Source organism: Adiantum capillus-veneris, chromosome 4 (genome assembly GCF_014529385.1).
Source record: "Adiantum capillus-veneris isolate H3 chromosome 4, ASM1452938v2, whole genome shotgun sequence".
In the NCBI taxonomy this organism is placed as follows: domain Eukaryota; kingdom Viridiplantae; phylum Streptophyta; class Polypodiopsida; order Polypodiales; family Pteridaceae; genus Adiantum; species Adiantum capillus-veneris.
Genome location: NC_140934.1, coordinates 170977621 through 171049709, shown reverse-complemented (window position 1 = coordinate 171049709; position 72089 = coordinate 170977621). Strand labels below are relative to the sequence as shown.

The window sequence follows — 72089 nt, the reverse complement described above, 5'->3', positions numbered from 1 at the left end:
GAGTACAGGGCACCAGTCTTCACAGCTACGGTTGAGTGTGTATGGCTCAGACGCCTTATGGCTGATTTGGGTGTTGGATAGGACACTACCAACATTATCTACACTGATAGTCAGAGCGCATTGGCAGTTGTGAGGAACCCAGTTTTTCATGCTCACACAAAGCACATTGAGATGCATTACCACTATGTCAGGGAGAGGCTCTCAGCAGGAGAGATCAGCTTGGCTTATGTGCCAACACAAGACAACCTTGCAGATCTTTTCACAAAGGCATTGTCTTGTGAGAAGCTTGAAGCCTTCCGCAAAGCTTTGGGCTTACTCCCCTTTGTGGAATGATCATGTCCTCAAGGCATGGCACTTCCCTTTACTCATGTGCCAGCTCTCGTTCACCGCATCACTACAGGAGGGATTTGTTACCATATACATGTGGTAGTGATGTGTGTGAACACACTAGGACCGCCGGGGCATTTTTTCCCTCTTAAGGAGGATTTTTCCCCCGTGCATTGTATATACGCCCATCACTCTAGGGCTATCCATCTTTCCATTGCACACTAAGTAACACACTCTCTATTGTGTGCCTTGAGCTCCCTTCATCTTCTCCAAGTTGTGTGCGTTTCTCTGCAACTCTAATTCCAACAAAACATCGGCAAGTAACTTTCATGGAAGGGGAAGAGGTATTTTTATGTGTGCTTGAACATTCAAAAACTTTGAAAACTGAAATTATCTATGACGTATTGTGGGCCTTTTAAGATACTCAAGCGAGTTGGAGATATGGCTTACAAACTCTCTTTACTTGTGCACTCTCATCTTCATCCGATTTTTCATGTAATCCATTTAGATAAATGCTTGCATAGGGATGAAAATATTATTGGCCAATAGATTTTGGTTGATTTCATTGAACCTCCAACCTAGCTACATGAACTTAAGTGCATTCTTGACTATCATAAATTATGTACTTGTTACCATGTGCATCGACAAGAATTAATCAAACGAAAAGATAGACTTGAGGAAGATGCCACTCTGGAAAACATTAATGGCCTTAAGAAGAAAATTTTCACTTTTATTTTTGAGGAAGAAAAAACTTCTCAAAAGGGGGAATAATGTCAAGCCAAGGTCTAGAGGGAGGGGCTAGTCTGAATTGAGCTCGAGGGTTGCCTATAAAAGGGCAAGAGGATAGGAGGAGAGACAAGTTGCAGACACCTAGGCCTCACATATCATGTGAGTGCAGTAGAAAAGGTTATTAAATTGTAGTTTTCTCACATTTTCACGTATAGAAGGGTACTGCAAAATGGAATTCGAAAAAGAAATTACGGATTGAATAGAAAAAGGGTATATTTTATTTATAAAAATTCATAGAAAAGAAGTTTACAAACTAGTCCTTGAACACACATGATAGACACAATTATACATAGTCATTGAACACACACAATATACACAATTTATACATAGTGACCCCCCCATACTAGGATTAATTTTGGTCATGATGTAAACTTTTTTGCTTATGCATGTGAGTTCAAAGATCCATGTGACTTTAAGGATGTATCACACGCATTAGAAAGTGAGCATTGGAGAAAATCCATTCAACTTGAGTTTTTTATTCCTTTGAGAAGAATCATACATGCAATCTTGTTGAATTACCACGTAGAAAAATTGATATTTGCACTAAGTGGGTTTTCAAAGTGAAGAGAAAGCTTGATGGGTCAATTAAGTATAAGGCTCTTCTTGTTGCAAAAGATTATGCACAAAAAAAGATGTTGATTATGAGGAGACTTTTGCACCCACTAATAGACAAGCCATCATTCAATGCATTGTTGCTACGGTGGCTTATTTTGGTTGGAAGATGTGTCACTTGGATAGAAAGATTGCTTTTCTCCAATGATGATTTGGATGAGGAGATTAATATTATGTAGTATGTTGGTTTTGAGGCTCTTGGCAAAGAGCATTTGGTTGGCTATTCAAGGAAGAAATTGTACAATTTCAAACAAGCTTCTCATGTATGAAATGCAAAGTTTCATGCTTGGCTGATTTTGAAAGGTTTTGTGTAGTCTTTTTGTGAGAGTACGCTCTATGTATGTCATGAGGGTGATATGATTCTTGTGCTTTTGATAGAAAATGATGAGAATGATTTATATATGTTTGTTGAGACGCTTGGAGCTGATTTTGAGATGTCAAGCATGGAGTTCTTGTAGACTTATTTGGCACACAGTTTAAGCAATCCGATGAGGGTACTTGATATACACCACTGACTCTACTATGTACACACATTCTGTATAGTTTATCTGCATGAGAATATAGACATAGTGCTCATTATTTGTTGCTACTAGCTCATCCATTTTTTACTCTATCTCCATCTTGCTTCCAACACTTCCAGCACACAATTAAAAATCATGTTCAAGAAGTTGTTACACCTGAGAATGAAGTTTTATATGAGGACACATAAAGTACTTAAGCGAGGAAGAAAGTGTAGAGCTAACACATGCTAGGCAAGTTTTATATGAGGACAGAGAAAGTTCTTAAGGGAGGAAGAAAGTATAGAGACAACAATAAGTTTTCTTTAGGAAAACTTGAGTGAAAAAACACATGGTAGAAGACTAGTAGCCAATTAAGTGCTTGGGTAGATGGACAAAAATTCCAAGTCAATAATAGTGAATGTCTTGAGAAAGACTTTTGAATCTTGGAGTTCTCACCTAGAAAGTGGTTTAAAGACTCTAAACATAAGATGGACGACAATTACCTAAAATGGAGCATTGGAGTTCTCAACCAATTACAATGGGATGTTTTGTCTATGTATTTTAGACACTGAAGTGTCATAGGTAGTTGTCACTAAAGAATCCAAAATGCCAAAGATTGCCATTTAGCATAAGAAAAAAGCTAATTGTTCAACAAAGAGCCAAGGAGTTCACATAAACTCATTAGGCAAGGAGAGCTTTTCATTTTATGGTTTTCTATCTTTAGGGGTCAAAGGGTGTTCACAAAGACATACACTTTTCTTTAGAGGTAGCATTCGGGTCATGGAGCAGAAGTGACATGTGTGGATAGGTGCATAGAGCACACCATGTATCTCAACCTTGGGGGTGGAGTAGTCCATACAGGATTTGAGGAGGCGTAAATAGTCACAGAGGTGTGTAGCCCGACACATCGTAGGATTGACTCATGTTTGGCCAAGTGTGAACGAACAAGGACAAGTCTTACACATACACATCTCTCCCATTAATAAAGGTCTCAAGCACTTGAGGGTAGGAACAAATCTACTCATCGAACATCAAATCCACTATCTTGATGAGACACGTGTGTGCAATTTCAACTATGACCTCATGTATTCATCCCATTATTGTGCTACATTGTGTGCACACGTAGAAAGACGGGAAAAAGATTCTATGTTTATTGCTTAGGATGTGTTATGGAATTGCCAATTGACAAATTTTTAATCAAAATGGACGGTGAAAGATCATGCTTGGATGGGAATCTGATTGGGTTCACAGTGAAAGAAGTCCATTTATGTGATTCAATTGTGAAAATTACAAAATTGAAATTTATTTCAAAAAAATTGATGCATTATGCACGTGGAAAATGGCATTACATGAGCCGATTTGGAAGTTGCAATTGGATTTTGTAAGGCCAACAACAAGATGATGGGCTTTCAACACCAGTCTATAGAGTTTGGGGGGGAGAATATATTAGAGAACCATTCATGGCATCGGCATGATATGGAAAAATTTGATGCATTATGCATGTGGAAAATGGCATTAAACAAGCCAATTTGTAAGTTACAATTGGATTTTGTAAAGCCAACGACAAGATGATGGGTTTTTGACACCAGTCTGTAGTGTTTGTGGGGGATGATATATTAGAGAACCATTCATGGCATTGGCATGATAAAAAACACTTAATCACACACCAGAAAATGGAGTATAGTGTAGACACAAACTTGATTACTAGTTTGAATAAAAGTGAGCACAAAGAGGCTCATTATATAAAGCTAGTGTAGGCATCTCATCTTGCATCATACATGAAATAATAAGGAAGGTTCAAATCAGCCTAATCCACTTAAGAACTTGTGGGTGACCCTGGACCTCTTAACTAAGTCTAATTGAGTCCACACCCTCTAGTAATGGCCCCCATGGATACCCACACTCCTTAGGTGTCTTTCCCACGTGCTACCACATGTTCCATGCCACCTATGCATCCTAATAGACAAGAAGTGTTACACACAAAAATAGGCTAAACCCCATATCCCTAAAAATCCTCCCCCTCAAGTTTAAACTATGAAAACTGACATCTTTGACACACTCCAATCTAGGATCAAAAGCACGTCTCCAATCCACAAGACAAGCAAATAGATATCACTTTAATCTAGGAGCAACGAAGAAAACCAATCCAATTTAGGAGCTATCACAATCTAAGAAATTGCAAATATGCCTCCCCTCAAACAATGTTGACGAGTGTGGTACCAAGCTAATCCAAGCTCATCCCAATGTAACTCCATTTCAAGAGATCCAAGAAAACTTCAATTATGTCACTACCATTGGTTGTCCACCCTTCTAATTTTTGAGAATGTCCAAAAGCAATTCTTACAAACTTTCTCCAAGTTAAATCACAAACACTATACATGCTCCTACTTCTTGAGTCACGATCTCTTCGAATTTCGATTAAGGGCGTGGAAAGGGTTGCGGAGTACATGATAAAGATGCCTTAAAACTCCTCTCATCAACTTTCTACAATTGCATGGGAAGCAAGATAAAAAGTTCAAAAGACATAGGCTATGTGTTCTTCTCCATGGAAATAGGCTATGTGTTACCCACTCCCTTCGTGATAAAGTCATGTATGAATCCCATGCTCCTCCCTAGCTGGGGCATAGAGGCATTCAACCTACTCTTTGAGGAGTAGAGACGTAATTATATTGGCCTACCATGAAAGTAGACATACAATAGTATGTTTCAAAATGTGTGGTATGCCAAAAGACCAAGTATGATAGAGGGAAGCAACCTGGATTATTCCAGCCTTTGCCAATCCCTAATTCACCATGGGAGAATATATCCATAGGTTTTATCTTTGGATTACCCAAGTCTATCCATGAACCATTTTTGGTCCTTACAAAAAGCTTCTAGCTCTTTAGGAGAAAGTTTATTTTTACCTTTGTAAACTTTCTTCTCCTTGGAACGATTGTTGTTGTTGTTGTTGGAATTGCCTTGGGAAGAGTTTTGGGCATTGTTCTTCCCCTTTGCATCATTTCGATCTTTGTTTTCCATGGGCTTAGCATTCCTTTTTGCCCCTTGTTGGAAATTGATACACGAAGCAACCATAGTTTGATGGATTACTTCGGTGATAGAACCGGGTCGTTGAGAGTTCACATACTCGGCCATTTCTTCAGGTAATCCCGCATAGAATTGTTTCTTTTGCTCCGCGAAGTCTCTCTTTTGAAATACGATAACTTGTCCACGTATTTGTGGCTAGAGTCATTGGAGAGCAACTTCAAACTTCACCATTCGATAAGCACTTTGTCCTTTGCATCTCTTGCAGGAAATTGCTTCATGATGGAAATTCGTAGAGTTTTCTATGTCTTTGGGGCTTCACCATTGCCACAAAGGCTAGTCCACCATTGACGAGCAGATTTTTGGAAGTGATGTAGCTTGGAGGAATCTGTGAAGTCCACGTTTCCAAAGGCCGCGTCGAATTACTAGATGAAGGCCAATACTTTGTCGGCAGCACCAAAGGTGCCATCATAGGTAAGAAAAGAGATACTCTTTTCTCCCTCTTTGAATTTCTTGAGCTTTTGGGACCTTCTCCACACGGGGTAGGATTTGCAACGTCCTCTCCTCTTGTATTTTCTAGGAGAATATCCACTGCTTTAGTCGAAAGAGGAGGAAGGTGAAGAAGAAGGAGAAGAGGGTGACCTCTTTCTTGCCTTTTTCTTCCTTTGTTTCCTCTTGGGAGGAGTTGGAGACCATCTAGATCGTCGTCTTCATGGAGCCACATCTTCAAAAGGAACCTAGGGATTCACTTCTTTCTTGTTCTTTGGATTCCTCATCTCTTATGGGAGAGAGTCTTATTTTAGGAGTCTCATCAAGAGGCCTCCTAAGCTCTCTCTCCTCTTGGAGAGGAAGGGAAATCCCATAAGCACGAAGTTGTTGAGTAACTTCGGCTTGCAAAGCAAGGTTGTCCATAGCTTGCTGCAAACTAGTAACAAGATAATTAAGAAACATGGGGACATCATCATTAGCACCTTCATGTGCAAGATCAAAGTTATCAATGTTCATTCTACTCTCTTTGTTATTGTCAACCATGCAAACTTATGTATATATTTGTTTGTGCTTTGGTACACTCACAAACCTTAGTCTCAACTCTTCTTTACCTTTGAAAATTAGTTCTCAAGCAACCACACCCGTGGTTTAGAGTCTGCTGATTGCAAAGACTAGTGGAGAGGGTCTAACATTGCTCGATTGATTATGGTTCCTGATGGGATTTCTCGTAGCTCAATAATGGTTAAGCCAAAGGCAAGCCCCGAGAGACTCCATTATTAAGACTATAGTTCCCAACGGTGTACCTCGAACTAAGTCCTTCTCGACCAAGATAATAGATCCTTGTCCCACTTACCCTATTGCAATGAACATGTCCAACCTTTCATGGACAACTTAAGGACCTCTGTTCTTAAGCAAGAAAAGAGAAACCAATAGCTCTGATACCAATGTAATGGAAATGTCCTATGAACTTTGAGAAGAGTGGAATTAAGAGAATTAGAGTGATCATTTTCATAAGACTACTTTGAGAACATAGAGGGTGAACTTAATTAGCGGTAGCAACATAACCATATATTTAATTAACTTGTCATAAACAATACTTTTGCAAGAGAGAGAGTTAGAGATCTTGACAACAATTGAGGACCAGATTTATGTGGAACCAGTCCCCCCTCCAATAGGCTTTTGTATTATAGATTCTCCCATCAAGAGAGACTTGGTACATTACAATCTTTGTGTTCCTTGTGACCTAGGTGATGCAATGAAGATGGAAAGCTTTATGCATCACGAGCATAACATAATCTTGTAAAAAACATTAACCATCCACGGCCTCAGTCCTATAGCCTCAAACACCTTCGAAGGTGGAGAGAGTTAGCGGGAAATGAGGGTAGGGAAGAGGAAGAAGAAGTAACATACGAGAAAGAGATACTTACTCACTTATCATCACTCTTCTTGCATAGCATAGCATAACAGCATAATAATGATGAAGAAGATGGCAAGCTTAAGCATTGGAGCATGGCTCTTGGTTGGATTTGCATGACATGGCCAAGAGTGTTGGTGTAGGCTCTCAACTTCACAACAAGCTTGGAGAAGGAGATGGATCTCTTGCACTTTGTCTAGCAAGAATGAGCTCGTGATTATGTGTGTGTGTGTGTGTGTGTGTGTGTGTGTGTGTGTGTGTGTGTGTGAGAGAGAGAGAGAGAGAGAGAGAGAGAGAGAGTATACCCCCCAAGCACACCCCTAGCTTCACTTGGTCTACCCCTCCTTCTAGCTCATGAGAGAATTTGATTGGACCCCTACAAGCTTAGCCAATCACATGCTTTAGTTAGATCAAGCAACCATGCTAGCCTTGGGACAAGTGTTCTCCTTTCCCTTTTGAGAGAGAGGACTTGATAAATGCATAAACAATTAATCAAATTAGCTAAATTATCATTGGACACCTTGAGAGGCCAACCAATAGGCTTTAGGCACACCATGAGGGAAACATGGTGTGCCTATGGAGAGGAACTTGACAAGTGTCCTTGTTGCTTCTTTAGACCAAGCTTGCCTTGTGTGAGGGTGTGTGTGTTCTCTCTCATGCTCCTACAATGAGGGCTCACCCCCCCTTGAGTAGGGATCTTGTTTGACTTTTGGATCTCCTCAAGCCCCTCAAGCACCCTAGTCATGGAGCACCTTAGCTCCTTAGTCATTAAGCACCTGAAGCACCTTAATCAGCAAGCACGACAAGAACCTCAAGCACCTTAGTCAGCAAGCACGACAAGCACCTCAAGAATCTTAGTCAACAACAAGCATGACAAGAACCTCAAGAACCTTAGTCAGCAAGCACGATAAGAACCTTAAGCTTGGGCCGGCGGGCTCCCACCTCAAGCACAGCCCTAGCTTGCCTAAGGTCAAAGGACTTTCATCACTAACCTTTGGAGGTATTTAATGAAGCTAACCCTAAGGTCTTTAAGCTCCATTAGCTAACCTTGCTCTTTGACATAGCATCTCTCATTTGGACCCCTTTAACCTTGGCCCCGTGTTGAGATAGATCCATAAGCACATGTCTATATTCTTACCCTTGTTCCCGTTTATTCTCCCACATCAAATGATCAGTTTAATTTGAGACAATCATTTGGGTTGGTTAGATATTAGATTTTATGATACCACTTACTTCCAACAAGTGAGAAAAAGAGAGTGCAGCAGGCAACCCAGAGAGAGAGAGAGAGAGAGAGAGAGAGAGAGAGAGAGAGAGAGGTTTGAACAATGATCTTCACCCTGCACATGACTTGGTTATATAGTCTGATGCAAGTTGAGAGGGGTTGCACATTTGTGCATATGCAGCCAAAGATATGAGAGAAAGAGACAAAGATGGATAAAAAATTCTATTTTTGTCCAAATAGAAACTTTCTATTTGAACAAAATCATACAACTATTTTGAATTGAATCTATTGAAATCTTTGAAGATTCATATTTAAACAACCCCAACCCACAATGTGGGTGCCCTATTGATTTTCAAAGTCTGATGGAGCCGAATTTTTGGCTTCCCTAAAGGGCAAAGGCCCTGTAAGGATCATCACAGCACGAGTCTACATATCAAATAGATTGATCTTTGGAAGCTATCCAATTGATAAGCTCTCAGGTTGGGGCTACATTGATCACATGGCATGTTGACTGTGTGTTTCTTAATACGATTGTTCACTTTTGTAAGTTCTCTCTCTTCTCTCTCTCTTTAGAACAAAATTATGGACATTCACATTAATATTCATGTTTTTTGTTATCACTTCTGGAAAATTTTTGTGACAGTTGTAGCTAAGCATTGATGATTCCATGCTACATATTTTTCAATCTTGATGCTACTAATCATGGCACCAAGGCCACTTTAGTTCTAATGTTGACAGATCACAAATACAATCACTTGTAAGTGCAAAATTCTCTCAAGAATTGTGAGCTTCAAACTCCAGATTTACAATGGTTTACACTCTTTTTAAAAAATTGAATGCCAAGTCATTAAGTTGCTAAAATGACATCATTACTTTATTTACTACTAGTATGCTAACTCTGTTTTGACAATAGAAACATGTCTCTATAACAAAATACACCAATTTCTTCATAATAGCATTTACTTATTTGATGGAAAAGTGAAGTTTAACAAGTTGATAGGATATTCCATATCTTGTAGCTTTGGGCTTACTAGCCCTAGCAGGTACTAAATTCTTGGTAAAGTTTTCTTTTCAGATAATCACACCTGTGGCCACCTTATGTGCCACCTTCTATGGTTGTAATGCAAGATATGTTGGGCATGAGGACTCTTAAGATCTTGTGCATTCTCTGTGTCCTTAGTTCATGCATGGATACTCACTATATTTTGGATCATGGTGTTTATTTAAACAAGAAGCCTAACCTTGTAATGTATTTTAATGGTTAATTACCTTCACATTGGCACATTCACAATGCTTTTCACATTAGTCTTTTAAGACCTTTCAGAGGACCCCTACCTACACACCATATTTACGAAGACCCACCTTCACTTGTGGACCAAGAAGAACAACTCATCCCTGCACAAATAGTTGATCACGAGACCACCACTACACGCATTGGTATGGTTTATAATCGTTACCTTTTGACTTTCAAGGGCCACCCTAGAGAGAATTCCAAATGGATGCCTGAAAAGTTCTTTTGCAACTTCCCAGAACTTCTCCACAATTTCCATCACTCATGGTCCAGTTGATTTCTCTATTGAGCAACTGAGGACAGTTGCTATCCGTGGTGGGAGGGATGTTACAAAACTGGGCACCCTCCTGTTGTAGTGGTTAGCTGCAATTGGGATAGCTGGCATAATGGTTAATTATGTGCTGTCTATTTATTTTTCTAATTGAGTTGATGATGATGATTTTGTAGAGTGGAATGCGGGGAGTTGACGAAGAGACGCAGGAAATAACTCTCGGCCGTTTTATACTCGCACAGTATTTTAGATTTTCATTTCAATAAGCCACTATGGCTATGTAAATAATTGTAGTGGGAACTTCCCCTTATGGGTCATGCAAGAACTAATGAGCTTCGCGCGTTTACAAAAGTGAAGTGGTTGTAAAAGAGGGGCCACAAATTTTGGCACCTTAAATTCACAAATAATATATTAAATACCAACTCCACAAGAGAGGTGCCGTGGAGTTTGGGGCTAGATTTAGGCCTTTCTCTTGCAGATTCTCTTCTCTATACTCTTATGCTATGCTCTATTTGCTGTGTACTCTTTAATCAAGTCTCTATCTCTTACAATTCTCTTACACACTCTTACAATCTTGTCTATGTCAATTCCATGTTCTCTGTGTGTGTGTGTGTGTCATAGTCTAGGTGTGTGTGTGTGTGTGTATGTGCTTGGAAATTGGGAAAAGAGGTGGACAGGTTGATGGTGATGTTTGTGAACATGTGTTGAATTGTTTTAAGCAACCGGTCTCCCCCCTTTCTCCCAACATTTTACATGGATGCTAGCATGCATGCAGATGTGGTGAAAGCTATCTTTGATAGATTCAATAAGCATTTTTGTCACTATTCTTTGTCAACCTCACAATATCCCTAGTTTTCATGAATACAAGTTTTTCCTTCTCTTGTTGTTGAACCAAAACTGGCCATGGGTTTCTATATGATCAAGAAGTGTCAAAGAAGTGTAAGAGGCTCAATAGAGACGACACTATAAATTTGGAATTCTGTGATATGAGGCATGCAACACAAGCATTGGATTGCATGGAGCTAGACAAAAAGAAACGAAATATTGAGTTAAGTAGGCCATGCACGAATACAAAAAAGGGCAGTGCAGCGATGAGCAATTTGCCATGAATGGCATCATCATCACCGATCAGTGGTCAAAAAATTTCGACAATCGATATAGTGGTGCAAAGCTTAAGATGGAGAGTAGGGGAGCTCAACAATCTCTACCCTCATGTTGTTAGTTTCTTTGAGGCCATGATTTGTGCCATAGAGGATATCAACAAGAGCCCTATTCAACTCTGCAACATTCTCGAGGCGACATTGATGCCTTCTTCTTCTGTTGCAGTGCTGCTATGGCATTTTGTTCTTCCTTTTGCCTTCTAGCTATTTGTAATCAAAGAAAAATGAGCATCCATCCATGAAAGGGAGAGAACTTTTTGTGTCTTTTTGTGCATCATTGCAACAACCACAGAGCTTTTTGTGCTACAAACATTTTTTCAATGCTATTTTGGACACTTGACTTGCTATTTGGCTGCAATCATAACTAAATCTTCACCTATAGGCTGTGTGTAACTAGATGCTATTGTAATGTCGCTAGGGAGTAGTTTGTAGGTGACCTAGCTTGTTCTCCTTCTATTCTGTTGTCTATTCTTGCTTGCAACAAAAAAAGGAGAAAAATGGTCTGCTTGTTGCCATCTCATAACAAACACTGCTCTATGGCTTCACTACACTGCCAACATGTTTGTTTTCATCAAACTATTCTAGACTACATTGTGCAGCCTTCATGTTCCGTGGTTTCATTGCATTTGCAGAACATTGCTTGAGCAACATAGGATTTTGAAGCCCTTTGATGGTTGCGTTGCGAGGCCATCTACAACAACGGTTGAGAGCGCATGATCATTGGCATCATCAATTCAACAAGCATATTAGGGTGATTGATTTTATCTCACGTCACGCATGTTGTAGCAAGATTCTTTAGTGGTGCCTGTCCTCTTAGGGCAACACGAGGATCAAGGAGGCAAGGGATTTTGTGTCATTGCATTGTATAATGTTTATAGAACATGCAATGGCATTTGACTCAATGGGATGGGGCATTATGAACTTCCTCTTCAATGACACTTTAAAGAAGCTTTTCAAAATAGGCAGCTTGCCTACTCCATTCTGACAAGAAGTTTACCACCACTGTCTTGGGATTAGGGTTGAATGATACTAGAGAGAAGGATTGATGGGGTGCGCTACTTATGCAACCCTAGACGATAGGAAACAAGTGAAGATGGTAGTGAATGATGAAATGCTATTTGGTTGGAGTGGATTGGCATCAAAAGAGGGTAGAATGATGGTTGCAGGCTACACTGCTCAAGGCAATAGCAGAGGATGGTTGTGGATGACAATAAGTGAAGGTGGCGGTTGCACATTTTAGGGTCTCTCTTTATACTCAAGGTATGGGCAAGTCACTCATGCTGCAGCTTCCAAAGTGTTCTACACAAGAGTGCGTACTCATTTTTGTAGGGTTTGTTTTCAGTTTGCCTCACACTACAATCATACTTCATTGTGGTGATACTAAAAGCGGTTGGCGATGAAAAGTGCCCATGAGAATTGCATTTCCGAGAAAGGGCAAGGGGGGGGGGGATCGGGATGGCCCAACAAATGGAGGGTCCGGAAATACGAGCATTGCTTTTAGCCCAATCAATTTTTGCTAACGTGGACAGTGCACGGTCCTCGTCACTATATGGCACGGCTCTGGCCAGGGGGATCTAGGGCCCAAATTTGGGGGCGCGAGGTGGCTTTTATCTCGGCCGTCGGATCACGTAGTGAACTCGGGGTGAAGTCAGGGCAACATTTTTGCCCCGAGTTCACCCCTAGTTCACCCGCCTCGCGAGGTGTGGGTCGAACCTGGGATGTCTCGGTTGCCACACGAATGCCCTACCACCACGCTAGCGCGCGTCACTGTCCATGTTGGCATGGCACATGATCATAATTTAGTTTAGGCACCCTTAGTTCACCCCCAGTTCACCCACCCCTAGTTCACCCTTAGTTCACTGTGTGATCTGACGACGAAGATTAAAGCCGCCTCACGCCCCCAAATTTGGGCCTTAGATCCCCTCTGACCCTGTTGACGAGGACGCACGGCTGCCATCGCTTCGTCTGGACTCTGAAGGCCTCAATTGCTATTTTACGTGACAGCCTGGACAGGAACTGACCCATCATTGAAGAGAATATGTCACGTCGTGTGCTCAAATCATTATCGGTTTGCCTTCACAATAAAGAGACACGGCGTTCGAAAGGGAGCGCAGACTCTGCAGCGCTCGTTAATCGACCACATCGAATGCGCAAGTGGTGCACAGGGATCTTATTGCTGGTTTTTGTCTTGCTTGTCTGTGTCTGCCCCTCGGATGGCTGGCCAGGGCGTTGGAAGAGCACCAAGCAGTCGGCAGCAGTGGGTGGAGATCACCCAGCAGTAGATGGAGATCGCCCAGCAACAGCAGAGATCATTCATGGCGCCATGTTTGAGCTGGAGAGCAAAGGTGGCACAACAGTGGAAGAGGGTCTTTCTAAAACGTCGCTGATGAAGCAAGCTCACTCCAAAGCCTTGAGCTCTCCAGACGCAACGTGTTGGCAAAAAGCATACCGCAAACTGCTAAGTGGGTGCTCTGCAATCCTGCAAGATGAGGAAAAAAAATGTCGCCTGGCCTTTGAATTTACTGATTGCTTCCTGCGTATGACGGGATGGCGCCCCCCTCCACCCTGCCCAGATTTGAGCCTAGTTCGATTCTGCACTGAGAAGTTTGATGAACATACCCATGAAGTTTACCTCGCATTCTTTGTGGAAACTGCCGCCATGTGCCATCACCTCCAGTTAAGATCACTCGTTCAGTCTATTATTGGTCAATTAGCCATAATTCGTAAGCTGTGTAGAAGTTAAGAGAATATAATCTCAAACCAGCACTTAGATTATTAGTAAAGAACAGCAGCGTATGGAAACAATGAGCACAAGAAAGCTCGTTAATATCAATGTTAGTCCCAGGCCGGATCCATCCTGCACACATGACATGACACAAGCCAAACTCACACCTAGACACACATAGTGAGCAGACATCAGGCTCACCTCCCAGCCATAGAGCCAATACGGGCTCACCGCCGAGCCTGGGAGCCTGCAGCCAAGCGCACTAGCCTCTGCCACAAGGGCCGGTGTCCCATACCACCAAGCCCACACTAGTACGGGTGTGCGGGCAGAGCTGCCAAGGGCCTAGAGTCCAAGAGTGGTGATCACACTAGATGTCTCATAAATGAGACTCAAGTCCTATTTATAGGACTTCATAACCAAAGGGCCAGATTCACACTGGCCGGACATAACTGCAAGCGCCCATCGTGATGTTTGGGGACGTAACAATTTGGCAGTTACCTTGTCATTGTGAATACATGCATGCTTTGAGCTGTCCACCCTAATGGATCTGGAGCACTAGGAGGGGTCGGAGACTGTGTTTTCTCAGCCAGCAAGAGGATGAGGTGCGGTTGCGTTTTCATTGCGGAAACATCCTGCAGATCTTCGTTTTCTCAGCCAGCAAGAGAACAAGGTGCGGTTGCGTTTTCATTGCGGAACATCCTGCAGATCTGCGTTTTTGCAGCAAGAGGGAGCTAATTAGTGTTTGCTGCGATTTTGATCCCTTGTGTACCTGCGTTTTTCAGCTGGTAGACAGCGGAGGAGTGTTGCCGATTTCCAGCATGCAGTTGTCGGGTTGCATTTTGAAGACCTGAAGGTGATTCGAATGCAACGGTTCATGCTCGGTACCTTGCAAATTTTCAGCCAGCCAGTTGGAGACTTTTGTGCAATAGAGCGGACTGATTTTGGATCGTTTCAGCAGGTGTATCTGGCCTCGCTGAGGAGATTGGAGATCCCTTTCTACAGGAGGTTGCTTGTAGCCTTGAAGCTCCGTTTGTGCCTTTCAGTGGAGAATCGCTTTCCAATCTTGGAGTGTCTTGACGATGGCATTAAGATGAAGAATATTGCAGAGAGTTCTCATGATGTGGACATTGAAGAAGAATTTGTGAATGCTGGATGATGTTTTGGAGCGTTTAAGAAAGTCTACTCGTAGTGAGGAGTTGCAGAAGCTACTTTAGAGGAAGATTCCGGTGTTGCTGGTGTTTCCACAGGATCAAAAGATAGATGCCTCCAACTTCTAGGACTTGAATGTGCTTATAGAGGCGGTATTGAGACCTACAACCTTATCTCGATGGTGCAAGACGAGATTGAGCCGCCAAAGGCTCCTATAGATGGGTCTCTTCCTTCCAAGGAGTTGGAGAAGCTTGCAAAGCTTCAATGTGTTTGGTATCAGCTTGATGTGTGAAAATTAAACCTTTTTGCGAGTCTGCTCTAGGGTTAGGGCATACTTTTATCGGCTAGTGCGCATGTGGGCTAGCCACCCTTCGCAGTGTATTCCTAGGCTGCTTATTGTCGGGGCCGGGCCACTCCGGCTGGCCGGACGAGATTTGGTCCCGAGTCCCATTTTCCTTGGGTGCCCTATTTTAGGGTTATTTCGTGCTTCTTTTAATTGAGGTCGTGGGTATTTCTATAGTTGGCCTACCTTTTCCATGTATAGGTATGTAGGTAGTATACTGTCATCCCTTTCCCCTTAGTGCTTCAATTGTATCTATTGGTGCCTCACCACAAGGAGGGTGCGCCTTGGTCATGTGATGGCGCCTCTCTCTCTCTCTCTCTCTCTCTCTCTCTCTCTCTCTCTCTCTCTCTCTCTCTCTCTCTCTCTGTGCGCGTGGCTCCCTCCTGCGCGCTGCCTCCCCTGCGCGCTGCTCCCTCCTGCGCGCTGCCCCCCCCCCCCCCCGTGCGCTGCTCCCTGCACGCCACGACGACCAGCCCATCCACTGAACACACACACCCCATCCCCATCCCCTGCCCGTTGCCCCCTACATACACACAAGCTGAGTGTTCTCTTCCCCGTCTCCCCTCTTCTTCACAATATGAAGAGAGGGTAGCTACGAAGCCAACCATGTCTTCCCCCATCATCAAGACGCCGACACCGACAACGAAGACAACGTCCTTCATGCTCACGAATAAGAGGCTTGCACAATTGGAGAAGGACATGAAGGAATGGCGGATGGAGAGAGAAATATGGAAGGAGGAGAAAGCCAACTTCATCAAGCTATGGAACGAAGAGAAGGGAGGACATGAGAGCGGAAATCCAAAATCTCAAAGAGGAGAAGGAGAGAAGGGAACGGGAGAACGAGAAGGAGAGGGAGAGATGGAGGAAAGAGCAAGAAGAGATGAAGGCACAAATCGATCTCCTTCATGCTTCCCTCACATCCCTCACCCCCGAGGAAGGAGAGATTAAAGGGGAGGCTAAGGAAGCCCTCAAGGAGGAGATCACCAAAGCCCTCACCGCAAGCATTGAGGACAAATTAGAGGCCACCAAAGAAGGATGGGTCGAAGTGGTCAAAAAGAACATCAAGAAGGTAGCAAGAGAGGAAGCCCAAAAAGATGAGGTACTCATCGTACACACAACCATCGAAGAGGAGAAGATGCGACAAGCTCGCCGTCTCAATGTGCGAGTGACCAGCATCAAAGAAGAAGAAGGGTCTACACCCGAAAGCGATGGGAAAGCTTTATGCAAGAAAGTGGGATACAAGGAAGAAGAGATCCCTTTCTCCAAAGTTTGGAGAGCCGGCAAAGATCCAAAGAAAAGAGCTCTCATCCTCCAATTCGCCTCCGAGGAGTCTCGAACTTCCTTCCTCCGAAAGAGGGTCATCTTGAGAGGGATAGACGGCCCCCCGATTTATCTTCATGATGACCTCACAAAGATGCAACAAGATCACCGTCGCGCGTGCATGCCTCGAGTCCACCAAGCCCGCAAAGAAGGGAAGAAGGCAGTATATCGGGATGGTAGGGTTATCATTGATGGCAAGACCATCGCATAGGGACTCGCGGCCTGTGGGACACACGAGGAGATTCATGTCACGGTTTGGAATTGCAATGGAGACCTATGGACACACCCAGAGAGACTTGAGGAGGTGATGAGAGGTCGAGACATCATTCTACTTACAGAGACACACGAGAGCCCGGAGAGAGGGTTACCACGGATACATGGATTCCAGCGGGAGTCTCTACATCGAGGATGTATGCGCCAGCACACCACTCGCGGCTCAGGAGGAGTGGCCATACTCTTTAGACAGGGGCTTCACAGCAGACTACAGATTGTTGCCCGGGACCCACAGGCCCGCTACATGTGGATTCGCCTCGAGCTCTCACGAGACAGGATCGTCTACATTGCCCTTTGCTACTTTGCTCCCACAGGCTCCAGATTCGCCCCTATTGAGCAGGAGTCACCGTACGCATGCCTCACGGAGGAGATTATGGAGTACTCCACACTGGGTGAAGTCTTCCTTATGGGAGACTTCAATGCTCGTACACGCAGTGAGCAGTGTGAGACATATGACCATGAGGACCCAGAGACACTACACACTCTAGATGAGGAGGCTACTATGAGAGACACAGCAGACAGAGCTCCAGTCACAGCTTACGGACGACATCTACTTCGACTTGGCTCCCAGCACCGTCTCGTTATTTATAATGGGATGGTCCAGTGGCCCACCTCAGGGGGCCTGACTTGTATGCCACATGGAGTTGCAGAAGGAGAGGGGAGTACAGTCGACTATATTCTGGGACCCAGGGAGGCTACACACCTTATCACATCCTTCACCATTCCACCCATACCCATCGGAGCCGACCACACATACCTCTCTTTCTCCATCACCGGAGATACCATCACACACAGCTCCACAACACACACTCCACACACCACCATCCATTTCACACATGAGTTAGCCTCTATTTACTCGGCCAAGGTCGAACATGGCCTATGTCTCCTCCACCCATCCACACCACTCTCAGTTCTCACATCACATATCTCTTCCGTTCTCCACACTTCAGCTATTAGCTCTTTTCCACACACCACTCACACAGGACGCACTCCCCCCCCCGGGGCTATGCCTCAGAACCGCTGGTATGATGATGAGTGCAGAGAGCTATACCGACGCCTCCATGCACGGCGAGCCTTAGGAGAGATCACAGAGAGAGAGGCCAGACGGCATATGAAGACGCTGACACGCCAAAAGCGGCGAGCATTCGAAGAGGCACAGAAGCTTGAGCTATACCGCCTATTCATGAGCATGGATAGCGCGATGGCATGGCGCACCCTGCGCGAGCCACGTCAGACTACAGCTATTGAGGATCCATAGATATGGCACGATTATGCAGAGCGACTTTATGAAGTGCTAGGGCAGCCTCCTATTCCACAACCACACGAGCCTCGCCCCACGTGCTCCTCCTTCTTTACAGCAGAGATGGTAGAGGGCCATACGCCGCATGCAGCACAGACGATCAGCTGACCATACTGGATTACAGAGTGAGCACATCATTTATGCGGCCTCCACTATAGCCCCGTTGATTGCACATGTCTTCAACCGGGCTATAGGGGAGGGCTTCCCAGAGGAGTGGACACAGCACACCATAGTGCCTATCCACAAATCTGGCGACACCCTGGACCCAGGGAACTACAGGACTATCATGATTGGCCACACGATGGCCAAGCTATATGGAGCAGTACTTGAGGCACAGCTCAGCTGCTACGCAGAGATCGAGGGTTTACGAGCTCCAGGCCAGGCAGGTTTCAGACGAGCTTTCTCCACCATTGACCACATCTTCGTTCTGCGCTGCCTCATTGATGGGGCAAAGGCGCGGAAGAAGAGGCTTTACTGTTGCTTTGTGGACTTCCGCAAGGCCTTTGACACAGTCCCACGCGAGAGACTCTTCCAGCGCCTTCACAGCATTGGGGTACCAACAGAGATGATTTGGGCCATATATGCTCTCTATGAGAGGGTGACGGGTCGGGTTCGTTGCCCAGGCGGTTTTTCAGAGACCATTGCTAGCACCATTGGTGTTAAGCAAGGATGCCCACTCTCCCCGACACTCTTTGGGCTATACATCGACGAGATCTCCGACTACATACTGCGAGCAGGGGGAGAGGGGAGCGACTTGGCAGGTACTCCGGTCCACATCATGTTATATGCTGATGATATTGTGTTGATTTCAGAGTCACCCGAGGGCTTGCAACGCCATCTTGAGGCCTTGGACGAATTCAGCACACACAGGGGGTTGACTGTGAACCTTGGCAAAACCAAGGTTATGATCTTTCACACATCCAGTGCAGTGAGGAGCGCCGCCATCTTCACAGCAGCAGGAGGACAGGTTGATGTAGTCACCTCCTATGTCTACCTTGGCATCACATTCACCAGCCTACCAGGACCCTTCACTATGAGGCAGGCTGCTGTTGACAGGCTCACCCGAGGATATGCAGCTCTGGCCATGCTAGAGCGGAGGTGCCACCAGGCACACTTTCAGGAGCCCCGCACGAAGGGGTGGCTTTTCGACACCTTAGTCACCCCGGCCTTGATGTACTCAGCGGCAGTATGGGCACCAGGATTGACAGCTGACCAGTGGACACAACTTGAGAGACCACAGGTATATATGATCTCACGCTTGCTCCGCAGCAAGAAGACAGTGCCACACGACATTATTAGAGCCGAGCTCGCCACACCACCTATGGTTGTAGAGGCACTATTCCAGACAGTTTGCTTCATCCAGAGGATGAGAGAGCTACCTCCTGACAGACTTACCCGTAGAGCATTTGAGGCAGCTATACAGCTATCAGAGAGTGGGCATGAGAGAGCATGGTACTCACAGGTCAGAGCATGGTTTGAGGGACACGGTCTTGACATGGAGAGCCTACCACCATTCCAGTACGACCCCCACTCACCATATGTTCACCTCTCTCGCAGTGAGAGGAACTTGGTATTGAGATAGGATTTGTGGCAGCTATACACTAGGAGAGTCTGGGAGGCACCTAGCTTGGGGACGAGGATGTCAGATTACAGAGACCAGTTTCTCACCATATTGTCTGGGGGGTTCATACAGAGACCACGCTACATGGACACATATATGCCACATAGCTCACGGGTGGCGATTGGTCAGCTGAGAGTGGCTTCACACAGGTTAGAGATTGAGATCGGGAGACATATTGGTGTTCCCAGGGGGAGCGAATCTGCAGAGCCTGCACAGAGGAGGTGGAGAGTGAGGAGCACTTTGTATGTAGATGCAGAGCATACACTGAGATCAGAGGCAGGTATGAGGCCCTATTTAGAGGACTGCCCACTCTCCGAGAGATCATGGAATCTCGAGATCAGAGACAGCTCGGACGTTTCTTACTAGAGATACAGAGCCATCGGGACACACTACTACAGCCACACACAGCTACACAGACAGAGGGGAGACAGTCGCAGCTCACAGACTTCTTTCAGAGGATTTCCGCCCCCCCCTCACCAGACACTCAGAGGGGAGTGACACTCCCACAGGCGGAGGTGAACCGAGCTAGACGACGACCACGAGTCACAGGCTACAGGGGTGCGAGCTCCCACCACCGACAGATCGAGGAGATCCGAGCCCGGGAGCGCCGTGCCACTGAGGAGCGAGTGGCTCAGATGAGGGCTGACCCGACAGCTTTCATCCGGGTAGCCTTGGCACCAGACCCACCCATGTACCACATCTTACATCCCCGCATTAGTACAGGATGGAGCTAGATAGCTTGATGCATTCTCATGATTGTACTACCTTGAGCATACAGACATGCATATACCCCTAGAGATAGAGCTCCATCCCTCCTCAGATACTCCACTACCTACATTCAGTTCAGTTTTGTATCAATTTTGTTTCATTTGTCTTTCCGATAGACGGATGACATACACACAATGTACATTTGATTTGTCTCATAGGCCGATTTCGGCTTGACATAGACGTTAAAAATCTTTCTTTCTTTCTTTCTTTTCTCTCTCCCCCCTTGTCGCTTCCGTTTCACTCTAACATGGTATCGGTCACAGGACACACTCCCTTGCTGGGCGCTTCCGTCCCTCTCCAGATCAACATGTGGTTGGCTGTGTTTCCCCTTAGACAAGCAGCGTTTTGTTTTACGTTGGAAGCCGGCATGCTTCTTTTTTGAGCGTTTTTATTAATGCTAAGGGTGGGTTTAGACTAGGCGGCGGAATAAAAAAACAAAGGGGCGTTCTTCCTCCATGGCAAAATTTAATTGGCTGGAGTTGAGGCACTCTTCCGCCGGGCCCTCCATTTTTCTTCCGACCCCCCCCCCCCCCCCCCCCCCCCCCCCCCCTCGGAAGAGTTGATGGCCTCTCTCAGCCCCCTTCACTTTCACTTTTCCTCCTCCACACTGTTCACACTAGGCGGCGGCACATTTAGGAAACCTTGTTTCTTCCGCCGGTTCAGTCTGAACCCAGCCTAAGTGAAACATCTATGAGGGAGGGATCTCCTGGGTGCCTGGACTGCCTATGGACAGCAATTGTGGACGAACCACCTTATTGTAGCCACCATCGTGGAGGACCTTGTTACAAGCTTGGACACTCCAAGCGAGAAATCAATAGCAACACACGAATAGAAATTGCAAAATCACTGAACTTGGAGAGAGAGAGAGAGAGAGAGAGAGAGAGAGAGAGAGAGAGAGAGAGAGAGAGAGAGAGAGAGACCTTCTAGTATTTCTTTATTACTACTTCACAAAGGTACAACTCTTGAGGGTCCAATTCTCTCCTAGACGCTACGTCAAGATGCTCTCTGAAGAGTGGGGCACTTATAAACTTATAAGGGATGCCCAAAAGCATTTGCCCTCAAAAAGTCCACGTGAAAAGCTGCAAAAACCAGCCAGCGCAATTAGTAGAAATCCGTATGGCTTGCCACATCAGCATGCTAGCACAATTTGCGAAAACCAGCCCCCTAGGGCCTAGACGTCAAGCTTTTAACCTTTTTAGGGTTTAGGTCCCTCGGCCGGTGCTCCATAAGTTGGTAGGTTAGGTTTATTAGAAACTCAAGTTCTTAAGGATTCTTTAACTCCTTGGCCTCTCGGCCATTTCATTAGTTAGGCATGCTACGCCATCACTCTGTGACTGTCACAAACGGGAGCGCACACGAATAATCGACAAGTTGAATTTAAATAAACTTTCAACCAAAAGAGACGAGGGAGAAGATCGACAAAGCACCTTCTGCCCCCCCCCCCCCTTAGAGAGAATCTTTATTCGGGGGAATATTTTTTTTTACAAGCACAAGAACCGGAGTAGCCCCTCCGTTCTAAATCTCAATCTCGATGGTCTATTTCTTCCCATGCGGGAAAATTCCCGAGAGACGAGCTCTCAATTCCGTTTATGTCTACACTCAGAGCACGAGGCTCCGCAGACTATCTCGGATTCCTTTCCCGGAATGTCCGAGCGTAGGCTGAGGTCTTCTTGCTCTTTCTCCGTGTCGGAGTCCCTGCAAAAACTCAAAACACAAAACAACTACTCATAGTGCGTATTCACAATCGATACTTGTTGCTCCGAGTCGGAGTCCCTGCAAAAACTCAAAACACAAAACAACTACTCATAGTGCGTATTCACAATCGATACTTGTTGCTCCGAGTGCGGAAAAGCGACTCGCTCCGTGAGATAATTATGAGCACCTGCAGTTTCTCAATGGCTGACTCTCTGTCTCCTATCGCTTGTTTAAGGCACAGACATTCAGAATAGACAAAACACAGAAATCAAAATGGAAGTGGAACTGGAACAGAACACAGAAACTGACAACAGACTTTCGCTTTCCCCATTCCCAAGAAGATACTGAACGACAGTTACATACTTCGATAAGACTAATGGGCAACGCCCTTTCCCAAGAACACCCCTTGGAATCCTAAAAGTACAAAAGTTAACATTCCAACTTCCACTAAGGTAAAACATCCCAAAATTCCTAGGCTTAACATCGCTGGCCAATCTGGCATAGTTACCCGGAATGCGGAACGGGAACGGCGGCGGGCCTCCCTGCAGAACAGGGGAACGGGAACGAGCCTGGAACGGGAGGCTTAAAAAACACCCAAATAATGCAATTTTTAGCGTAATGTGTTTGAATACAAGTAGTACTAGAGTCCTTTGACTCTAATACCCACAAAAAACACGATTTGAAGACAATTCAACTTTATTATGACTTGAATGTGATGTGCGGCGCCCATACACAATAACACATGCAATTATAGATTAGAGCTCTCAAATAATTGCAAGAGTAGAAGTCAGAGATAAGACTTGAAAGTTGAGCCATAACATTGAGCAAATTACACTTTTCGCTTAATTTTGGATAACAAGGCCGCCTAGGCGCTACAAAAAACCCAAAGGTGACATATAACATATGGAATAATGAGACTATAAGGGGAACAAAGTTCAAACCACACTTTAAAAAGACCAAGTTGACAGATACCATATGGCATAAAGAAGCTTCAAAGAGGGCAAGCCGCAATACAAAAAGGTAAGGATAATGGATTATGGAAGTCCTAAAGTCTCAACTCTCGAGTCTCAAGACTCAAGACTCAAGAGCCACTAGCTTGAGAAACTGTCACAAACCGGTGACGTTGCATGGCCCTAGACACACATTCCCAAGTGGGACAGCAGACCGGACACCCTCACACTGGCTGGCAGCAGCAACGGAAAATGTTGAGACTGTGTCGATGTGGTAGTCCCGGATTTTCCGGCAGAAAACGTGCAGACAGTGTTGACGTGGCATCTGTACGGGAAACCTGCTTTTGTGCAGCTGATGACGTGGCAAAGCGTACGAAAAAGCAGCTTAAGCATTGGCTGAATTTTATGGCAGCTTTTGGATAAAATTGCTTTATTTTTGGAGAAGCTTTTGGACTATTGCTTTTGGGCATCCCTTGTAACTTATAAATAAATGGGCAGGGCCCTCACTTCTCAGAGCATCTGGATGCAGAGTCTAAGAGTGAGAACTTTCCCACTCTCTTGTACTTTGAACCTAGATTAATACAAAAAGAAATATTGAAAGGGGTGCAAGTCTTTGGGGCCAATATCTCTAGGCACGGAACTCTGCCGGGCCGTGTCGAATCAAGTGTGAATTGTGGATTGTTTTGAAGTGAATCTCTGTCGTGTCGCAGTAGAATCTTGATTTGGAGTGTCCAAGTTTGTTACAATGGTATCAGAGCATAGAAAGATTCTTCTTCTACGGAGGATCCAATCCCTTTTGCAGCACATGCAACTTTTGGGAAAGAATCTTCGTGTCCCGACCCCGGACTTATTAGCCACTCCCACCCTTCATACATCGCACGTCGGGCACGCTCCTGTCTTCATTGCTTTGTCTTACAGGGCATAAAGCCATAAAGAATCCCATATTACACATGGGTTCTTGTGAAGAATCTAACAGAGATGACACCTCTCAGTGGGAAGGCAAAGAAAGTTGAACATCCGGTGCCGGAACTGAAGAAAAGAATGGAGATTTTGGGCAAATTTTTTTTCTTCGGACAAGTTTGCTAGAAAGGAGCACAAATGTCAACTGTAGATTGGCATATGTGTGAACAAATTGATTAAGTACTCTAGGGACCCGAGATTGGCGAAACACCTGAAGAATTACCCGATTGATAAGATTTACTCGAGATAGCGTGTGGGGAGGAAAGCCGAAAAGACAGACAAGTGCAAAAAAGCGGAACCTGTACTCACAGAAAGACATGGACAAGCACTCTTGAAAAGAAGCACTTCTATAGAGCCAACCAATATGACTTCCTCGAAGACGAGAGCAAGAAAACCAAAGAATTTAAAGAAGGTGGACAGTCGATTTGAATCTTTTTCTGGGTTTCGAGATGCTCAAACATGGTGGTCCACTCTTCTTCTGAGGAAGGAAGCTCCAGTTAAATGGTTGAAATTCAAAAGGCTCTTTATTTTCTTCTTGGTTGACTCGGGAGTACGAACGAGATATACGAACCGCTTGGAATCATCTTCGGATGACCAAGGGACATTCTTTGGACGCTTATTGCGAGAGATTTTGGCACTCTTTTCTACCAACCTCTTCATTTAAGAAGGTCTCGTTTAAGGAACAGATCGAGTGGTTTTGTTGCACTTCCTACAGAGATCCGAGACTATTGCTTGGAACAAAAGTTGAATTCTATTCAAGAATTGATGGATCATGCGAAACGGGGTTTTGCGATACATTCGGGAAGTTTGACTTACCCCACTGAGGAGATCTTGACTCAGAGAACCCAACAGATCGTTCACAATGAAAGTAGAAAGAGAAAGAGTTCCCATGACAAAGAAAAGAAAGATACATGTCCCCAACTGACTCGTAGAGAAAGGGCTATCTATCTCAAAGAGGGGAATTGTTTTGGCTGCGGGGAATTTGGACGTCTCCGCGAAGTGCCCTAAAAAGGCACAGCAAGAACAGAATGAAGACAAGCCCGAGAGTTTGAGAGCAACTGAGGAACATGGACGAAATGGCAAGATGAAAGCAGGACTCGTTCCAGATTGCATGGGTACTGATCCAAGCATGATTGATGAAAGTACATAACTTTGCCGAGCTTGGGACAAAGTGAAAGATCAGGAAGCCCTCATTTTTCTTTGATGGAGAAGCCAAGGCCAACTTCTTGAATCGGCGGCTCGATTTGGAATTACGCCCGACAGGGGGATGCCACAAGCGGAGGCAGTTCTAGCGGCACCTGGACGGAATGTTGCCATTACACTGATCATTGGCAAACTTCGTTTGCAATTTCAGGGGTATTAGGGCACGAGGACTTCTATGTAATGCGCTTAGGAAGGTTGTGATGTCCTTCGAGAAATCCCTTGGTACCGCAAGAACAACGCCATGGTCGACTATTGGGCTGAGAAAGCGACTTTGACAAATGAAGGGCAAAGAGATTGTACTTGATGAAATTCAGTTTCTTTACTCGATTTTCTGGAGAGAATTGAATAATGATTGAAGGTCGAATAAGTTGCCACCTTCTCATCCTAAGGATCGTACCATTGATCTGATACCTGGAGGCACACCACCGAGCCGGCCACTTTATCGTGTGAGCCGAGCCCAGAATGAAGAGATTATGAACCAAGTGAAAGAGCTTTTGGAAAAGAGTCTTATCCAGCCGAATACTTCACCTTACTGCTCCCCGATGTTATTGGTTTTGAAGAAAGACCGATCTTGAAGAATTTGCATTGATTATAGAGCTCTCAACAAAATCACCATCAAGAACAGATTTTCGATTCCTAGGATCGATGATATTCTAGACCGACTACAGGGATCCTCTTGTTTCAACAGGATAGATTTGAAGAGCGGATATCATCAGATCCGAATTGCGTCGGGAGATGTCTACAAGATAGCTTTTCGGATGACTTTCGGTTTATTTAAATTTTTGCTGATGCCTTTTGGCCTTACCAATGCTCTAGCGACCTTTAAGCGAATGATGGACATGATTTTTAGAGAGTACAAATCTTTTGTTGGCACTTTCTGTGATGACATTATTGTCTTCTCCAAGGATGAGGCAAAACATAGAGAACATCTGCTACAGGTCTTTTAGGCATTGCGAGATCACAAGTTGGTGATTAATGCAAAGAAGAGTGAATTTTTCCTACCAAAGATACACTTTTTGGGACACATCGTCTCAGCAGCAGGAGTGCAAATGGACCCGGCCAAGATTGCGACTATACGTGATTGGCCCAAGTTGAAGAATGTTCATGAAGTTAGAAGCTTCTTGGGCTTCTGTCACGTGCACATCTAACCCTATGTGTACGTGGACAAGCTACAGTATGACCAGGGTTCAGTTCAGTCAAGTCAGTCTAGAATAGGAAGTGATAGTGGCACTTTTGTGAGTCTATTTGCAGACCGTGCATGTCCAGACACTTAGAGTAGATGCATATCCTTTGGTTGCACTCAGCGTGATCATCCGATTTCCATCAGAACCCATCAGGAGCATTTTTACAGTGCATAAACGTATTTTCCCTATTTTTGACATTTTTCACTTATTATTTTTAAGTGACTTTTGTTGGGAACTAGGTAGGGCAAATATACTAAGTTTGTATATATAGAAACCTAGCGCTAGCACTTTCTGGCAGAAGAGGCAGTAGGAGCATTGCTCACAGGCAACTTCTCAGCAGGACCCCAAGTTCTCTAGCGTTTTTGCATCACAGCAGAAGAGCTAGCGTTTTTGGACAAGAACCCATATCAGCTAGCGTTTTTGCATCTGCATCAGCCTGGCGAGACAGCAGAGGAGAATTCAGCCCTAGCGTTAGCAGTTGCATCAGCAGATCCATAGCAGATTTCACTAGACAGCAGAATTCAGCCCAAGCGTTTTTGGTTTGCAGATCAACCTCAGCGTTTTTGCAGATCTTTGCGACGGAATCAGCCCTAGGACCAGCGTTTTCAGTTTTCAGCATAGACTCGTAGCAGAACAAGTCCCGAACCTCGCAGACCTCACCTTCCCACAGCAGATCCTCGCCGCACGGTCAGATCCCACGAAGTTTGCAGTTTCAACCCGGAAAATGCAGATTTCAGCATCTGCGTTTTCAGCGCGTCGTCGTCGCATCGTCATCATCGACATAAGAGTCAAAATTCAGCAGATAAAGATTTGCAGATTTCAGCCATTAGCGTTTTCAGATTTCAGCCCGTCTTGTCGTCGTCGTCATCGTCGTCGACATCGTCGGCAAGTCCAAGCATTGTAGAGATTTGTGCAATCAATAGTAGACCGCTCTCGCCAGATTTGCAAAAGTCATTCGAAGTATATTGTGATGCTTGTGGTCGTAGTCTGGGTGTGGTCTTAATGCAAGAAGGCCATGTCATTGCCTATGAGAGCCGATTGTTTTCGAGGCCGGAATTGACAGCACAGATTTATGAGAAAGAGCTTTTGGCGGTTATCCATGCTCTTACTCAGTGGCAACATTACCTACTCGGAGCCGATTTTACGGTCTTCACCGATCATCAGAGTTTACGCTGCTACTTGTCACAGAAGCAGCTATTGGAAAAGCAGATGCGATGAGCTAACATCTTGTCACAGTTTCACTTCCAGATTGTCCATGTGCAGGGACAAAAGAACTTGGTGGCAGATGCTTTGTCCCGGAAGCCGTTGATCTTGGCTATTTCCGCGATTCATCATAGAAGCTTCGAGGACATGGTCGATCAGTACGCATAAGATCGAGATTTTTCAGATGCATTCGATCGAATACAGAATGGGGAGGTAGTAGCGCGATATTTCATTCGGCATGGCTACTTGATGAAGAAAACGATGTTGTGCGTTACACAGCCGTTGAGGGAAAAGGTTCTAACCGAATGCCACTGTCCACCATTTACGGGTCACCGCGGCATTGATACCACCTTGAAAGGTGTGGAGCGATACTTCTTTTGGCCGAGACTCAAGAAGGACGTGGACGATTTTGTACGTAGTTGCTTGGTGTGCCAGAAGGTCAAGTTTGACAGGCATAAAGCATAGGGATTATTACAGCCTTTATCCATTCCCACCCGTCTCTGGGAAAGTATTGCTATGGATTTCATTTTTGATCTCCGGAAAACACAGAGGGGGCAAGATGGTATCTGGACTGTTATTGACAGATTTAGCAAGCAGGCTCATTTCATTCTAGTGAAGAAAACAGTCAAGCCGGATCATTTAGTGAAACTGTTCATTGCCCAGATATTCAGATTACATGGCATGCCTGAGACAATTGTCTCTGACAGAGATCCCCGATTCACGAGTTTGTTTTGGAAGGCTATTTGGGAGAACATTGGCACACGGTTGCAGTTCTCGTCGTTTTTCCACCCGCAAATAGATTTGCAATCTGAGATTGCAAATTAAGTCGTACTGGATTTATTGAAGTCTTACATCTCGGATTAGAAGACTCAATGGGAAATGTATTTGCCCTTGGTGGAATTTGCCTACAATAACACGATTCACTCTTCGACGAGGAAGGCTCCATTTGAGATTATTGAAGGTGCTTCGAAGGTTCCACCCTTCTTAAGCACGAAAGATAAATTTTTGAAGCCGACCATTACACGAGGGACTTGGACACAGCTTTTGCCAAGGTCCGGGAGGCTATAGAGAAATCTCAGGAAAGACACAAAAAGGTAGCAGATTGACACCAGACACTGTTGCGATTTGAAATTAAAGGAGAACCATTGGGCTCTTACGTTTTGAGAAGGCATGCGTGAGAAAGAAAAAGGGAAAGGAGCATCTTTTTCCAAAGCTTAGCATGAGATACTATGGACCTTTCCAGATAAAAGAAAAGATAAATGATGTCTCCTTTAGACTGAAGCTGCCCGATACTTGGAGAATTCACCTGATAGACGAGATGACTGCAGCATTTCGGCCTGATAAATCTCTATAGACATGATTGCAATAAGGATTAGTTAATTGGGCATCTGAGAGGTCCCGACTGGATCTAGATGCGATTGCTAAATACGTTGCCGATTAATCATGGTCTATGATTCGAATGAATTTTGAATGTGATTTGTCATGTGATGTCTTCTGATGTCAAGTGATGTCCTGTGATGTGACTGTCGATTGGTACATGTGCTGGATGTGTTGTTCCTAGTGCCTCGGTACTAATAGTCAGTGTCTGCTAAGACAGTTTATGGCCTCTGTCTGTTTTGTAGGCGTAATTGAGGGCGATTACAATGCTTTCAAGAGGGGGGTATGTCACAAACCAGTGACGTGGCATGGCTCTGGACACACATTCCCAAGTGGGGCAGCAGACCCGACACCCTCACACTGGTTGACAGCAACAGAAAACGCGGAGACAGTGTTGACGTGGCAGTCCCGGATTTTGTGGTAGAAAATGCAGAGACAATGCTGACGTGGCATCCGTACGGAAAACCTGCTTTTGCGCAGTTGATGACGTGGCAAAGCGTACGGAAAAGCAGCTTAAGCACTGGTTTTGGGGCTTTGCTTTTGGGCATCCAAGTTTGTTTCAGAAGCCTCCCAATTCGTGGTAGCCGGCTGTAGGTCATGCACTTCCTCCCATTCCTCATGTCTCGACACTCGAAAAAAGTGTACCCTCGCTTTGTCATGCCCCCCTTTCCGCGTGTAAGAGCATAGCTTGTATACTCATGCACGAGAACCTCCGGCTGCCAACAAGGTGTTTTCCGAGGTCACTTCGTCCCACCACGACCATTCCTTTGCCCTTTGGGTGTTGCTCGCATGAATGGAGGGGGTTGTACGAGAACAAGAGGCCATGGATAATTGGATTATTCGAGAAAGTGTAAGGTGTAGCGTAAGTGAATGTTGATATTGCTCAAGATTAGTGCTCCGAACTGTGCTCAAGGGTTCCTTTTACTTATGGAAGGGGGAGCCTTCCGTTCCATTAGAGAGAGAGTGCAATGATCACAAACAAAGTGAATGCTACTGTGAATGAAAGTGTTGAGACTGAGAGAAAGAGAGAGAGAAGAGTATGACACTAGGTGGTTCTCAAACCCTCCTCCAAGGGCTCCCCTCTCTATGGCAAGAGAGGTCTATGCTATAGATTGCACAAATCTGGTACAATGGTCTAGATGCAATGGACTTGCCAACGATGTCAACGACAATGACAACGACGACGAGGATGGGCTGAAAACTGAAAACGCAAGGGCTAAAAAGCTGAAATATGCAAAACGCTGATTTTCTGCTGGTCTCTAACACTGTGTCAGCAAGGATGGCGATGACGACGACTCGGCGACGATGCGCTGAAAACGCAGATGCTGAAAACTGAAAACAGCGGGCTGAAACTGTAAACGCTGGTTGATTCGACGGTACGGCGAGGATCTGCTGCGGGTAGGTGAGATCTACGAGGCTAGGGGCTGGATCTGCTGTGGCTAAGTGTTGAAAACTGAAAACGCTAGTGTGCTGGGTTGGTCTGACGCCGGAATCTGCAAACGCTAGGCCAGGTCCGCAAACTGAAAAACGCTAGGCTGGATCTGCTATTGATGAAAACGCCAAAGGAAGGAATCCGCAAAAACGCTATCTGCTTCTGTTGGCTGAAAACGCTATGGCCTTCTGCTGGTCTTGCTGAGAAGGTGCACTGTTAGTTGCTGGAACTTCTTATGCCTCTTCTGCAAAAAAGTGTTAGCGCTAGGTTTCTTTTATACTGCCTTAGAAATTTGCCCTACTCACTTTTCCAACAAAAGTCACTTATTAATAAATAAGTGAAAAATGTGTAATTTGGGAAAAAGGGTTCTATGCACTACTGTAAAATGCTCATGATGGGTAGTGAATGTCATGCTGATGATCATGCTGTGGGTAACCAGAGGATATGCAACTAGTCTAAGTGCCTGGACATGCACGGCCTGCTCACAGGCTCACAAAGGTGCCAAAACACTTCCTAAGCTGACGTATACCCTAGACCTGAGATAGCTTGTCTACATGCACATAGGGTTAGATGTGCACGTGACATCCCCTCCTTTTCAAAGTGAGGTATTGGTACCGAGCTGCATGGCTTCCTTGTAGTCCGCCAACAACTATGGGTAATCTGTGAAAAACTCTTCATCGATCCACACTGCCTCGTGGGTTTCTCGATCCTTGAACTTCAAAAAGTATTGTCTGTCTTGCTTCTTTGAGCCATGACGAAACCGATGCAACAACACTTGCTCCGGCTCCCTGACTTCAGCTCCATCGATGATCTTGGGCTTCTTCTTCGGAAATGTCCTTCGGAGGTGTTCCCTGAAACACTTTCAACCAAGAAACATGGAAAACGTTGTGCATCGACCATGAGTTAGGCAATTGCAATTTCATAGAAACCTCATTGATCTTTAATGACAGGAAATGGACCATATATTCTAAAAGACAACTAGAACACTTCTTTCCGACTTGCTTAAGTGTTGCTTCATGATTCTCTTAGAAACATCCTAACGATGCTTGTTAGCCTGTCGTGAGTAAGACTCCTGAGCCTTGCTTAGCCGAAGCTTCACACTCTCAGAAATCTTATCCAACGACTGACTTTCAGCATTGGCATCAGGCATTTGACTGACCGAGCGAGTTAAAAGTGACTGGAATGGACGGCCAAAAGCTGCCTCATACGGAGTTCTACCAATGGCAGAGAAATAAGAGTTATTCAAAATTGCTTGAACCAATGGGAGATGGAGCTCCCAATGAGACTGCTGATCATGCACATATGACTTCAAAACATCAAAAGCCAACTGATTGTAAATTTCTGTTTGACCATCTCAGCGTGGATGAAAAGCCAAAATTTTCAAAGAGTGCACGCAAAAAATTGGACATGAACTTAACATCCTTATCTGAAATGATTGACTTTGGCAAACCACAGAGGGGGTACCAATGCTTTATGAACAACCGTGCGACATCTTGTGCGGTGACTGTGGAAGGAATCAACATACAAAATTTGTTGAAATGGTCGACAATTGTCAAACATTGAGTGTTCCTTGAATGCAAACTAGGTGGAAGGTTAGTCACAAAATCCATAGAAATATCCTGAAAAGGTCCATCGAGAATAGACAGCGGAAGCAGGAGGCCTTGCTGCTTACCCTGACGAGCTTTTACCTTTTGACAAATGGTGCGTTGTGTGACATAACAAAACACATCCTTTCGCATTTTAGGCCAATAAAAGAATCTTTCTATTTTTTCCAAAGTGGTGTTCATTCCCCTGTGCCCACCCGTGAGAGATTCATGAGTATCGTGCAATATGGCTCTCCTGAGAGAGAGCAACACACGTAGATGGTGAAGAAAATGCAACAAACCGTCACAAATGAGATAGTTGCTAGGCCCTTGGGAAGCAAGAGCCTGCAACTATTGCTTACCAAACTCGAAATCTGCATACTGGTTTTTCATGCTGTCGAAAGACACACCCTGAAGAGAAACCGTGGATCTTGACTCAAGAGCAGGGTCTGTCCTTTGCGACTTAACGCATTTGCAACAGGGTTAGCTTTACCAGGCACATACTCAATCAAACCTCTAAATTGCTAAAAAAATTGTGACCACTGTGCTTGGCGATCACTCCAATGTACATTAGGCATAGACTGGAGCCACTTGAGGGCTTGATGATCTGTGCGAATTGTGAACTCTCTACCATACGAAAAATGCTTCCAATGCTTGAGAGAGTGAATGATAGACTGAAGTTTTTTGTCACAAACTGAATAGTCCTTTTTTGCACTGTTGAACTTCTGACTAAGGAATGCAACTGGACAGCCATGCTGCTAAAGCACAGCGTCTATGGCGACATTGCTCGCATCCGTCCATACCTCAAAAGAGTCATCCCAAGAGGCAAGGATAAGACCTTGAGAGGTGCGAAAGCCTCAATGGCTGCTTTGGGCAAATCCACGCGTTGTCGGCGAGTCTTTACCCTTTTCAAAACATCTGCCATGGGTGTGGCAATGCGTGCAAAATTCTCGATGTGCGAACTATATGCTTGACATAATCCAAGAAAAGAACGCGCATCATATGGAGTTTTGGGCAAATCCCAATTACGTACCTGTTCTACCTTCACGGGATCTAGCTTGACGCCTTCTGCAAAAATGATATAACCCAAATAAGTAACTTCAGCGAGAAAAAACTCAGATTTCTTAGCTGCAATGTACAATTGACACTTATCCAAACGGGTTAAAACCCTTTCTACATCCTTTTCATGTTGTTCCCACGATGCAGAAAAAATTGAGAATATCATCGAGAAAGATGAACACACGCACACCAACCATATCGCCAAAACGGCCTACCAAGGTTATATGTACCCACGGGACCTATCAATCCAAAAGGCATAACCACATACTCCCATTGCCCTCGCTCTGTGCGAAAAGCGGTCTTGTAGATGTCGCCTTTGAATACCCTTACCTGATGGTATTCACTTTTGAGATCGGCCTTACTGGAAACCTTTGCCCCATTGAGCCTATCGAGGATATACTCAATGCGGAAACTTGTCCTTGATGGTCATCTTGTTCAATGTCCTGTAATCAACACACAAACGAGACGAACCATCCTTCTTGCGGACAAATAAGATAGGAGCAGCAAAAGGACTTACACTAGGACGTATGAATCCTCTGGCCACCAACTCCGTGAGTTGCCGCTCTTAACTCTTCTTCCTGAGTCTTGTTCAAACGGTAGGGAGCCTTACTGACTGGCTGTGCCCCCTCCGTGAGTTCAATGCGATGGTCCTCTGGCCGCTCGGGAGGGAGACGAGGTGGAAGATCATCCTGCAAAAAGAGGTGCTTATACTTGGTAAACAAAGCTGAATACCTGTCTGGAATCTTAATGCTTTGGGTAACTGGAGAGGTATAGATGAATGCCGCTTGTGCTCCTCTTCATAATTCACGCTTCGCTTGCACATGAGAAATGAGAGGTAAAGAATGTAGACCCTCCTCACCACGAATGATCATGGGAGAGTCACTTTTGGCATGTAGAGTGAGAGTATTGTCCGCCCAATCAATGAGAGGGTTATACTCACAAAACCATCTAATGCCCAAAATCATATCACATCCTGAGAGAGGAGACTCGACAAATTTTCTACGGAAGGAAGCTTGTTGAACAGTCAATAACACATCTAGACACTCTTGCGTAATGAGAGAGTCCATACCAGGAGCAAAGCCCGACACCTCGAGAGGAGTTGTCTGGCTAACCTCTATGCGGACTCTCTCTACAAGAGAGGCACCAATCACATCATGCATACTGCGTGAACCAAACAATATGACAAAACGCTAACCCTTCACATGACCATAACATTTAAAGAGAGAATCATCAATGTGTGTGTCAGAAACATGTGGAGACTCAGATTGGTTCACTAAAGTGCTTGTGGTAGCTGTCGATGCTTTGGGTTCTTTTAGTGTGTCACATGACACATCCAACCCTATGTGTCCGTGGACAAGCTACAGCATGATCAGAGTTCAGTCCAGTCAAGTCAGTCTAGATTAGCAGTCTAGATTAGAAGTGATCTGGCACTTTTGTGAGTCTATTCGTAGACCGTGCATGCTTAGTCACTTAGTGTAGATGCATATCCTCTAGTTGCACACAGCATGATCATCAGTATTCCCACCAGAATCCATCAGATTCCTTCAGGGGAATTTTCCAGTGCATTTACCCTATTTTATCTATTTTTGGCATTTTTCACTTATTAATTTAAGTGACTTTCCAACAAAAGTAGGTAGGGCAATGTGGGTAAGAAAAAATATAAGCAAACCAAAGCTAGCACTAAATGGCAGAAGAGGCAGCAGGAGCTCCCCGCTCAAAAGGCATCTTCTCAGCAAGAACCCCGTAGCACCCACAAGCACTTGGCGTTTTCATCTTTGCCGTCATCGCCAACATCAAGCCTAGCGTTTTGGTATCGCCAACAGTCCCCCTAGCCCCTGGCGTTTTCAGCCTTGCTATCATCGCCAGCAGTCCCCTAGAAACCCAGCGTTTTTCACTAACGCTACAAGGCACATCAGCGGTTTCCATTTTCAGCCCTTTTTGCAGCAGATGGACCAGCGTTTTCAGCCATTAGGAAACCAGCAGATTCAGCCCTAAACACTTGCAGAAACACCCCATTTTCAGCCTCCCAAAAACGCAGCAAACCAGCGTTTTTCAGCAGTCTGAATCAGCCCCGAAATTCAGCAGATAGAAGACCGTAGATTTCAGCCCTAAAGTCGTCGTCGTCATCCCCGTCGTCGTCACCGACATAGTCCCAGGTTGCATCAATCCATTGCATCGTCATTGTACCACTTTGTGCAATCAATAGTAGACCACTCTCGTCGACGAGAGTGGGGCCTTCGGAGGAGGGTTTTACGTCTCTGTTGTCGTATCTCTCTTCTTTCTCTATCTCTCAGTCTCATACACTTGCACGCATAGTTGTCCATTCACTTTGTTTGTGATCATAGCATCTCTCATTAAGAACGGAAGGCTCTCCCTTCCATAAGAACAAAAGGAACCTTGAGCACAGTTCGGAGCACTCATCTTGAGCAAAGCGCAAACATTCATTCCGTTGCACCTAACATAGTGGTACTGTCCTAGGACAAGCCTTCTTAATATGACCCTTGACGTGACATGGATAACATCGACCTTCCTTAGCATAAATGACTTGTTCTTCTGGCATTATGTATCCTCCTATAATTCCTTGTGCGGCTTTTTCATCCGGGGTTAGCTTAGGTTTAGCAAGTACTTTAGCTTTACCCTTAGATTCATTTTGAGAGTTCTTTTCCGAAGGATTAGTGGGAGATTGACTAGAAGAGTTACCGTTCTTACACCGTTCTGTGGGTTCTGAGGAGTCTGAGAGGTACCGTGAGAAGACTTGTTCTCCTTAGGCTTTCCTTTGTTGTGCCTCATCTCCTGTGTGAGAGCAATCACTACCGCCTTGTTGAGATCTATTGGGTCGAGTACTTCGACATCAAACTTGATATACTCGTCCAACCCAAAAACAAATGCCTCTTTGCGCTCATCATCCGATTTGCGTAATTGGGTGCTGAGCTGCAAAACACAATTAGAGAAAGACATAACTGGCATACCATTTTGCTTTAGACTGCGTCAATCGTCTTTCAACCACGCTAGGTACTGAGGTGGGATAAACCGCGCCTTGAGCTTGTCTTGGAAGTCGGTCTAATTGAAAGAAAGAGGCACGCCTTCCTCGGCTTCCTCTAGGTGCGCGGCCAACTGTGTCTCTTCCCACGCTTAAAACCAATTAATGGCATCATTGGCAAGATACATGGCTACCGTCAAAACTTTGCTATTCCCTGTTTTCTTAGTTGTCGCAAAGTAAGCATTAAATTGATGCAACGAAGAATGAATAACCAGTGTAATAAGGAACGGGGGGAACACAGCCCAAACGTTCCGAAACTTCGTTCCGAACGAGTCCCGTTCCCGAAACGAGATGGGAACGGAACACCGTTCCGGAACGGGGTATAACCGGAACGGTGTTCCGGAATGGGGGGAACGAGGCGGGACATGAGGCGGAATGGCGAAACGCGGGGCGGAACGGGCAAAAGTAGGCATTTGGGGGGGAAAAAGTGGGCTTTTGGGGGTAGATTTGGGGTTGTTCGGGGAACATATTTGGTGCACTTTGAGGGCAGGTTAGGGGGCAGTTTTGGGGTTGTTTAGGAGTTTATTTGGGACCAAGCTGAATGGAGGTAATTCAAGCCTTACTCTAGATGGACCGTTTTGGCCCCGTTTCTGTTCCGCCCCCCCCTCCTCCCGTTCCCGTCCCGTTCTGAATCCTCCCGTTCCCGTTCCGGCTAACTATGTGAATAACATTAGCATCCATCTTACCGTCATACTTACTAAACATCAACTTCTCAGTGACTAGATTGTTGGAGTCCTCATGTCTGCTTGTGCTACTTGATGAACTGTCCACATCTTTGATTGGCTCGGACTTCGAGGTGAGTACCTGTAGGACCAACTCCTGCATGCGTTGGTCTTTTTGCGCCTCACGCTCTAATTCCAAGGCCGCTCGTCTTTCTTCGGCCGCTATGCGTTGAGCTTCGCATGCTTGCTCACGCTCAAGCTCCATAGCTGCCTTTCTTTCTTTGGCCACCAAGCGCGCTTGATCACGCTCGCGATCCAAGGCGGCGCGTTGCGCCTCTTGTTGTAGCATCATGTCCATCATCGACTTGACGAAAGCCTCCATAGGATTTGGTGCAACCCGTGGCGTAGATGGGGAAGGGTGAGGGTTGGAAAAAAATCCTCCTGGTGGGGAAAATTCTTTGTCACCAACTCTACTCTCATCACCTTCACGCAAAGTATCCATTCCGCTTCGGATGATGACCATACATTGGGTTCTTGGGTACTTAAGTTCTCGAGGAACTTGGGGTCTTGAGGTTCATGGGTTCTTGAGGTTCTTGAGTTCTTGAGGGTCTTGAGGTTCTATAGCTTGCAAACGGTGTTTGAGAAGGCTTTTCTCTTACTCGAGCTCGACTCTTCCCTGTGGGCGCATCCCTTGGCGGCCTTGCGCTCACACCAAAGTTTCTTTTTCCCACCTCACGTCGATTGGCCGGCGGTGAAGTGCACGGTCCGCTCTCAATGAGTGAAAAGAGGAACAAGGGGAGGTTGGACAAGCCCTTCTTTCTTGAGTTAACTGTCACTCTTCAAAAACACGATTAGGAATCGACGCGCCCAAGTGACTTGGGTTACGTGCGACCGCAACAAGCAAAAAAATTTCTTGTGGTTCTTTCCTTGAGTGATACAGAACATTGCCAAAGCTCTGATACCAATGTAAGGTGCAGCGGAAGTGAATGTTGATATTGCTTAAGATGAGTGCTCCGAACTGTGCTCAAGGGTTCCTTTTACTTACGGAAGGGAGAGCCTTCCGTTCCTTTAGAGAGAGAGTGCAATGATCACAAACAAAGTGAATGCTACTGTGAGTGAAAGTGCTGAGACTGAGAGAGAGAGAGAGAGAGAGAGAGAGAGAGAGAGAGAGAGAGAGAGAGAGAGAAATACGATACCAGGTGGTTCTCAAACCCTCCTCCAAGGGCCCCCCTCTCTATGGCGAGAGAGGTCTATGCTATAGATTGCATAAATCTGGTACAATTGTCTAGATGCAATGGACTTGCCAAAGATGTCGACGACAATGACGACGACGACGAGGACGGGCTGAAAACTGAAAACGCTAGGGCTGAAAAGCTGAAATCTACAAAACGCTGATTTTCTGTTGATCTCTAACATTGTGTCGGCTATGATGATGACTCGACGACGATGCGTTGAAAACGCAGATGTTGAAAATTGAAAACAGCGGGCTGCAACTGTAAACGTTGGCTCACTCGACGGTACAACGAGGATCTGTTGCGGGTAGGTGAGATCAAGCTAGGGGCTGGATCTGCTGTGGCTAAGTGCTGAAAACTGAAAACGCTGGTGTGCTGGGCTGGTCTGACACCGAAATCTGCAAACGTTAGGCTAGGTCCACAATTTGAAAAACGCTAGGCTGGATCTGCTACTGAAAACGCCAAGGGAGGGAATCCCAAAAACGCTATCTGCTTCTGTTGGCTGAAAACGCTAGGGCCTTCTGCCGGTCTTGCTGAGAAGGTGCACTGCAAGTTGCTGGAACTTCTTCTGCCTCTTCTGCCAAAAAGTGCTAGCGCTAGGTTTCTTTATACTGCCTTAGCAATTTGCCCTACTCACTTTTCCAACAAAAGTCACTTATTAATAAATAAGTGAAAAATGTGTAATTTGGGAAAAAGGGTTCTATGCACTGTAAAATGCTCATGATGGGTACTGAATGTCATGCTGATGATCATGCTGTGTGCAACCAGAGGATATCTGTAAGGTGCGGCGGAAGTGAATGTTGAACTTTGCTCAAGATGAGTGCTCTTAACTGTGCTCAAGGATTCCTTTTACTTACAGAAGGGAGAGCCTTCCGTTCCTTTAGTGAGAGAGTGCAAATGGTCAGAACAAAGTGGTGAACACTGTGAATAAACTTTAAAGGTGCTGAGACTAAGAGATAGAGAGAGAAGAATACGACACGAGTGTTGTCGAAACCCTCCTCCGAAGGCCTCACTCTCTATGGCGAGAGTGGTCTACTTATGATTGCACAAATCTCTACAATGCTTTGGACTTGCTGACGATGTCGGCGACGATGAGGACGATGACGAGACGGGCTGAAATCTGAAAATCTTTATCTGCTGAATTCTGACTCTGTGTCAGTGATGATGTCAATGACGGCGGTACGACGACGATGCGCTAAAAACGCAGATGCTGAAATCTGCGTTTTCCGGGCTGAATCTGCAAACTTCGCGGAATCTGACCGTGCAGCGAGGATCTGCTGCAGAGAGGTGAGATCTGCGAGGTTTGGGGATTCTGCTGCGGAAACTGACTGTTGAAAACTGAAAACGCTGAGTCTAGGGCTGATTCCGTCGCGAAGATCTGCAAAAACACTGAGGTTGATCTGCAAACCAAAAACACTAGGGGCTGAAATCTGTCTTTGCTAAGGAAATTGCTAACGCTAGGGCTGATCTGCTGTTGCTGGGGAATCTGCTATTGCTAGGGCTGATCTGCTGTGTCTTGTGGTCGCCGGGGCTGCTTTGCAATGCAAAAACGCCAAGACTGATCTGGGAATGAAAAACGCTAGGCTCTGTTGTTGGGCAAAAACGCTAGGTTGGTCTTGGGGGTCCTGCTGAGAAGGTGCCTGTTGAACTGGAGCTCGTGCTGCCTCTTCTGCCAGAAAGTGCTAGCGCTAGGTTTCTATATATACAAACTTAGCAAAATTGCCCTACCTAGTTTCCAACAAGTCATTAAAAAGTAATAAGTGAAAAATGTCAAAAATAGGGAAAATAGGTCTATGCACTATAAAAATGCTCCTAATGGGTTCTGATGGAAATCTGATGATCATGCTGTGTGCAACCAGAGGATATGCATCTACTCTAAGTGTCTGAACATGCATGGTCTGCGAACAGACTCACAAAAGTGCTAGAATACTTCCTAATCTAACTGAACTAAACTCAACCCATGTCATAAAGTAGCTTGTCCATGTACACATAGGGTTAGATGTGCACGTGACATCCCCTCCTTTTCAAAGTGAGGTACTGGTACCGAACTGTATGGTGTCGAGGGAGATCACCAACAGCGTCTGGAATCCTAGAAAGGACTTTTCGCTTGCCCACTCTGATGCGTGGGTCATGCGATACTTGAACTTCATAAAGGTCTGCAACGCTTGCTTCTTTGGGCCGCGCTGAAAGCAACACAAAGTCTTCTGAGTCTCTTTCAATGCTTCCACTTCTTCTATGGACGTAGGTCCATCTTCTTCAAGAAACCACTTCCAACACAAAAACATGAACATACCCATTCCATGTAAAGTGACTGGAAAAATACTATTCCTTTGAAAAAACTGTGCATGCAATGTAGATGAACATATAGACAGAGTGCCAAACCATTCATCAAACACACGCAAACAAGGGGGCCGAAACTTGACTTTCTGATCTAAATCAATCAACTGTGGGAAATCACAATGGATGTAAGGTGCAGCGGAATGAATGTTGAACTTTGCTCAAGATGAGTGCTCCGAACTGTGCTCAAGGTTCCTTTTGTTCTTATGGAAGGGAGAGCCTTCCGTTCTTAATGAGAGAGTGCAATGAACACAAACAAAGTGAATGGACACTGTGAATGGAAGTGCATGAGACTGAGAAATAGAGAAGAGAATACGACACGAGAGACGTTGTAAAACCCTCCTCCAAAGGCCCTACTCTCTATGGCGAGAGCGGTCTACTATTGATTGCACAAATCTCTACAATGCTTTTGACTTGCCGACAATGTCGACGACGACGAGACGGGCTGAAAACTGAAATCGCTAAGGGCTGAAATCTGCAAATCTTTATTTGCTGAATTCTGACTCTATGTCGGTGACGATGGCGATGGCGATGGCGACGATGCGACGACAACGCGCTCAAAACGCAGATGCTGAAACCTTCGTTTTCCGGGCTGAAACTGTAAACCTTGCGGAAACTGACCGTGTGGCGAGGATCTGCTGCGGGAAGGTGAGATATGCGAGGTTCGGGGGTTATTCTGCGGTGTCTAAAGGTTGAAAACCGAAAATGCTGGTGTTTCTTGAGGTTCCGTCACGGAGATCTGCAAAAAAGCTGGGTATGATGCAAATGCAAAAACGCTAGGGCTGAAAAGTTGCTGCAGTCGCTGGTTGTTCTGCAAATGCAAAACGCTAGGCTGGTCTGCTGTGTCGTGATGACGCCGGGGCTGATCTGTTGTGCACAAATCGCCAAGGTTGGTCTTGTAGATGAAAAACGCTAGGGTTGTCCTGCTGATGCAGAAAACGCTAGGCCTCTTGGGTTCTACTGAGAAGTTGCCTGTTGAGCGAGTGCTCCTGCTGCCTCTTCTGCTAGAAAGTGCTAACTCTGGTTTGCTTATATATTAACTTAGCAAAATTGCCCTACCTACTTTCCAACAAAAGTCACTTGAAAATAATAAGTGAAAAATGTCAAAAATAGGGAAAGTAGGCCTATGCACTGTAAAAATGCTAATGATGGGATCTGACTGGAATCTGATGGTTATGTTGTGTGTAACCAGAGAATATGCATCTAATCCAAGTGTCTGGACATGCACGGTCTGCGAACAGAGTCACAAAAGTGCCAGATCACTTCCTATTCTAGACTCACTTGATGGAACTGAACACTGGTCATGCTGTAGCTTATCCACGGACACACAGGGTTGGATGTGTCACGTGACATCCCCTCCTTTTCAAAGTGAGGTACTGGTACCGAACTGTATGGCGTCAAGGGAGATCGCCAATGGCATCCGGAATCCTGGAAGGGACTCTTCGTCGGCCCACTCTGATGTGTGGGTCGTGCGGTACTTGAACTTCATAAAGGTCTGCAACGCTTGCTTCTTTGGGCCGCGCCGAAAGCGACACAAAGTCTCCTGTGGCTCCTTGGATGCTTCAACTTCGTCTAGAGTCATGCTTCTTTCTTCTTCAAGAATCTCCATGGCTGAAAATTCTTGAAACCATTTCCAACACTAAACCATGAACATACCTATTCCATGTAAAGTGACTGGAAAAAATCTCGTCTTCCTAAAAGGTTGTGCATGCAATGTAGATGAACAAATAGACGGAGTGCCAAACCTTTCCTTACACACACGCAAATGAGATCGAATCTTTCTCTTCTGATCTAAATCAATCAACTGTGGCAATTCACAACGGAAATGCCCATGCTTGGTGCTCATACTTTCATGTGCTCTTTCTACATCTGTGTTGTGCCAAGGAAGAGACATGGAATGTGACTTCCTTGAATGCATACTTTTCAGCTTCTCATGAATAATCCGCATACATCCGTGCTCATTCATGAGTGAAAAGTGCTCAACGTACAATATGTCATGCCTAGGAAAAGAGATCACATAAAGACGCTGACGAAAATACAGGAAACGATCACGAATGAAACACTTGTACAATGCGTGCTGATCAATCATGCGAACACATAATACTCCGTGTGGGGTTCTTTGGACCTAGGCTCGAGAGTCAAGATTGGTTCTTCGGGATCTATCGAATCTTCTTGTGGGGGATCTATGGACCTCGACTCGAAAGCAAAGATCGATTCTTTGTGATTGATCGAATTTGCAATGAGGTTAGCTTCACTAGAGAAAGTATCAACTAACACATCATCCTTGTGAACAATCACAACATCTTCATGCAAATCATCATGCTCGTGAGAAATCACATCTTGATCATCATGCAAATCATCATGCTTGTGAGAAATCACATCTTGATCAGCATGCAAATCATCATGCTTGTCATTCAAACCATCATGCAAACCTTGTGTATCATGCTTTGGAGAAGAAGAGACTTAGAGAGTCTCCTTTTCCCAAATCTCTTGCATTTGTGTCTGCACTTGAGAAAAGAGTCGCAACAACTCTTGCATGTGTCACGCTTGCTCATGCTCATGCTCTATGGCTGCCTTTCTTTCTGCTTTTCTTTCTGCGTGTCTGCGATCCATTTCTGCCATTCTTTCTACTCTTCTTGCTTCGCGTTCTAACTTCCTATCCATAAACATTTGCTCCAACTCCTCCATAGGAGTTAGTGCAATCCTTGGCGTAGATGGGGAAGGGGGAGGGTCGGAAAAACCTCCTGGTAGGAAAAATTCTTCTTCGCCTCTCTCATGCTCATCACCTCCAAGCGAAGTATCCATTCCGCTTCGAGTGATGACCATCCACTGAAGTCGTGGGTTCTTGTGGGTTCTTGTGGTCTTGGGTTCTTACGTTCACGAGGAACTTGGGTTCTTGGGGGTCTTGAGGTTCTTCTTTCCCTTGCAATCTGTGTTCGAGAAGGATCTTCTCTTCACCCGAGTTCTTCTCTTTTCCGCGGGCGCACCCCTTAGCGGCCTTGCGCTCACACCAAGGTTGCTTTTTCCCATCTCATGTCGATTGGCCGGCCGTTAAGTGCACGGTCCGCTCTCAATGAGTGTAAAGAGGCACAAGCGGAGGCTGGACAAGCCCTTCTTTCCTGGGATTCCTGTCACTCTTCAAAAACACGATTAGGAATCGACACACCCAAGCAAACTTGGGTTCGTGCGACCTCAACAAGCAAAAAAAATTATGTGGTTCTTTCCTTGAATGATACAGAACACTGCCAAAGCTCTGATACCAATGTAAGGTGCAGTAGAATGAATGTTGAACTTTGCTCAAGATGAGTTCTCCGAACTGTGCTCAAGGTTCCTTTTGTTCTTATGGAAGGAAGAGCCTTCCGTTCTTAATGAGAGAGTGCAATGAACACAAACAAAGTGAATGGACACTGTGAATGGAAGCGCATGAGACTGAGAGATAGTGAAGAGAATACGACACCAGAGACGTAAAACCCTCCTCCGAAGGCCCTACTCTCTATGCCGAGAGCGGTCTACTATTGATTGCACAAATCTCTACAATGCTTTTGACTTGTCGACGACGACGAGACGGGCTGAAAACTGAAATCGCTAAGGGCCGAAATCTGCAAATCTTTATTTGCTGAATTTTGACTCTATGTCAGTGACGATATCGATGGCGACGATGCGACGACGACGCGCTGAAAACGCAGATGCTGAAATCTGCGTTTTCTGGGCTGAAATTGTAAACCTTGCGGAAACTGACCGTGCGGCAAGGATCTGCTGCGGGAAGGTGAGATCTGCGAGGTTTGGGGGTTCTTCTGCGGTGTCTAAAGGCTGAAAACTAAAAACGCTGGTGTTTCTTGAGGTTCCGTCGTGGAGATCTGCAAAAAAGCTGGGGTATGATGCAGATGCAAAAACGCTAGGGCTGAAAATCTGTTGGAGTCGCCGGTTGTTTTGCAAATGCAAAATGCTAGGCTGATCTGTTGTGTCGTGATGACATCGGGGCTGATCTATTGTGCACAAATCGCCAAGGCTGGTCTTGTAGATGAAAAACGCTAGGGTTGTCCTGCTGATGTAGAAAACGCTAGGCCTCTTGGGTTCTGCTGTGAAGTTGCCTGTTGAGCGAGTGCTCCTGCTGCTTCTTCTGCCAAAAAGTGCTAACTCTGGTTTGCTTATATATTAACTTAGCAAAATTGCCCTACCTACTTTTCAACAAAAGTCACTTAAAAATAATAAGTGAAAAATGTCAAAAATAGGGAAAATAGGCCTATGCACTGTAAAAATGCTACTAATGGGATCTGACTGGAATCTGATGGTCATGCTGTGTGCAACCAGAGGATATGCATCTAATCTAAGTGTTTGGACATGCACGGTCTGCGAACAGACTCACAAAAGTGCCAGATCACTTCCTATTCTGGACTGACTTGACGGAACTGAACCCTGGTCATGCTGTAGCTTGTCCACGGACACATAGGGTTGGATGTGTCACATGACAATGGAAATGCCAATGCTTGTGTAAGGTGCAACGGAATGAATGTTTGAACTTTGCTCAAGATGAGTGCTCCGAACTGTGCTCAAGGTTCCTTTTACTTACGAAAGGGAGAGCCTTCCGTTCTTAATGAGAGAGTGCAATGGACGCAAACAAAGTGAATGGACGTGCATGAGACTGAGAGATAGAGAAGAGAATACGACACCAGAGACGTTGTAAAACCCTCCTCCGAAGGCCACACTCTCTATGGCGAGAGTGGTCTACTCATGATTGCACAGATCTCTACAATGCTTGGACTTGCTGACGATGTCGACGACGATGAGGACGATGACGAGACGGGCTGAAATCGGGAAATGCTAATGGCTTAAATCTGCAAATCTTCTATCTGCTGAATTCTGACTCTATGTCAGTGACGATGTCGATGATGACGGTACTACGACGACGCGCTGGAAACTGAAAACGCTGGTGTTTCTTGAGGTTCCGTCGCGGAGAATCTACAAAACACTGGGGCTGTTTTGCAAATAAAAAACGCTAGGGCTGAAAATGGTTCTGCTGTCGCCGGATGTTCTACAAATGCAAAACGTTAGGCTGATCTGCTGTGTCTTGACGACGCCGGGGCTGATCTGCTGTGCACAAATCACCAAAGGTGATCTGATGCAAAAACTCTAGGTCTTCTATGGAGAAAACGCCAGAGTAGTCGCGGGGGTTTGGTCTTGCTGAGAAGTTGCCTGTTGAGCAAGGTGCTCTTGCTGCCTCTTCTACCAGAAAGTGCTAGCGCTAGGTTTTTATTTATACAAACTTAGCAAAATTGCTCTACCTACTTTCCAACAAAAGTCACTTAATAAATAAGTGAAAAATGTCAAAAATAGGGAAAATAGGTTTAATGCACTGGAAAATTCCCCCAATGGATTCTGATGGGAATGCTTATGATCATGCAGTGTGCAATCGGAGGATATGCATCTAATCTAAGTGACAGGTCATGCACGGTCTACGAACAGACTCACAAAAGTGTCAGATCACTTCCTATTCTATACTGACTTGACTGAATTGAACCCTGGTCATGCTGTAGCTTGTCTACGGACACATAGGGTTGGATGTGTCACGTGACAACTTGATGCTCAATCTTTCTTGTGCTGTTTCTGAGACTGTGTCATGCCAAGGAAGAGACATGGAATGTGAATTCCGTGAATGCAAACATGTCTTCTTTTCATTAGTAATCCGCATACATCCGTGCTCATTCATGAGTGAATCGTGTGCATTGTACAATATGTCATGCCTATGAAAAGGGATCACATAAGGACGGTGACTAAAATACAGGAAAGCATCACGAATGCTACACTCAAACAATGCGTGTTGACTAATCATACGAACACATAGTACTTCCTGTGGGGGTTCTTTGGACCTCGACTCGAGAGCCAAGATCGGTTCTTCGTTATCAATCGAATCTACAATGAGGTTAGCTTCACTAGACAAAGTATCAACTAAACCATCATCCTTGTGAACAATCACATCATTATCCTGCAAATCATCATGCTTGTGAGTAATCACATCTTGATCGTGCAAATCATCATGCTTATCATTATCAAGCAAATCATGTGTGTCATGCTTTGGAAAAGAAGAGACTGAGAGAGTCTCTGTTTCGAGATTCTTTGCCATCTGTGCCTGCATACTAAAAAAGAGTCGCAACAACTCTTGCATGTGTTGGGCTCTCTGTTCGGCCGCCAAGCGCGCTTGCTCTTGCTCACGCTCCAAGGCTACCCTTCTGTCTTCGGCCGCCAAGCGCGCGTGCTCGCGCTCACGCTCAAAGGCTAACCGTCTTTCTTTGTATTCACGATCCTGTTCTGCTTTTCTTTCTTGGTGGTAACGCTCTATGGCTGCCATTCTTTCTTCGTGTTTTGCCTTTCTTTCTGCTTTTCTTGCTTCGCATTCTAACTTCCGGTCCATCATCATCTTGTCGAAAGCCTCCATAGGAGTTAGTGCAATCCTTGGTGTAGATGGGGAAGGGGCAGGGTCGGAAAAACCTCCTTGTGGGGAAAACTCTTCTTCGCCACTCCCATGCTCACCACCTCCATACGAAGTATCCATTCCGCTTCGGGTGATGACCATCCATTGAAGTCTTGGGTTCTTAAGTTCACGAGGAACTTGGGTTCTTCTGGATCTTGGGTTCTTGGGTTCTTGAGTTCTTGAGGTTCTTCTTTCGCTTGCAATCTGTGTTAGAGAAGGATCTTCTCTTCACCCGAGTTCTTCACTTTCCCGCGGGCGCACCCCTCGGCGGCCTTGCGCTCACACCAAGGTTGCTTTTTTCCACCTCACGTCGATTGGCCGGCCGCTAAGTGCACGGTCCGCTCTCAATGAGTGAAAAGAGAAACAAGGAGAGGCTGGACAAGCCCTTCTTTCTTGGGATTCTTATCACTCTTCAAAAACACGATCAGGAATTGACACGCCCAAGTGAACTTGGGTTACGTGCAACCGCAACAAGCAAAAAAAAATTTCTTGTGGTTCTTTCCTTGAGTGATACAGAACACTGCCAAAGCTCTGATACCAATGTAAGGTGCAGCGGAAGTGACTGTTGAACTTTGCTCAAGATGAGTGCTCCGAACTGTGCTCAAGGATTCCTTTTACTTACGGAAGGGAGAGCCTTCCATTCCTTTAGTGAGAGAGTGCAAATGATCACAACAAAGTGGTGAACACTGTGAATGAAGGTGTTGAGACTGAGAGATAGAGAGAGAAGAATACGACACTAGAATGTTGTCAAAACCCTCCTCCGAAGGCCCCACTCTCTATGGCGAGAGCGGTCTACTTATGATCGCACAAATCTCTACAATGCTTTGGACTTGCCGACGATGTCGATGACGATGAGGACGACGACGAGACGGGCTGAAATCTGCAAATGCTAAGGGCTGAAATCTGCAAATCTTTATCTGCTGAATTCTGACTCTATGTCGGTGACGATGTCGATGACGACGGTACGATGACGACGCGCTGAAAACGCAGATGCTGAAATCTGCATTTTCCGGGCTGAATCTGCAAACTTCGTGGAATCTGACCGCGCAACGAGGATGTGATGCGGAAAGGTGAGATCTGCGAGGTTTGGGGGTTCTATTGCGGAAACTGATTGCTGAAAACTGAAAACGCTGCTGATTCCGTCGCAAAGATCTGCAAAAACGTTGAGGTTGATCTGCAAACCAAAAACGCTAGGGACTGAAATCTGTCTTTGCTGAGGAAACTGCTAATGCTAGGGCTGATCTGTTGTCGCTGGGGAATGTGCTATCGCTAGGGCTGATCTGTTGTGTCTTGTGGTCGTCGAGGCTGCTCTCCAATGCAAAAATGCCAAGGCTGATCTGGGAATGAAAAACGCTAGGCTCTGCTGTTGGGCAAAAACGCTAGGTTGGTATTGGGGGGTCCTGCTGAGAAGGTGCCTGTTGAACCGGAGCTCCTGCTGCCTCTTCTGCCAGAAAGTGCTAGCGCTAGGTTTCTATATATACAAACTTAGCAAAATTGCCCTACCTAGTTTCCAACAAAAGTCACTTAAAAATAATAAGTGAAAAATGTCAAAAATAGGGAAAATAGGTCTATGCAGTGTAAAAATGCTCCTGATGGGTTTTGATGGAAATCTGATGATCATGATGTGTGCAACCAGAGATATGCATCTACTCTAAGTGTCTGAGCATGCACGGTCTGCGAACAGACTCACAAAAGTGCCAGAACACTTCCTAATCTAACTGAACTAAACTGAACCCATGTCATGAAGTAGCTTGTCCACGTACACATAGGGTTAGATGTGCACGTGACAATATGCAACTAATCGAAGTGCCTGGACATGCACAACTGGCTCACAGGCTCACAAAGGTGCCTTCCTAAGCTGACCTGAACCCTAGACCTGAGATAGCTTGTCCACATGCACATAGGATTAGATGTGCATGTGACAGAAAGAGAGAACTTGCTCCTTGAGGGTTTGAAAATTGAAAGAGAGAGCTTGAGAGAGAGGGCTTGAAAGTTGAGAGAAAGGCTTGACTCCGTTCAAGCCTTGAGGGCAAGCCCAAGGGAGAGAGCTTGAGAGCTTGAGGGTAGAGCTTGAGAGCAAGCCTCAAGGGAGAGAGAGCTTGAGAGCTTGTTGCAGTTGTGAATCGAAAGGGGTGTGTGTTGGGGGGGGGTTGGGGGTGGGGGGGTGCAATTTATAAGGGCTGCCAGAAAGAAGACACCCAGAATCTGGCCGTTGAGGACTTTCTGAGACGTTCCGGTTCGATCCGGTGACTGCCCGCCTGTCAGAACGCCCGGACGTTCTGGGACGTCACAGCTTCTAAAGCCTGCCAAAACACTATTCCGGCGTTCCAGGCCCTGTAAGATCTGTTCCCCGGTAACTATGCAATCGCGGGGGCCTTAGAGAGAATGTGGGCTGTTTTTATAGACACCTGGCCTTGGCCGGAATAATTGGTAACTATCCGGCAACAATAACTGAGAGTGGGGACACCAGAAAAGCAAGGGGAAGAGAGAGTTCTGGCAGCAGCATGTAGAGAGAGGAGAGAGAGTATGCACTGGTTTTTTAGTTTTCAGCCGTAAGGATTAGCGCCGGTGTTTTTTTGGGAGCCTTGGTTTTATTTCAAGTGAGCTGTACACTTATGAATTGGGCAGCCGATCATTTTTTCTTTTTTAAAAAGTGTGAACCTGGACAAAACTCAATAAAACTCAGTGAGCTGAAAATTTATGCTACAGAGACACATTCCAAGCGTCTCTGGATGCAGTTCTCAGGCACAGATGCGCCCACCATACTGTAATAACATCTGTCAAAACGCGTGTACATGCAAGAGGGTTCTAAAACTGGAAAATTGTCTCTAGAAGTCGATGAAGCATGTCTACGTGGCACATAGAATTATGTGCACGTGACATCCCCTCTTGCTTAAGGTGAGGTATTGGTACCGAACTCCATGCATTCTATAAGATGGTTTCGGATTAAGCTCCTTCTAGATGATGTCCTCCATGGTGACTTTTGAGAGAGAGGCTCCCCTGGGTCATGTGGAAATGTCCATAACACAAGGATGACGAAGATGCATCTACTTGCAAACAATGGACCGCCTCTTGGATCAACGATGCCCTTGTTGGTTACCGGCCAGCAATAACCTTTACTGCCCCAACTCGGATGGTGTGAATCAAACTACAAAAGATGGATGCTCGTAGAGCTAATGGTGGGATATGCAAACACCAATGTCCTCGAAGGTTATCGGCCAACCTATGCTGCCCCTACACAGGAAGATTGGGGAGAGCGACGCCAAATGGGAGATGAAAATGGATATGTCCTTTAGAATGCCCACGCACCATGGCAAGTTCTCTATAAGATGTCTCATGAAACCGCCAAGTAACTCCTCAAAGATAGAGGCTCCTCTTGGGGCATCGACTAGATTGCAGTATGATGGAAGCTCTAGATGAATCCTTGTCTTTGCAACAGATGTGGCTGCAAATGTAGGCTCACGATGCGTGTGAACTCCCACAATGGTTGCCTTGGATTGGAACCCTTTGGCTTTGGATTGATGGCTATTGATTGCTAAGAAGATGTAGCTGATGTGGACCCGATGAGTTGCTAAAAATGTGTACAGATCAATGACGATGCAATGCCTTTTCTGGATTGAGGAATTCTCCAAGCAGATGGGAGAGATGGTTGTGCAAACAATGCCAAGACTCCAAAGCTAATAGGATGATCTGGATGGCGCTGGATGGGGGGAAAGGGGAACACACCCAGCACAAAATTGCAAGCCTCTCTGTAGCCCAGGATAATCACTGCACTCCGATCCACTAGAGTTCACCTTCGAAACTCGACAATTCATCTACAAATCTTGCACACAACCGTGCACACACAACACTTGCACCAACCTAGCATGCTGTCAATTGCCACACAACACAAACCACTCTCTCTTTCTCTCTCACTCACACCACAAGTCCGGAGAGGCACACACTTCTCAAACCGGCACCACATAGTAAGGATAGAGCAAAGACGAGGAGGGGGAAGTAGGGGACAGAGATAACACCAAACTCGGCTATGGTTTCCTTCAATTAATGACAAAAAAACATAGTTACCAGGAACGGGAAACCGGAACAGGAATGGGGAACGGGAACGCGGAACAAAATGCCATTCCCTGTTACAAGTACTCATGTTTGAAACACGGAACGGGGATTCGGAACTGGAACTTGGAATGGGAACGGGGAACGGAGACCTGAAAACGGCCATTCCCTGTTACTACGCAAAAAAAACTAATACAACTCCAAGAATTCCCTGCTATCACACGGCTTGGTCATCTCCCGTACAACAAGCAACCAAGGAAAAAAAAAAACTACAACTATGGCTTCACCCTTCGTATGACTCCCTTGGCTGAGAGCACGGCAACCAAAAATCCTCGTGGTGGCACCCTCGCTCTTGCCCTCGTTCCGCCTTGAGAACTTGGAAGCCTGCCTCCTTCAAGCTGAGAGCTGTCGTTGAGCAAAGAAAACTGCTCTTCTCCTTCTTCCACTCCTCAAGCACTCTCCAAAGCTGCCAAAAAAACCCCCTTCTTCCTTCTCTGCCGCTTCCCAAGAGCTCACTTCCGAAACCTGCAAAAATGGGGCCCCCTTAGGCGTGTGTATGACCCCTTTTTCTATTTTTGGACCCCCCGCTTGCATGGGACTACCTCCTTTTTCTATTTTTGGCCACTACTTTTCTTGAACCCCAAGATTTCGCAAGAACATCTCTCCAAGCCAAGCGGGGCACCGACGGCGCCGTCGGTGCACCCCGACCTTGCTCTCAAAAACCTTTGGCCCGGTTGGGCGTGGGAAACTGCCCCAGCCACGTCATCACTTAACAGTGCCATTGTCCGCTTCCTCTCGCCAACGTGCCACCCAACTGACTGCCCTACGCCAAAACCGCTGACGCCATCGCCCTTGCAGGGCCGCGCGCCACCAATGTGCCACTGTGCAGAGCCGCCAGCTCCCCGCCATATCCTAGAGCTCCACGAGCTCCCTTTCCATCACACACTCTCCCAATGGGTTATCGCCTGGATTATATACCCCGCCAAACCGCACTGCCACTCCACATATGGGATGAAGCCCACTCCACGTGGCATCTCCTCGCCAGCTGAACCTCCACCCTCCCTTAAGAACTCCACAAAGATTCACCAAAAACATTTTTTTTCCCCCATTTCCCATGCATGTCATCTCTAGCTCAAGAACTTGATCATCGAGCCGACAAGACCACTTGGAAACCACCGTTCCCGACTCCGAACTCCCTCGTCTTGGACCCCTTTTGGCTTTGATGGACCCGCCAACCAATGCGACCAATACTCCCAACAAACACCTGCAACCATCTCCGAGCAATTGCACCCCGACTGCCAACTGCTACATCTTTCCACTTCGGACTCCATTTGACAAGCAGTCAACTCCTGCTAGCTCCATACACTGCATAGCACCTTCTCGAACTCTGTCGAGGCCTAAAAAATGCCAGATGGCAAGACTCCCCTTGCGATCAGGTGGGCACCAACCCGGCCCCTAGCAAAACTTCGATTGGCCATAACCTGCAATCCATATCTCTGATCTGCAATCAGAAAAGACGGGTTTGCTCCATAATTCGAGCACTATGCGTCCATACACTGACATCACCTTGGGCCACCTATCCCCAGTTGCCCTATCCGGCAAGAATCTGCAATGCACCGCACCTTCAAACTCAAATATCTTGGGCTCCGTAGCTCTGTTTGATGAGCCGTCTGGACCTGCCCCTTTAGCACTTCAAGCTCTATACATTTGGGCCAAAAAACAACACTTTGATCATCCTTCATCTGCCATCCTGTCAGGCCTTATCTGGAGCCTTTTTGGCCTAAAGAACCACATAAAACATACATCTCCGCTGCCACTTGCCTGCATAAGCTCTTCCCATCTGCTCATAGCTCTCTGCTATGCATCTGTAAGCATACATATCACTGCCTATGCCCTCTGCTAAGGTCAACACACTTTGGCTGCACCATCATTGCCCAACCTCCTTGTTGAACATTCATGTTCAACCAAAAAGCACCCTTATTCTCCTACCAACTACAAAAAAACTGGCAAACACTATCCAAAATTGTGAGCAAATAAAAAAACCTACTGTATGTACAAAGTCTAACTCGCGACTAGTGTAAATCCTGTTCAGGCAGGTTGCCCAACCCCTTCTATCAAAACCTGATGCTCTGCTGGCACCAATTCCCTCTCAAAATATGGCTTGAGACGCACACCATTCACCCTGTTCTTGAGAAGACGACCATTCATCCGCATTGGCAAATAAGTACCTCTAGGAAAGGCCTGATGAACTTTGTAAGGCCCTATCCACTTCTTCTTAAACTTTTTCTGGAAGGTAAAATCCAGATAATTTTCATACTTCATCACCAAATCCCCTTTCTCTATCCGCTTCTCTGGCAAGTGCTGGTTGAACTTTGCTACTCTTTTCTCCCACTGCTTCACATAGAAACCTGCTGCCTCTTCACGGTCCATTTTCAGAGCTTCAAGACTGGTTATCTTATCCTGCAAAACACCTTGGTGGGACTTGTTAACCCGCCACATACCTTTTAGTGCACCTAGTTGCACATGAATAGGCAGCACCGCTTCCTTGCCATAGACCAACTCATAGGGAGTAAAGTTGGTAGCCACCTTGTAAGAGGTCCTATATGTCCACAAACATTTGTCAAGGTTAGCTTCCCACTCTTCTACCTGTTTATTTATATACTTTGCGAGCATTTTGACTATCTGTCCATTTGCACTCTCAACCAAACCATTGCATTGAGGATGGTATGGAGATGAAAATCTGTGCTGAATCCCCAACTTTTCCACTAGTGCACGCACCAGCTTGCTTCTAAAACCTTGACCCCGATCAGAAATGAGCACCCAAGGCACTCCAAAGCGGCAACATATGCAATCAAAAACAAACTGAGCAACTGTAAGGGCATTTACCTCCTTCATCGCTCTTGCTTCAACCCACGTGGTAAGATAATCAATGGCCACCACAATATACTTCTTACCACTTGCAGACTTGGGCAATGGGCGGATGGCATCCAATCCCCACTTCTCAAATGCATCTTGGGCTATGATAACCCCTTGCGGTTCAGCTACTAGTCTCCTTTCACCAATCGTTTGGCATGGATGGCATGTTTTGCACCAGTATTGCACGTCTCGTACAATTGAAGGCCACCAAAAACCACCCCTTAAAATGCGAAACAAAACTTGATCCTTACCCTGATGACTGCTTTCCTTATGACACTGCTCCAATACCACACCGATCTCCTCTTTGTAAAGAACTCTTCTCAACACTCCGTCTCTTCCGTAGGTCATCAAAGCTTCTCCCACTAGAGTGAATCTCCGTGCTTTTTGAACAACTCTTCTCTTTTGCAGCTTTGACAACCCCTTCGAACATTGACATGTACTCAAAAAATCATCAACCTCCTTAAGAGTTTCCCTACCTACATACAGAGCCAGTGCCACATCTAGACTTGATACTTGAGTCTGCACTCGACTGCTAGCTAATCGATCCACTTCTTGATTCTGTTCTCTCCTGACATGCTTGAACCGCACTTCTTCAAAGAACTTCAACAACTTTTTTATGGAAAAGAACCAATTTTTGAGAGAATCTCTTTTTACCTGCCCCTGCTCCAAAAGCTGCTTTATAACTAAGAGGGCATCACCTTTAACTACCAATCTGGAGATGCCAAACTCGACACACTGCTTGAGCCCCAAGTGAAGTGTCAGGTATTCTGCTTCTTTATTCGTATGAACACCCTCCAAATCATAGGCCTTGGAAAAAATCACCGCACCACGGGGATCTTGAATGACCACACCGCCTCCTGCTTTCTGCACAACCCTTCTGTAAGCGCCATCAAACCACATGGTAAAAACTTCCTTCAAATCTGGTTCCTCTGCAACATCCTCTTTTACCACCCTCGGATAGATGGGTAGGTCCGCATCCTTGTTGACCAGGATATCTGCCAAATGAGACCTACTTGTATGATCAATTTTAAATTCGAACTCAAACTCCTGCAATTCCCGTACCCATTTCCTTATTCTTCTCCCTGGCTGTAGATGAAGCACCACTTCAGGCAACAAATTGTTAGCTGTGAGCACGTAAAACTTTCGCACGATCAAATGCACTTTGAACTTGCGGCAGGCAAAGACCAAGGTCATCACCCATTGTTCAGCTTCTGTATATGATCTCTCCCCTGGGCTAATCACTCGGCTATCAAAATAGAATGGTTTGTAGCACTTACCTACCTTTTGCATCAACACGGCACCTATAGCAACCGTACCCACCGTCATGGCCACATAAAAAGCATCCTCATTGTTAGGAGGGCACACCGTAGGCAGCTCACACAATATCTCCTTCACCTTGTCAAAGGCTACTTGTGCATCTTCAGTCCATTGGACTTGAGTTTGTGCACCAAAGAAGCCAAACCTGTCGCATCGGTTGGAGGTTCCATCAAAACTAAAGCCTTCACTTTTTCAGGATCCGCTTCAATACCATTCTGTGAGACCACATGGCCCAAAAGATGAGCCCGTGGCTGTGCCAACTTGCATTTCATCGGGTTCAATTGCCCTCCTTCTTCATCTAGTCTTTGGAAACACAACTTCAACTTGGACAAGTGCTCTGTCCTGTAACTATAGCAACCAATATCATCCATAAAAACTATGATAAACTTATCTAGATATGGTCCGAATACCCTATTCATCCAATCTTGAAATGTCGCATATGCATTGACCAATCCAAAAGGCATCCAACGATAGGCAAAGCATCCCCATGGTGAAATAAAAGTGGTCTTTAATTGGTCCTCCAACACAATACCAATCTGAAAGTAACCAGAAAAACCATCCATAATAGAATACCGCTCATGTCCTGCAACTTGGTTCAAAAGCTCATCCTAAAATGGCAAAGGGTAGTGGTTCTGCTTGGTAGCAACATTTAATGGTTTATAATCTACACAAACCCTCCACTTCCCATTCTTCTTTGGGGTAATGACAATAGGGGAAACCCACTCGGCCTCTTTTACGGGATATATAATACCTGCCTCCGATAGCTTGTTGATCTCTTGCCACAAAGCCTCCTTTTGAATGTCTCCCAGCCTTCTCAGTTTCTGTGCCTTTGGCTTGCATCCGGGATTGAGAAGAATTCGATGTCCCACTCCTTTGGCTCCCCGCAAATCCTTGTACTCCGTGGCAAACAAATCGGGATACGATGCATGACAAAATCATTTACTGTGAATGAGGTCCAGAATGGATCTAGATGTGGTTACTAAATACGTTGTTGGCAGTCATTGTTTGAGATTTGGAATGATTTTTGAATGTGATTTGTCATGTGATGTCATGTGCAGTAATGTGATTTTTGTCTTAGTACATGTGCTAGATGTGTCGTGTCTAGTGCGTTGGTACTAGTAGTTAGTGTCTAGTAAGACAGTTTATGGCCTCTAACTTTTTTGCAGGCATAATTGAGGACGATTACAGTTATTTCAAGAGAGGGGTATGTCACAAACTGGTGGCGTGGCAAGTCCCTGGACCAACCCACACATAGATGCTGACGTGGCAGTCCTGTACGAACAGTTGCTGACGTGGATCCCCGAAAATCACGCTAACATGCTGACGTGGAAGGGCCGGAAATTGCGTTGGCTGCTGTATGGATTTCTGTAGATCACGCTGATGCTTTTTGGAAAGATTTTGGGATTAGTTGGCTTTTGGGCTCACTGCTTTATTTTAAAATCTTTTAAAGTTTGAATCCTTTTGAGTTTAACTGCTCTTGGCATCCCTTGTAAGAATAAAAGAGCCCTGAGGGCCTCACTCTTCAGGGCATCTAGATGCAGAGTCTGAGAGCAGAGGACCCTGCGGGAGTTGTACTTTGCTCAAAGGTTAATATAAAAGAAATACCGAAAGGGGCGCCAATCTTTGGGGCCAATCTCTCTTGGCACGGAACTACGCCGAGCCGTGTCAACTAAAATTGAACTGTGATTTTAAAGTTGTGAAGTATTTTAAGTGATACTCTCGTGTCGCACGACAGAATCTAGACTTGGGGTGTCCAAGTCTGTTACAGTTATTGAGGATGAGTGTAAGCAAATCTTGTCACGTGACACATCCAACCCTATGTGTCAGTGGACAAGCTACAACATGACCAGGGTTCAGTTCAGTCAAGTCAGTCTAGAATAGGAAGTGATCTGGCACTTTTGTGAGTCTGCTTGCAGACCGTGCATGTCCAGACACTTAGATTAGATGCATATCCTCATGTTGCACACAACATGACCATCAGATTCCAGTCAGAAACCATCAGGAGCATTTTTACAGTGCATAGACCTGTTTTCCCTATTTTTGACATTTTTCACTTATTATTTTTAAGTGACTTTTTTTGGAAAGTAGGTAGGGCAATTTTGCTAAGTTTGTATAAATAAAAGCCTAGCGCTAGCACTTTCTGGCAGAAGAGGCAGCAGGAGCACCTTGCTCAATAGGCAACTTCTCAGCAAGACCAACCCCCGTGACAACTCTGGCGTTTTTCTCTCAACAGAAGGCCTAGCGTTTTTGCACCAGATCAGCCTTGGCGTTTTTGCATTGCAGAGCAACCTCGGCGACCACAAGACACAACAGATCAGCCCTAGCGATAGCAGATATCCCGGCGATAGTAGCTCAGCTCTAGCGTTAGCAGATTTCCCCGCAAGGTCAGTTTTCAGCCCTAGCGTTTTTGGTTTGCAGATCAACCTCAGCGTTTTTGCAGATCTTCGCGACGACAGAATCAGCCCATAGACCAATGTTTTCAGTTTTCAGCAGTTAGAATCCGTAGAATAAGTCCCAAACCTCGCAGATCTCACCTTCCCAGAGCAGATCCTCGCCGCATGGTCAGATCTCGCGAAGTTTGCAATTTCAACCCGGAAAACGCAGATTTCAGCATCTGCGTTTTCAGCGCGTCGTCGTCGTACCGTTGTCATCAACGTCGTCATCGACATCGTCACCGACATAGAGTCAGAATTCAGCAGATAAAGATTTGCAGATTTCAGCCCGTCTCGTCATCGTCCTCATCGTCGTCAACATCGTCGGCAAGTCCAAGCATTGTAGAGATTTGTGCAATCATAAGTAGACCGTTCTCGCCATAGAGAGTGGGGCCTTCGGAGGAGGGTTTGACAACATTTTGGTCTTCTCTCCCTATCTCTCAATCTCAGACCCTCACGCACAGTGTCTATTCATTTTGTTTGTGATCACTTGCACTCTCTCATTAAATCACGGAAGACTCTCCCTTCCCTAAGAACAAGGAACCTTGAGCAGAGTTTGGAGCACTCATCTTGAGCAAAGTTCAACGTTGCACCTTACATTGGTATCAGAGCTTTGGCAGTGGTCTATATCACTCAAGGAAAGAACCACAGAAATGTTTTTGCTTGTTGCGGTCGCACGTAACCCAAGACCTCTTGGGCATGTCGATTCCTAATCGCGTTTTTGAAGAGTGACAAGAAACCCAAGAAAGAAGGGCTTGTCCAACCTCCCCTTGTACTGCTTTTCACTCATTGAGAGCGGACCGTGCACTATGTGGCAGACCAATCGACGTGAGGTGGGAAAAAGCAACCTTGGTGTGAGCGCAAGGCCGCCAAGGGGTGCGCCCGCGGAAAAGAGCAGAACTCGGGTGAAGAGAAGATCCTTCTCTAACATAGATTGTGAGCGAAAGAAGAACCTCAAGAACCTCAAGACCCGCAAGAACCTCAAGAACTCAAGAACCCCAAGAACCAAGACCCGCAAGAACCCAAGTTCCTCGTGAACTTAAGAACCCAAGACCACAAGAACCCACAAGAATCTACGACTTCAGTGGATGGTCATCACTTAAAGTGGAATGGATACTTCGCTTGGAGGGTGATGAGCATGAGAGAGGCAAAGAAGAATTTTCCCCACCAGGAGGTTTTTCCGACCCTTCCCCTTCCCCATCTACACCAAGGATTGCACTAACTCCTATGGAGAAGTTGGAGCAAATGTTTATGGACAACAAGTTAGAACGCGAAGCAAGGAAGTTAGAACGCGAAGCAAGAAGAGCAGAAAGAATGGCAGAATTTGATCGTGAATGCGCAGAAAGAAAAGCAGAAATGGATCGCGAGAACAAAGCAAGAAAAGCCATGAACAACCGACACATCAAAGAGATGTTGCGACTCCTTATTCAAGTGCAGGCTTAGATGCAAGAGATTCGGGAAAGAGAGACTCTCTCAGTCTCTTCTTCTCCAAAGCATGACACACAAGATTTGCATGATGATAAGGATGATGAATTTCATGATGATGATAAGCATAATGATTTGAATGATAATGACAAGCATGATGATTTGCATGAAGATGATGTGATTGTTCACAAGGATGATGTGTTAGTTGATGCTTTTTCTGGCGAAGCTAACCTCGTTGCAGATTCGAATCAATCATGAAGGATCGATCTTGGCTCTCGAGCCTAGGTCCAAAGAACCCCTTCAGGAAGAACCGATATTGGCTCTCGAGCGTAGGTCCAAAGAACCCTCACAAGAAGTATTCTATATACGAATGATTAATCAGTACGCATTGTTCGAGTGTTTCATTCATGATTGTTTCCTGTATTTTAGTCAGCGTCTATATGTGATCCCTTTTCCTAGGCATGACATATTGTACATTGAGCACGTTTCACTCATGAATGAGCACGGATGTATGCGGATTATTCATGAAAAGCTGAAAAGTATGCAGTCAAGGAAGTCACCAAGCACAAGAAAGTATGAGCACCAAGCATGGGCATTTCTGTTGTGAATTGCCCCAGTTGATTGCTTTAGATCAGAACGACAAGATTCGCTCTCATTGTTTGCGTGTGTGTGGGGAAAGGTTTGGCACTCCGTCTATTTGTTCATCTACATTGCATGCACAACCTTTTAGGAAGACGAGATTTTTTCCAGTCACTTTACATGGAATAGGTAGAGAGAGAGAGAGAGAGAGAGAGAGAGAGAGAGAGAGAGAGAGAGAGAGAGAGAGAGAGAGAGAGAGAGAGAGAGAGAGAGAGAGAGAGAGAAATGTAAATGAAATGAAATGTAATATTAACGTCTTCAAAAGGCCAAAATGACCTATGAGACCAAAAGGTTATGTGTGGTGAATCTAACACCAGGTCTAGGTACAAAAAATACAAATAATTGAAAAGAAAATAGTGGGTATGGGTGGGGTGAAAGCTGATACAAAGGGAAGACAAAGGGTGAGCTGATACAATGGAGCTCTCTGACAGTCGAGGCATCATATACATATACATCAGTATCCGGGACGGCTCCTATGTCACACCAGTATGGTATGGATCCTCTGTCGCAGTTTGCGTCGATATCGAGAGGGCCCTCTTATCCGTGGGTGACGGGACCGCCCCAACTCTATCGCCCGATCAAGCAGTATGCCTCTGGTACCTCTGGTGTTGTTATGCTGTGGGGGCTTCTCAAACTCCTTTGTCTGTGACTGAAAGAAAGCTGTGATCTTCTGCTGTCGTTGGATCTCTCTCATTGTGTCCCTCTTCAAGAGGTCCTCTATGTGTTCGCGAATCTCCAGTAAGTATAATCCGAGGCATCTCTGGTCCTGGTATCTCACGACTATAGAAAGTGGCCCAAAACCCTCTTTGAATAGACAGTGAAAGCGGCCTCGTATCTCATAGTATACTGGACAGTGACAGATGTAATGTAGCTCTGTCTCTGGCTCTATTTGGCACACGTGACAAATCCTGGACTCTGCGGGTACTCCTCTAAATCTGCTTGTCTCGATCTCTAGTTGATGTGAGGATGTGCGTATCTGACCAATAGCACATCGTATCCCGTGGGATAGATGAGTATCCATGTATCCTGGTCTGATCACAAAACCATCCTCCGTGAGTTGGAGAAGATGCTCTCTATAGAAAGTCATCTTCGTACCTAGCTCATGTGTGGGTTGTATCCATGTTCTCTTCGTATCCAATTGAATCAAGTCTTGTCTGATGAGCCTGGTAATCTCTGCCCTTGTGAGGGGGATGGAGGGTGCATCGAGACAGTACTGAAATGGGGGTAGCCGGTCCATACTGAAGCCATGTAACTAAAACCAAGATGCCATCTCTGCATACCAACATGATCTATCTCCCTGCAATGCCAGTTGTCGCGAAGACTCTAGTGCTAATCGAGCATATCTCTCTCTAGGGAGAGCCCAAGTAAACTAATCAAGTGCGTGCCTCCACTACCAATGGAGGAGCAGCGAGCTCCACCCTAACAATGTCATGTGGTATTGAGGCCTTGGCCCTAATCATCCGAGAAATCATAGACACCAATGGCTTCTCCATACATCTCCATCTGTCAGTATTGCCAGCTCTGCTATGATGATCAACTGAGGGGCCCCATATCTCCACTCCGTACAACATGGTTGAAGTGACCAAAGTGTCAAAGAGCCAAAGCTTTGTCCGAGGTTCCTGGAACTGAACATGCGAACATATCCTCTCAAGTCTCCCCAATGCTACATAGGCTCTGGTCAATCCCGTATCTGCTGCACACCTCAAGGAAAATACTGGACCACTGACACCGCCCCAAGATAAGTGTATGTATCTGCCTACTCCACAGTCTCTCGACCATATGTAAAAGTGGGGGCGGACCTCCTTACCCACTGCGCCGTGGTGTTAAACACCAGTACCTTGGTCTTACCAAGGTTCACAGACAATCCACTATCCCGTGCAAATACATGCAATGCATCCAAATGACGCTGCATCCCTTCTGGAGAATCGGAGATCAACACAATATCATCAGCATATAATAGCAACGAAATCCAGTCCCTACAAGCTAAGCACCTCTATCACCCTCTGTATGTACATAATCTGAAAACTCATCTACATATATCCCAAAGAGAGTCGGAGATAGGGGACAACCCTGCTTCACCCCAATGGTGGAGTGAACCATGTTGGACATGCCCTGAGTAGTGCGTACCTGTCCTATGTCCTATATAAAGCTAAGATCCCCCAGATCAGCTCTGTGGGCACCCCATGTCTTGCAATCTGCGTATGAGTCTGGCTCGTGGCACTGTATCAAAGGCTTTGCAGAAATCCACAAAGCTACAATATATCCTCTTGCCATGGTGTCTACCCTCCTCAATAATGGCTGTGAGTGTCAAAATCTGGTCGAGAGTGGAGAAACCTCTCTTGAACCCTACCTGTCCTGCTGCCCGTATGCCCTCTCTCTCTGCCCATCCACTTAACCCTTGCTCAAGAATTGATGCATATAGCCTAGCCAGAGTGTAACCAACCATGATGGTTCGGTAATTCTCGGGAAGCGTAGGATCTCCCGACTTGAAGGTAGGCACAATAGTGGACATACTCCAAGTTTCAGGGAAACCCTCATACATGGCTCTATTAAACATCATAGCAAGAGGCTCTGTAAGCATATCTCTGGCATGGACAAAGTGCTCTGCTACCAGACCATCATGATCCTGTGCTCTTCCTGTCTTAATCTTGTCAATGGCTTTCCTTACCCTCTCAACAGTAAAGAAAGAACATGTTTCTGGGCATGCCTATGGAGGGTCAGGCAAAGGTGGCTGCCCCGATGCTGTAAAGAGAGATGTAGCATATTCCCCCTCACTAGAGTCCTAACTCATAAACAGCTAACACAGATCATGCTCTAATTGAGATAGGTAAGCCCTCTTCTTTCATCGCACTAGGCGGCGGAACATAATACGTGACTGTCTATGTATAGTAGTACCCATGAGCACCTCTCTCTGTAATCTGATCCTCGTCTCTCTACACTCCTCATCATACCAACTGTTCTGAGGAATGCTCCCAGATCGTCTGCGTGTAGGCTGGCTGTGGGGATATGCCTCTAATGCTGCATCATGCAGCCTTTGTGAGAATCTGGGTGAGCTCATCTAGTGGTTGTCTTGGCTCCTGAGTGCATAGCTACCTGTATATCATATCAGTGTACACGTGATCCGTCTCCCTCGTGAACGGTGAAGGTATACCAAGTATGTGTGGGGGCCTCTCCCATTGGAGTTGTGTTGAAATGGAACGATAGAGTGAAAGGCAAGATAGCATGATCGACTGCTACCCCAATCGGTCTAGTTCCCACCACGAAATCCTGAAAGGAACGAATGAGTCCTGGCGGAGCCATAACATAATCCACTGTACTAGCGCCATGCCGATGTGGAAAGCATGTAAAACCACCAGCTACAGGGAATCGTTGTAGGCCATTCAAAATGGCCAATCCATGTGCAGTCCCCATATCAATCAAATATCTGCCATACTCGGTGTGCTCCTCATCCTGTGATAATCTAGACAGGCCCATTTCTGCAATATCAAGCTCCCGCATCAACTCCTCTGAGGTATCATAGAATACTATCTGGTGGTGGGCAGTCCTAGCATTGAAATCCCCCAAGATAATAATGTCGCCGTCTTTGGAAAACTCCCATATATCATCATCTAAAATAGAGAAGGGGGACTGTCCTCTAGGTGATGCATATATTGACGTACTAGGAGGAAAATAGCAAATAGCGATGTAGAGATATCTTCCTGTCTCTGCCTTCAGTCTCACCCACATGTACCTCGCATGCTCATCCCTCCGAGCTATATGTATCAGAGACTGTAGCACCTCCCTGAATAAGACTGCCACTCCTCCTGAACCTCGTCCTCTGCGCTCTGATCGAGTCTCCTGTCTGCAAATTGTCTGAGAGAGAGAGAGAGAGAGAGAGAGAGAGAGAGAGAGAGAGAGAGAGAGAGACCACAAACCAAAACGCTGGAGTAGGGAAGAGGGGGCGATCAACTCCCCATGACTACCATGAGCAGAAGACCCAATACACTGATCAGATGATGGAAGTGGGTACCCCTTGGCCCCATAAATAGGTGCCCAAGGGGAGGTAGGGCAAAGCCTGGAAAATTCCCCCATGACCCAACAAGAAATAAATGAAATACTGGGGCGCACGGACAAGGTGGGCGGCCGGACAGTGCAGTCTAAATGCATATGCAAAGGGTGGCCAACTCGGAGACACACTAGCCGTACATGCATGCCCTAGACCTGTGAAGCAGTAGAGTGGTGTAAGTCTAACATCAAGCACCTAGTACCCGCAGTACCCAACACTCAGCCTCTCAAGTACCAAGCATCCACCACAGTACGCCTCAGCTTCTCGGCAGTATTCAGTATCGGTAGCATTAAATACCCATTAGCATCTCAGCATCTCAGCATTTAGCATCATTATATCAGCATTTGTGCAACAAATAAAGAAAGTACTTGCTCTGGCGGGCCCTTGAGGGTGGTTGGAACTTGACATGCCGTGTCGTGTGTGTGTGTGTGTGTACGCGCGCGCACGCGTCTCTATCGTTCATCGTGTTCAGTTCAGTTTCTCTTTCGAGTGAAGTAAAGTAACCTTGTGTTTGTGCAGAGTACTAGATCCGAGATAAATCCTAAAACACTTCCGCTGCACCTGACGCAATGACTAGAAAGCATGAGCCATAATAATTTGGCACTGGCTGATTCTTTTTATGCGGTGAGCTTTTCTTGCAGGAGTGATGTATTCAGGAAGGAGGCAAGAGATGTGGTGAATGATTTGAAACAGACGGGACATCAGGTGCTGGACAAGGTGAAGGAGGTGAAGGGTCTGTCGCAGGATATAATTAGTGATGCTTTGCAGCAATCTGAGAAGCTGAAAGAGAAGCTCACAGGAGTGGAGACCCTCTCACAATCTCTCCTTACACATGAACAGCATTTTGAGACACAACTCACGAGCATGCTTGACTCTGTTAAAGCTGTCTACGATATTTCTGACAACATAAAAACTCAACAGAAAGAGCTTCAAGAACTGCACCATGACATGCACCAAGCCATCAGTACTGACATGCAAGAGCTTCAGAAAGCTGCTCTCAGCACCAACCAGCAGCTACATGATACCTCGGAAGGTTATAAGCAACTTGCCCACCAACAAGTTCAACTTGCTGATACTCTTGTTGACAATGTCCAGCGTCTGAAGGACAGTGCCCTACAGAGCTTGAGTGAGCTGAAGGACTCTCAGACCTTTGCGATGGAAGACACCAGGTGTGGTCGTTTATTGCCAGTAAGGGTCCATTGTATTTTATCTTGAAAAAGTATTTGGTTCTTTCATGTCTCTTTGTATTTCCTGTTTTCCTTCAAATCCTGCAAGAAGGCCTGGATGTGCTCCTGATGTTTCACGCCCAAGTTTGCCTCCTTGGCAACTATGCCCATGGAATTGTGAAGTTACTTACAGAGGCCATTGAGGACTGGGGTAGCAGCATGTTAATGATGAAACTGAGTCAAGACGATGACTCATGACCCAGGGTACCTAAGTTTGCTTTAGATTGGACAAGTTGTTAGGACGTGTAGAAAAAGTGAGATGAAAGCAAAACAAAAAGTTATTAATGGTAATAAGGACCCTGATTGTTGTGGGGAAGATAAGCTATTAGCTAAGTTATAACGAATGACATGTCCATGGTGTTGTTTCTTGTGGTAAAGTAGTTTGGGGTGAATTGTTTCGTAGGGCATCGTTTCAAGATCTCACTGAAGGAGCTCAAAAAGCCCAGGAAAGCTTTCATACATTGCGAACAAAGATGGATGATACCAATGATATTCTTTTGAAGAGCTCTCATGCCATCCTACAGGCACAGGTAACAAGACTTACAAGATCACCTTTCTTAAAATAATTTTCACATCTTATTGTTGTAGTTGTCTCATTATGGCAAAATGGCAGGAGGCTTTTGTGGCCAAACAGGGCTCTATATTATCCACCTTGGACCGCATCTTCTCTCTGTATGACAGCACTTTGTACGAGTCAAGAGCCCTCAAAATGCTAATCTTTTATGGGATGTCCATTGTATTTGTTCATGTACTCACAAGTGCTAAGCAGACCAACAACGCTAGGGCCCAGTTATACTCCGGTAAGTCCTGTTTTTGCTTTCATTGTAAAGCCTACGCTTTGTCTATATTAAATTGACGAGTTGAAAGCTCTGCTACAATGAAGGGCTTTTCACATCTATAGCCGTGGAGCTGTACATCATGAAAGCATATGGCAGTTTGCTACAAAATCAGCAGTGGATTCAAACACGTTCATACTGGATAAGGGGAACATTTGGAATTTCCACAGTTATACTCATTCTGTATTACATGGTTACGTACAGGTAAGTTCAAGCATGGAAGGCTTTTCTGAATCAGTCTTTTTGGTACTTTAGCAATGCATGTTTTGTGAAAGTTTTTCAGTGATTGTGGTGATTATGACGACGTGTGAGGTCTGGTCTTGGCAGTTTGTGATTGGCTGTATATGATTTTTTCAATAAAACAAGGTTCTTTCTGTTTTTTGAGTGTGTTGTGGTGAACTTGTAGAGACCTTTCATCGCAGAATCATGAACTGCTACTGCGATTACACCGAAAGTTGAGTGACCTTGCCAACCAACCTCACAAGGATCCATATTACCTCAATAATGGGTGCAATGCAGCCGAGCCTCATGAAGAAAACGGCTATTCTGGGCCTTTCTCCTTGCAGTTTACTGCCAAAGCAAAATCGCTCAGCCAAGGCATCGCCCACAAGATCCTGCATCGAGTACACAAGTTTGTTCGTGAGTTATCAAGACCAATATTATAGCTCCTGTTTGTACTTAAGGAACGTTGGAGTATGTCTGTGTTTTGTTCTTCATTTTGGGTAATGAGGAGCAGGGCGACGGAGAGGAAGAAGAAAGAGTTCCAAGAATGACGCCTTGAAAGAGTGGATGGAGGGTCGTGGTCTGGACACATCAACATTGCAGCTGAGCGATGACAGTTCGTTTGATGATGACGATGATCCCAATTATCAGATCTCAGAACCGTACATGGACAGAGCTGCCTACAACAATTACAATCTTCGCTCTTCATGCAGCCAAAGGTAGGTCTTAGCATGCATGACATTCAAATTGTTGAATATAAAATTTGAAACTACAAAACTTATGTACTTTTTTGCCATTTGAAGGATGCTGCTGGGTAGTATTTACGCACTCCACATCCACCTTTAACCACTACATTACAATGCCGTTGGCTACTTAACGTATTAGGCCACCGCCTCTGTTTCAAACGCAGATCGTTTCACAAATGCAAGTCTCCAAAATAAACTAATTTATGCCAGCATTATAGCAAAAAACAAAGTTGAGAGTTTTGTAACACAGCCAGTCTATGGAAGGTAATCCTGTAATTTTGGCCCAAATTCATGTTTTTGGTTGTCCAACTACATATCAGCCTTTTCTAACTGCAAAGCACTAGTTGCAAGCACAGAACGGCCTGGAGGTTTGTCAATGACCTCCTTCCCTTGATGCATTCACTCAGTCACAACGTCATTTTTTTCAGATCCCTTCACCTTGCCTTGTCAAGTGTGAAAAGTCGTTTCCATGACTTTTAAACATGTATTTGGAAAATAGTATCAATGCTATTAGTAAGAGCTACCATTTAGAAAAGGCTTGACGAGATACAGGGCTATTGGATAACTGATGGTTTGGCACAGCCTCTTTAGATAATGCCAGCTGGTGGCATGGCCATCTTCCCAGTAAACCAAGTACCTTTTTGAATGCCAAACTATGCTCATAAAGATTTAGGTGCATCAAGCTTGTGCCATGGATGATGCAAATGGAAAGTCAATTATAATCAACCAAGGCTCGGGAAAACTGTGCCGGTTTCAAATCCTTCTCATTTTGATAGAAAAAAACACCACATTTGAGTAGGTAACATCTATATAAATTCAAAATTTATAACTATAAGCAAATGAGAGGAATTCCTTCCTATGCAAATTTGAGAGAGTAATTTCTCGGGCTGATGCTCGGTTTAGGATAAATTGAACCTATCATTTCTTGCGCCCTTAATAACGATGCACGCAATGGTGGAATGATGCCGAGTGTTGCAAGCAGTCGTGGAATGTGTACCCTAAATTATAAATCTTTTACACTGGCTTCCTTCTTATTGTGTACACTTTTTTACTACTTTTTAAGAGCTCTTCTTTGGAGCAAGGATTGTGTGCCATAATGTGCTGACTTCTTTTGTAATTTGTGATGCAGTGCCATGTGCCGTTTTCAAACCAAAAGATTCAAATAAAGAGTGGACTCCATAGCAGGTAAGAAATGGCTCATTTCCAAAATTGAAAATGAAAATCCACCAAAGAAACACTCTCTCTCACAAAAATTTGGGAGGCCAAAAAAAAGAAAAGAAAAAAATAATTTGAGTGGCAGTCAAGGGGAGTTGGCCTAGGAGTAAAGGTGAGGGGCTTTAAGCGTGCCTGCTATGGTTCAACCCCTGTGACATGTTGGGGTGGGTGTGGGTGCAATTCCATAAACCGAGCTGATGCCAAAGAAAAAAAAAAGAATTTGAGAGGCTAGATGTGTCTTTTGTTTTGTGTGCACGTTAGTGTGAGGCAATGCGAGAGAGAGAGAGAGAGAGAGAGAGAGAGAGAGAGAGAGAGAGAGAACCCTAGTAGGGCTCTCTCTCTCTCTCTCTCTCTCTCTCTCTCACACACACACAAGCCACTTTCAATGGGTGAATTTTAAACAACAACTAAACAAGTGTTTCTTCTCAAGAACCTTGGAAAACATGTGACAACCTTACTAGGCCTTTTAAACAAGCCTAAGGGTTTAATTGTTCTAGTAAGGTTGTTTTGTAATTGTGATTATGTTCTTGAATTTAGTCGTGATACCTTGGATTATGAATAGCTAACAACTCTTAACCTATGCATGCTTAATTCTCATGTAAGCATGTAAGTGTGCTTTTAATCTCATGGTGATGTAAGGTCTAATCATATCTCCATATTATCAAAATGATCAATGACTCATCTTTTTGGTGACCCAATTGTTATGCCATCTTGTTTTAATATTGTTTTGGCCATTGTAAAGCCAATTTTACTAATCTAAATGGCCATTACATTTGCCCACATTTTGTACAACTAATGAGAAGTCTTATACGATTTCCCTTTTGATGTCAAGGAGAGTTGGTTCAATAGTAAAGGTGAGGGGTTTTAAGCGCACTCGCCATAAATTTACAAGAACAATAAAAATAGATAGAGGTCAAGGGCTCATCATCTTCACAAAAAGAAGTAGCTACAATTAGGGTAGAGGAGTGGGTTTACGGATGCAATTTGTTTGGTGCCCAACTAAAGGAAATTCAGATCTTCTCAGCTCAACCTCCTATGGTATTCCATGATTTTAAATTTAAATTATGTGAAAAGATAGCTAACATGAATAAATGCAAAATGTCTTACCTCATCAAGTATGCAAATAAAGAACATATATGTTGTATTTAATCAACCCTTGTTGTAGCTTTGGGACCCATCTTTGATTGGCTCCTATATTGTAGTAGCTACAATTAGCGTGTGTTGATTTTTGTTGCCCCTAAATTTGAGATTATTCTATTTATTTTGCTACTATTGTACATATTTTATTGACCTAGACTCACAAATTTAAGAAATTAACATATACTAAAGAACAATTAAGCCAATCCCTCGGGCTTTCTATCCCACCCTCAAGGCCAACAAGCACAATGGTGAGAGGGTAGTGGAGGCATAGCTTGGCTTGGTTCAGAATTGTCTCCTAACTTCCAAGGTGACTGAAACATTTAAGAATCATTAAGCAAAGCCTTGCCTGCAAGTATATCATATACAATTCGCAAAACAATCATGTTTCCCTCCCCATTCCAAATTTTGTTAGTCGCTATTCGATAATGTCTAATTATATCCCCTTCTTTCTATATCTCCACCTTACTTTAATGTATTACATAACCTAAGCTTTGGGTATGCTCTTTTCAATCTACTGTCATGGATATCCTTGTACAATACACATCGTACAAAAAACATAGTTGCTTATATTTTATTAATATAACACAAGATGACCAACTCTCCTATGAGACTTAGCATTTGCAAATCCTTGCTTGATCTTGAAGCTAAACTACCACTTCTTATGGAAAACATAAGCCACATGTAAGCCTCAAAAGTGAATGTAGTGCTCCATCTCTACTACTTCTTTAGGGAGCTTAGAAATTTCAAGCAAGGAGAGGACCTCCAAGTGTCACGCATTGTTCTCTTAAAAGAAAACCTCACAAAACATTTAATCTAATCAAAAGTGAAGGGTCCGTACAAAACATCTAATTAATCAAAAGTGAAACGTCCACAATCCGTTGCCTTTGAGGCCGGACCGGCCGATAGGCTAGACTATCGGTCCATTTGGAACCACTAATTTTTCCAAAAACAAAAAAAAAAACTGTAGTTCAATCTCATTTCAAGAAGTATAGGGACTTTTCAAGACTACCAAAATAATTTCCTGGAAACTTCAATGGGTTGTTGGTTGAAATACCTCTCATCATTATTTTTATAGCTATATGCATTATTTCCACCAAGTTCGCGTTCTCTCTAGAATTTTTTTTGGACACAATTATGAATACTCTAGCTTATACAATGTAGCCATTAATATCCGTTTAAAAACTATCAACATGTAGCAAAATTCAAGGCGTATAATGAGATTTTGATAAAAGCTAAAAAGCTGTTGTGATTCTCAAAATGAACATAGAATACTAGAGAGAATATAGTTGTGACTCAAAGTAAGTCCAATTTTGGTAAAATAATAAAAATCAAATCTACAAGAAAAAGCTGATAATGATATAAGTTGCAAAGCTGATTCTCCAAACAAAACTATAATATTGGAGAGAATATAGTTGTAACTCAAAATGGGTCCGATTATGGCAGAACAAAAAAAAATCGTCATAAAGTTATGTCGTTAACTATATGGGGTCCACAAAACTCAAGGAAAATGACATATGATATTGAATTCACAATTTTAATTTTAGATTGTGTAAGTTACAAAAATCACATAAGTGCAATTTATTTTAATAACGCAGCATAGGTAAATTTTCATCAATTGGCTCTAACATAAAATAGGAGCATTCACTATTGTTTTAGAAGCATGAAAAAATGCGAGATACTACTAAATTTAATTATATAGCACTTTAGGCCTCACTAAAATGGGGTTTAGGTTGGTCTATTGCCAATATTAAGAACATTGGTAGACAATATAGGCAAAATATGTTTTGCAAGCACAAAGTTAAAGGTGGAATGCATAGCCTTAAAAAATCAAATTTTTTCAGCTCATTAGATAACTTTGTGGATATATAACAATTCAAAACTCAAGTGTGAATCTCTTTGCAATAAATTTAGAAATTTACTAAGCTAAGAGAACATAAAAGTGTCTTGTCATGGGTCTAAAATGATGATCACAACTAGTATTCTCTTGCAAAAATATTTACATGCAACCGTTAGAAAATAGATAATTTTTTTACATTCAAAAGGACACTAGTTATCTTGTGTAGCTATCAATCGTTTGCGTACAAGTTATATCAAGGAGCAGTAGATTCCATGAAAAAAAGAGTCTCCTTAGCTTTAACAACCAAGGTCTACGTAGTTATTAGAGCGTAGCCAATGCTCTAATACCATTATAACAATGAGAGGCTTGGCGAATTTGCAAAACACGTGCATATCAAGCAAGGCAAAAATCAAAAATCAAGCATCATACTTTGATAATTAGGTGTAACAACATGAGGAGATTAAGATATAAAGAGTTAGAGAAGGAGAGAGCTTGAGCTCTTACAAACACACACACACACACACACACACACACACACACACACACACACACACATGCACATGCACACACAATCAAGAGAGGACACAAAGGAGATGGAGGAACAAGGCCGCTTCTTCTTCTTCATTACTAAAAAATGATGATAAGGCAATAAAAAATCAATGGGAAATACAACATAATAAGAACTATATACAATGGCCAATGTGAAACCGCTAGTGAGTAAACTGACACGATAAGTGTCCATCATTCTTGGTAGGTAGATCATGTCGGTCAAGTCTAGATGTAGTATCACCACGATGATCCTTGTGTCCACTAGCTCATGCTAAAGATAAATGTAGGTGAGTAGTCATCCAATCGTACCATGTGTTGAGTTTGATATCTCAACTCAAGATCAATGCCATCTCTCGTACTCCAAGCATAGCTCAAAATTGACTCAGCTTCTCTACTCCTTCGTGACAAATGTCGACAACCTGACCATCTATCCTCATGCACCTAAGGTCAATGTCGTCAGCTAAGACCTTGTCTCTAATGAGCTAGTAGTCAGTCAAGACCCTGTCTCTATCT

General features: G+C 44.9%; 2 protein-coding genes across 2 annotated transcripts; both read left to right on the top strand.

Moving 5' to 3' along the window:
* The first annotated feature begins 13194 nt into the window (after window positions 1-13194).
* LOC147460353 (protein GAMETE EXPRESSED 1-like) lies at window positions 13195-68332 on the top strand. The gene is made up of 8 exons (XM_086511437.1): window positions 13195-13772; window positions 64447-64974; window positions 65435-65561; window positions 65645-65831; window positions 65915-66071; window positions 66274-66506; window positions 66604-66808; window positions 67965-68332. Exons 1-8 carry the CDS (start codon window positions 13243-13245, stop codon window positions 67999-68001), a joined length of 2004 nt encoding a protein of 667 aa, XP_086367563.1. The 5' UTR covers window positions 13195-13242; the 3' UTR covers window positions 68002-68332.
* Window positions 13779-15682, top strand: LOC147460354 (uncharacterized). Its single transcript, XM_086511438.1, has 2 exons — window positions 13779-14491; window positions 14604-15682. Exons 1-2 carry the CDS (start codon window positions 14419-14421, stop codon window positions 14975-14977), a joined length of 447 nt encoding a protein of 148 aa, XP_086367564.1. The 5' UTR covers window positions 13779-14418; the 3' UTR covers window positions 14978-15682.
* Window positions 68333-72089: the final 3757 nt, after the last annotated feature.

What these genes read in the sequence shown, in the direction of transcription:
- LOC147460353 (XM_086511437.1), top strand. Translation starts at nt 13,243, where the DNA reads ATGCGCAAGTGGTGCACAGGGATCTTATTGCTGGTTTTTGTCTTGCTT. An exon ending in ATGCCATCCTACAGGCACAG is followed by an intron (nt 65,562 to 65,644) that starts GTAACAAGACTT and finishes GCAAAATGGCAG; the next exon opens with GAGGCTTTTGTGGCCAAACA. An exon ending in CGCTCTTCATGCAGCCAAAG is followed by an intron (nt 66,809 to 67,964) that starts GTAGGTCTTAGC and finishes TTTGTGATGCAG; the next exon opens with TGCCATGTGCCGTTTTCAAA.
- LOC147460354 (XM_086511438.1), top strand. Translation starts at nt 14,419, where the DNA reads ATGAGGTGCGGTTGCGTTTTCATTGCGGAAACATCCTGCAGATCTTCG. An exon ending in TCAGCCAGCAAGAGAACAAG is followed by an intron (nt 14,492 to 14,603) that starts GTGCGGTTGCGT and finishes TGCGTTTTTCAG; the next exon opens with CTGGTAGACAGCGGAGGAGT.